The following is a 71,474-nucleotide window of genomic DNA, read 5'->3' as shown; positions in this document are numbered from 1 at the left end:
ACTTTATTCTCTCTTCACTCCTCTACTTTTCTCTCTCTTATACTTTACTCTCTCCAACTTTAACTTATTTAAATATCAATTTCTTAAATCCCGCGTCTAAAAAGAAGTTCGCTTATCTTGGGATGGAGGGAGTAGGATTTAAATTATGCAATTTTAAATTTTAGGATTTAAATTATACTCCATTCGGCTCATAACAAATGGGCATATGATATGACATGAGAATTAAGACAAAATTGGTAAAGTAAGTAAGAGGAAGAGAATGGTAGTTAAAGTAGTGTTAGTGAATAGTGAGACCCACATTATTAATGTGTTTAATGATGGTATAAGTTGTAAATAAGTTGATATATAATGATAATAAATTGGGATAACTTTCCAAAAATGGAATGCATATATTTTTGTGAAACGGATGAAAATGGAAAGTGCACATATTTTTATGGGACGAAGGGAGTACTATAAGTTTTAAATTTTAAGAATTTGTAAAGTTGTTTTGTTGAGTTTTTTAAAGAAATTGTATTATTCATGAAATAGTTTTATTCATTATATTTTTAAATTGAAGAACTAATAAAGAGACCAAGAATAGTTAAGAAATGATTAAAATGATTAAATAAAAAAATGATTAAAATTGATATGAGTTGAGCCCAATGAATAGCTAAGGGTCAAGTTCTATAAACACTGTTGTGGAAACTGCTACTCCTTCCGTACCAAGGAAGAAGACCCCTTCTTTGAGCGACACGAGATTTTATGTATCTTTATTGTGTGTGTTAAGTAGGAAGTGTAAACTAAGAGAGATAATAAAATAGAAATAAATGTGTTTCTATTTTTAGTAATGAGTTATCTTGGTTGAGATAGACGAAAAAAAAGTAAGTCATCTTCATTGAAACAGATAAAGTATAAATTTATTAGTATTATATTCATTATTTAATGTGGTGTATCATATGCAATTTACCTCGCCACAACAATGTATAATGGTGGCGTTCATAATACGTTGTATTACCTACTTTTGCTTAATTTCAATGTGTTTGAGAACATGGAATTGGAGCTATGAAATTGGAATTGGAATTGGAGGCTCCAATTCCAATTCCATTGTTTGGTATCACAAAAATGTATAGAATTGGAATTGAATTATAATTCCAAAATTTTCAATTTCATGATTTGAATTTCATATCAAAAGTAGAAAATTGGAATTCCAAATAGTCATAAAATTAGATAGCTTCACTATATACCCACTACACACATTTCACACACACTACACACATACTACACGCACTACACACATTTCACATACTACACGCACTACACACATTTCACACACTACACAAATTTCACACACTACACACACTACACAAATTTCACACATTTCCCGCACTACACACATTTCACACATGTTTCACACACTACACACGTTACACACATTTCACACACTACACAAATTTCATACATTTCACACTATACACACACTACACAAAATACACACGCTACATACACCATACACAAACTACACACATTACACACAAAATACACACTCGACACAAATTTTACACAAAATACACATGCTACATACACTATACCTAAAATACACTCACTATTCACAAACTAAAATTTAAAATTTGGTTCAGTTTAAACTCTTGGAAAATTTCAGTTTTTTTATTAAGACCGGAAAAAAAATCTAAAACTGAAAAAAATATCCAAAAACCGGATGCTTGAAATGTGTAAAATGTGTGTAAAGTGTGAAGTGTGTGAAATATGTGTAGTGTGTGCAGTGTGTGAAATGTGTGTAGTGTGTGAAAATTTGTGCAGTGTGTGTAGTGTGTGAAATTTACGTAATGTGTGTAGTTTACGAAGTGTGTGAAATGTGTGTAGTGTGTGAAATATGTGAAATTTGTGTAGTGTGTGAAATTTATGTAGTGTGTGAAATGTGTGTAGTTTGTGTAGTGTGTGAAATGTGTGTAGTGTGTGAAGTGTGTGAAATTTGTGTAGTGTATGAAGTGTGTGAAAGTGTGAAATATGTGTAGTGTGTGAAGGTGTGTGCAGTGTGTGTGAACTGTGTATAGTATGTGTAATTTGTGTGAAGTGTGTGTGAGTATGTATTTTGTGTACAGTGTGTGCACAAATTATTCAAATTTAATTTTATATCAATTACTTCATTTTACCAAACATAAGATTTAGAATTGAATTCTAATTCAATTCCATAGAATTATTTCCAATCCAATTCCATAGAATTCCAATTTCAATTTCAATTCCAATTCCAATTCCAATTCCAATTCCGTGTACCAATCAGAGCCTCGTAATTTTCCAGAATATTATCTGTGGGCCCTCCCCTTATATTCCTCTCTAATAATTCTCCCCTTTCATCTTTCTCTCTCTCTTCTCGGCCAGATACTTAGACCATCCACAACGCGTCTCGCGCCGGGCTCGCGTCTCGTCTCGGAGAGACGAGACCCCCGCGAGACGCATTGCAGCGCCCATCTCGTCTCCAACTCGCGACCGTCTCGTCGCGTAGCTCGTCTCGGCGAGACACGAGACGAGATGTCTCGCCACGAGACGAGTGGGCGTCGTCACTGATGACGCAATAATTCATTTTTTTAAAAAAAAAATCGATTTTAATAAAAAAATTTTTTTTTTCAAACGGTAATATTACCGTTAAATATTTATTTTCATTTTTTAAATTTTTAATTTTTTTACTCTATAAATAATTCTATTCCATACTCATTTCAAACACAAACACACATCTATTCCTCTCAAATCCTCTCTATCACTCCAATTTCCATCTTCAATCAACTCAAACAAATGGATCCTTTTGAGCAAATGCGCCAATTAATGGAACAATCACTCGAAGAAGATCGACGACGAGAGGCGGAGGAAGCCGCACCACCCCCACGACGCTCCCGGAAGTACATCAATCGGAACCGGGAGGAAGCCGCCGCACGGTTAGTACGCGACTACTTCTGCGATAACCCGATTTGGGGAGATACCTATTTCCGTCGCCGTTTCCGCATGCGGAAACCGCTATTTCTCCACATAGCGAATACTTTGGCGGCCAGGGAGGAGTTCTTCCGAGAAGGGTTCGACGCGGTCGGGTCGTCCCAGCCACACGACGCTGCAGAAATGTACTGCAGCCATCCGGCAGCTTGCGACTGGACAAACGGCCGACATATTCGACGAATACCTGCACATCGGAGACAGCACTGGGCGCTTGTGCTTGCTCAACTTCTGCAGAGGCGTCCGGGCAGCCTTCAGTGACGAATTTCTCCGGAGGCCAACCACGGAGGATTGTCAGTTTCCTCCTCAACCTGCACGAACAAGTGCACGGATTCCCCGGGATGCTTGGCAGTGTCGATTGCATGCACTGGCAATGGAAGAATTGCCCGGTGGCTTGGAGGGGTTCCTACACGAGCGGCCACAAAGGCACCTACCCAACCGTTGTACTCGAGGCCGTTGCCGACTACCGACTTTGGATCTGGCACGCGTACTTCGGGGTCCCTGGCTCGAACAACGACGTAAACGTGCTCCAACAGTCCGACCTCTTTACCGAAGTTTTGGATGGTAAAGCGCCGGCCATCAACTTCGTCGCCAACAACCGGCGGTATAAAATGGGGTACTATCTCGCCGACGGCATCTACCCGAAGTGGCCGACCTTCGTGAAGACGTGCGGCAGGCCAGCGAACCCAAAGCAGGCTCTTTTGCGCAGAAGCAGGAGGCTGCGCGCAAGGATGTGGAGAGGGCGTTCGGGGTTCTCCAAGCGCGCTCAACATCATCAAAGCCCCGGCTCGTTCGTGGTTCATGGAGAGCATGGTCGATATCATGTATACGTGCATAATCTTGCACAACATGATTGTCCGAGACGAAGGACCCGATGCCGGAAATTGGTTCGACCCCGAATCCCCCGGAAGCTCAACCGCAAGTAGTCCGCCGCGAAGTGGAGCGCATCCATCTATACAAGAACGGTTGGCTATTCGGGCAAGGACACGCGACTCTAGCGCCCACACCCAACTCCAAGAGGATCTAATTGAGCACATTTGGGAAAACTTTGGCGGAGAAGATTAAATTATGTCATTTTTATTTTTTTAGAATTTTAATTATGTCTTCGTTTTTTTAATGTTAAGTTGTAATATTGTTTTAATTTTAATAAAGTGTGTTTGTTTAAATTGAATTGGGTTTTAAAAAAAATTATAAATTAAATTGAATGAATAGTAATTAAGAGACGGTATAGAGACGGTTAAAAGACGGAGCGTTGCAGGTTCCGTCTCTTAGTTAAGAGATGGAGGAAAAAATGACAGTGGGGCCCTCAAATAGTGCTCAAATAGTAGTTAAGAGACGGTATAGAGACAGCGTTGTGGATAGCCTTAACAACATTTCTTCTATCTCCACCATCACTACAGGTAACAACTTCTGCTATCCAGATATTTATTCTACTATTTTTATCCATCTAGTAGCTAGTTTCGATCAGCGCAGGTAGTTCTTTGCTGTTCGCTTATCTTCATTCGTAGATCCGGTTGATTCTCCTTGTTTTGCGTCTCTACCTGTTTTTGGAGAAGATGAGCTTGCTAGGTTGTAGTTTTAGCGAATCAGATTGCTCAATTGGTTTCGATTAGGTTTTTTTCTCACGGCTGAGAGGAGATTCTGATGGCGTCGAAAAGGATTCTGAAGGAGCTCAAGGATTTGCAGAGAGATCCTCCGACGTCGTGCAGCGCTGGTAAGCTGCTTCATTATCTGCTGCATGTTTAATTTTAGTATTTTAATCTTCATCTAATCTACGCATATGTGACAAGTATAGTTAATTATTCCTTTTACCGAATTTAGTTTTTAGTTTAACTATGAGCTTCGGTGTTATATAGTTTAATTTAATGATTTTTCAGTCTGATGCATTTATTGTCAATTATTTGCCCTTCATCCGTATGTGCTGGTGATATTATATGTACAAGCAGCATATTGTTGTTTTGTTCCTTGATCTCTAAGATATCCTGATAGTTTGCTATTTCTTCTCTTGGATGTATGACTTAGATGAATTCCTTGCTGCGATGTGTTGAGTTATTACACATCCACAAGCAATATTCTTATCTTGTGAGCTGAGTTTCTGCCCTTATCACCTTGATTAACATTTGAATTGATATGCGACCTAACTCTCATTTGCATGATGTGTTATAGGTCCTGTAGCAGAAGACATGTTCCATTGGCAAGCAACAATCATGGGCCCTTCTGAGAGTCCATATGCTGGAGGTGTATTTTTAGTTTCAATTCATTTCCCACCCGATTATCCCTTTAAACCTCCGAAGGTATGTTTGCTACTTCTGTTTGTACTTTTCTTTTTGCAACTTGGTCTCTTGAATCTTTATTTACTACATGAAAGTGGTTCAAAGGATAAACACTCATCATACCTGAGTTGTGTTTGGGGTAGCTCTTAATTTGTTCTCTGGTAATTATTGTGAATAATACTTTTCTGCATGCCTTAGTTATTTTCTGGAGTTCTGTTTCCCTGCACTATGTTGTTAGTGTAGTTTCGAAATGCTAGGTGGTACCAGTTGATAAGTTTGGTCTGTGGACAAGAAATTATGCACCAGAGGTTTCTGATAAACAAATTAAACCGGAATGCAACAAAGATTTTAATTTATAATGTTTTTTTATTTTTGGGCATAGCCTCAGAAGTTCACCTTCTTGCTTAGAGTTGCCTCTGAGAACAGTTTCAATTTTCCGGTACATACTCGTGTATATTCTTTGGATGGTTTCTGCTTGGAAAATTTCGATCTTTCTTTTACTTGTGAGATCTTAATTACTTGTTTGGAGTGGTAATTATGTTAGCTGTCTTTTTTTCTTCTGTATACTAGCAAGGTTCATTTGCTTTAAAACCCTTTAATTGCACTTTTGCATCGTCAAGTATTGAGTGGTGATATAAATTTTTCACGTCACTTAGTAATCTCAGAAGGTGATTTCATTGTTGCAGGTTGCATTTAGGACAAAAGTATTCCACCCTAACATCAATAGCAATGGAAGCATTTGCCTTGATATTTTGAAAGAGCAGTGGAGTCCAGCATTGACTATTTCTAAGGTATCTAGTGCATCACAAATCACAATCATCCTATTTTTTGGAACCTGAATCTATGAAGTTAATTGTGTAATTAAGAAATTAGTAAGAATAAGTAGCAACTATCACAGTATATTAACGTTTTAGCCAGTTAATACACATTTTAGAGGGAAGAAACCCTTTATGAGAAAAGGCCCATAGATCTCTGCCAATTGTAACTATGTGGTTGAAGTTGTGAATGTATTTATATCAAAATGCTGATATCCGACGGCAAATATGCATATATCCAACTTTGTTTTTTTATGTCCTGATGTCTTTCAGCTGATTAAGTCTGACATAGCTTATGCTGAGTTCATCTCTTGCCATATAGGAATTGAACATTATTTGCTTGGCCATCTATTTTGTTATAAATGAACTGTAGGTTTTCTTTTGTTATTTATCATCTAAAGATTGCACAGTTTTAGCTTTTCATGGGCATTTGGTGAACTGTTTCATAGAATGCGAGTTTCTTTCTTTTCGATTAACACTGCTTAAGTTTTTTCACGTTCGGCTTTATGTGGGTAACTAGACTTGGAACTTTGGTAGAAAGTATTATCTAGTCTTATAAGGTTTTGATGGTGAAACTGATGGCAGGTCCTGCTGTCTATTTGCTCGTTGTTGACGGATCCAAACCCTGATGATCCTCTTGTTCCGGAAATTGCTCACATGTACAAGACAGACCGGGCAAAATACGAGTCGGCTGCTCGTAGCTGGACCCAGAAATATGCCATGGGATGAAAATCCTGAAGTATCGGTGAGGTGTTTTTTCGTATTTTGTCTTGTCGGGTTCATACTGGCAGTGTACTGAATTTCTCATTGTGCTTAATTTGAAGTTTGGATACAAGCTCCGAATGTTGTAGCCAATATACGGGGCTGGAACGAATCTAAATGTATGGGTTTTCGATCTATCAATGAGCAAAACAAGTTGCCAGTGTTACAACCCATTGTTATATGCTGATTCGTTATGTCCAATAATTGCATGTTAGGGTACGATTGGTAACCTTGTTAGGCATTAGCATGATTATTGAGATAGTGAGTGTTTCATGATTTTTGTGTTTATATAATGAAGAGAATGTGAGTGTTTGGCAGTAGAAAATGAAGTCAGTTGTTTGGTTGAATCCATACAAGTCTGAAAATGATGAGTGCTGTTTCCAAAATTGGCACTGAATTTAAGACAATCATCTTTTGAAGGGAACGTGCTTCTCACAAATGTTAATCTACTCTGTTTTCTGTTTCTTCACCAAAATTACGTTGGCCGATGCCTTACACACACACAGTTGGCAATAACAGCCCCAAATCAAACCTCAGTGAATCAAGACTAAGCTATACAAAAACTACATAAGCATAACTCCTGTGCTCCTACTCAACTTGAGCCTAAAGAAAATAGCAAGTACAAAGGAATCGGAACTTAGCTGACCGATGACAGTAGTGTGTTCGGACCAGCAACCACAGGCCATGCGGTGTCCAAGCAAGGTGGTGACTTCCTCGGTGTCTCGACGTTGGGAGAAAGACCTGTGACTCCGGACTGGTGCAACTGTCCAAAAACCGCCTGTGTTTTTGTAATTCAACACCTTCCCTAAATGGTAGGAGGAGTGTAAGAAGGTAGGAACAGCAAATAGCATCATTGATATCAGCCATGAGTGCATCTGGGATTGCACATATGTTTCTATTTGTCCTAAATATATGAATATTTTATAATTTTAGTCTATAATATTATGTATGTTAGATTCGGGTCCTAATGAAATTGTTCATATTATTATCAAAACTGATGGAGAAGTTAAAATTTTAATAGGTCAAGTATACAAGTCATTGTGGAGATATTTGCCAATACAAGAATTTTGTTTTTTAATTATTTTGGATTCACAAGGACAAATCCAGTTGTTGTAGAATGTAGAGTAGTACAAATCCAGTGGTTGTAGAATGTATAGTAGTAGTATTAGGTAAAGATTGAAGAAAACAGAAACAGGCAGAAATGCAATTAAAATCTGGAGAATAAAAGATTGCAGTTACATATGATTCTACAGAAATTGAGGATTTTGAAACAAAGTTTATGGTACAGAAATTTTACTGTAAGGTTGTGCAGATTTATTTAACTTCTACTGAAATAGAATATATCAATAGTGACATCATTTTTGAAAAATTATGGTCCTAAGAAATGTTACTACTAATATAATTACGGTATCTATGATGACGGCGGACTATTATGCACATATATACACAAAAATAAAGTACTATATTCATAAAACTAATGGCATTTCATAGTAGTTTCTATAAATAAAAAAATTATAAAATTTTTGGATGAGTAAATGAATTTAAATATAAGGATCACGACAAAGAGGACTCAAACCTAAAACATTTGGCCTCAGACATTAACTTTTTTACTTCCTCCATCCCATAAAAGATGTCACACTTGTGGAACGGCACGAGATTTTAGGAGGTTTTGTTTTATGTGTTAAATGAAGAGAGAAAATATAATTTTTATATTAATGTGAGAGGGAACTTTTTTCAAAAATGGAAATGTTACATCTTTTGTGGGACAAACTAAAAAGGAAAATATGACATCTATTATGGGACGGAAGAAGTACTAGTTTACCAACTCACACCCAACAAAATAAAAATAAAAATTAAATTAAATTAAATTTAGTTACTTATACGTATAGGCATCTCAGAGCTACTATGGTGCATTGGATATCTAAACGTCGAGGGTCTCACGTCTGCGTTATAATAATGTTATACTCATCCGTTCCCTCATAGTTTAGTCATTTTTTCATTTTGAAAAGCTCCCTCATAGTTGAGTCATTTCCATAAATAGTACTCCCTCCGTTTCTTCATAGTTGAGGCGAAACTTTTCGGCACGAAGTTTTAGAAATGAATGTTAGGTGTGTTAAATAAATAGATAAAAAAAGTAAGACAGATGAAAAGGTAGAGAGAATAAAGTATAAAGTGAATAAAGTAGAGAGAATAAACTAGAGAGAGTAAAGTAAGAGAGAGAAAAAAGTTACCTTATATAGAAATGACTCAACTATGAAGAAACTTCCCGAAATGGAAAAATGACTAAACTATGAAGAAACGGAGGGAGTAGTAACTTTTTTTTCCTTTCTTACTTTACTTTCTCTTACTTTATTCTCTCTACTTTATTCACTTTCTAGTTTATTCTCTATATTTTTTTCTCTCTCTTACTTTTCTATCTATTTATTTAATACACTCAACATCCTTTTTATAAACTCCGTGCCGAAAAATTTCACCTCAACTATAAGGGAACAGAGGGAGTATCTAAACCAAAGACTAAATATCAATTGAATTAATTTTCTATTTTCTTTTTACCTTTTCGAACCAAAATGACCCTCACCGTTGTTTTGGACAATTTGCTAATGACTAAAATTCCTTTTTTTCTAAATATATTCTTATTTTATGATTTTAGACCATAACATTATATGTATTTGACAGATTCAGATCATTGATATTATGAATTTGTCAATTTTTTGTCCTAAAAGTGCTATTGGTGTAAGATTTGACAATGAAAGCAATTTAGAATTTATTAGTAATTAGACAATATACTCTCTCCGTATTTTAAAAATAGTAACTCTTTCCATTTTAATCCGTTCCTTAAAAATAGCAACTTTCAAAGTTTCTATTCTAAGAAATCTTTACACCTCTATACATCAATTTATTTACCACTTATACCACTAATAAAGTGGACCTCGTAATCCACTAACATTAATTCCATTACTTTTTTTCTCTCCCTCACTCTTAGAGCATCTCCAATGGCGGCTAGCGGACCGGCTAGCCGAACCATTGGAGTCGGCTAGCGCCAAATCGGCGAACAAATCAGCGAGCAGACGCCGATTCTCGGGCGCTGGCCGATCCGCTCGCCGGTCGGCTGGCCGCCATTGCAGGCTCTCGATCGGCCAGGTCGATTTTTTTTTTCGAAACACTATATATACGCGATTTGCACGTCATTTTCATTCGCTCCACTTCTTTAACGAGTTTTCTCTCCATCTTAATTTCTGTACAAGAGCAACAACGTGAAATGAGTAACGTGGGTAGTAGTAGTGGTGGGGATGCTGAGGAGTACGAACGGCAAATGAACGAAGAGTTTGAGGCCTATACGTCCCGCGAGATAAACCGGTTGATACAAAGGGCCTTGCAGCCGGCGGTACCTCGACCTCCACCCGTTGTCCACCGACGAGCAGTGATTGATCGGGATCACGTAGCTGCACATCAGCGGCTATATGAAGACTACTTTGCGGAGGAGCCGCGGTTTGGGTCGCCTCTTTTCAGGCGGCGTTTTAGGATGCGTAGGGCAGTGTTTATGCGTATCGTTGATGCTTTGGAGCGTCGATATTTGTATTTCCGGTTCAGGTACGATGCGGCTGGCAGACCCGGTCACACACCTATACAAAAGTGCACTGCGGCAATCAGGCAGTTGGCCTACGGAGGCGCGGCAGACATGTGGGACGAGTACCTCCACATCGGTGAGACGACTGCCCTGGATTGTTTGAAGTATTTCTGTCAGGGCGTCATTGAAATATTCCATGATCAGTATCTTCGAAGCCCTACCCCTGAAGAGTGCCAGGATGTGATGCAGATGCACGGGGAAAAACATGGGTTCCCCGGAATGTTGGGCAGCATAGATTGTATGCATTGGGAGTGGAAGAACTGCCCCGCTGCCTAGAAAGGGTTCTACACGATCGGCTACAAGGGAAAGAATCCCACGATGATCCTCGAGGCCGTAGCTGATTACCGGCTGTGGATTTGGCATGCATATTTTGGGGTAGCCGGGTCGAACAACGACCTCAACGTCCTCAACTCGTCTCCCCTTTTCAACGAGCAGTGCCAGGGCGTCGGTCCGGCCATCAGTTTTATCGCCAACGTGAACTAGCATGATATGGGCTACTACTTGGCGGATGAGATATACCCTAGGTGGCCCGTCTTTGTGAAGACGATCAGATGCGCATCAGATGAGAGGAAATCCTACTTTGCGGAATGGCAGGAGTCGGCGCGCAAGGACGTGGAGCGCGCATTTGATGTGCTCTAGTCTCGATGGGCGGCAATTAGAGGTCCAGCGCGTTTGTGGCATGTCGACTTCATTGCTGATATAATGTACGTCTGTATTATCCTGCACAACATGATTGTCGAAGATGAAGGTGTACAACTGACTAGTTGGGCCAATGACGATGCTAATGAAGCCGGCCCAAGCCACGGCGTGGCCGCCCCCAACGTACGAAGGGGGTACCTCACGATGAAGTCGGCCGCCTCAATGCACATGCCGACATGCGCCAAGTGGATGCTCATATTCGACTCCAAAAGGATTTAATTGAAGAGTTGTGGGCGCGGAGGACTGCACGTCGTTAGATTTTTTTATTAATGTAATTTTTTTAATTAATGTACTTTTTAATTTAAATATTATTATTGAATTTTCCCGTATCTGTGTCGTAAATTTAATTCCGTATTTTGTGCGAATGTTAATTATTTGTTTTTTATAATTTTGTTTATTGTGACTAGCCTATTGCTTGTCCAGCTGCTTGTCCTGATGTTGTGGCAGGAGGAGTTTTAGTCCTGATGATGTGGTAGGAGGAGTTCGTGGCTAGCCTATGGTTGGCCAAACGCTCGCCGATCGGGAGCCTGCAATGGCGGCCAGCCGATCGACGAGCGCATCGGCCATCGCCCGGGAATCGGCGTGCGCTCGCCGATTTGGCGCCCGCCTACTGCAATGGTTCGGCGAGCGGACTGGCCAGCGCGTAGCCGGTTCGCTCGCCGCTATTGTAGATGCTCTTACTTTACCAATTTTTCTTTCTCTCTCTTACTTTATCAAATTGTGCATTAAAACTCATGCCGATTCAAACGTTTCTGTTTGTCCTAAATATATGAATATTTTATAATTTTAGTCTATAATATTATGTATGTTAGATTCGGGTCCTAAATGAATTTGTTCATGTTATTATAAAAAACTGATGGAGAAGTTAAAATTTTACGATTTTAGAGTTTCACTCACGATTTGTATCACGATGTAATCAATCCAGATTTTGGCCGATATCGACAATGAAATGTTGCAAAACATTAGGAGTTTTAAAGTCCATCATCCAATTTACAAAATCGATGTCTGACCATATGTCAATGGTGAATTTGGAAGGTGCCTGAATTGGAACATGCGATGACGTTTCTTCTCTTAATTATCCACCCTTGCAACGGAGTGAGGCGCATCGTGCCGGACACCTTTGGGGGTGTGGCGAGCTCCCCCAAGCCCGCAGTGTGGATGCCCTTAGCTTTGAGTAAAAGAATGCAGTGATTTAGAGCATCCACTACACTGTCCCCCCACCATCCCTTAAACTACTATTTGAGGGCCCCGCTGTACTTTATTCCTCCATCCCTTAACTAGGGGATGGAACCTGCAACGCTCCGTTCCTTAGCAGTCCCTTAAATTACTATTCATTCAATTTTATTTTTTATTTTTTTTCCAACCCAATTCAATTAAAACAAACACACTTTATTAAAAAACACACTTTATTAAAAAAACACACAACATAATTTAAAATACAAATCTGGAGAAAAAAAACTACTCCGCAGGCGAATCATCCTCCGGAGGCGGTCGAGGTGGAGGGGGAGTCGGAAGGCCAAGTCGTGCTACCATATGCACAACTCCGTTCCACCAGGCCGCGTATTGGGAGGGCGAGTAGCGGGAAACGTCCGCCATTGTGGCGGTCATTGTGGCAGTCATGTACACCGCCATAGTTGCCGTCGCCGGACATCTTGAGTTGTTATATGAAAATTTGAGAGGAAATTGAGATGATATGAAGAATAGATGTGTAGTTGTGTGTGAAATGAGGATGAGTTTATGAGTATTTATAGAGTAAAAAATTAATTAAAAAATAAAAAAAATTAAAAAAAAAACAAAAAAACGGTATTATTACAGTTAGAATTTTTTTCCCATTTAATTTTTTTTTAAATTCGAATTTTGTAAAAAAAAATATTTATTGCGTCAGCACGTGACGACGCCCACTCGCGGGCCGGCGAGTGGGCGTCACGCACGACGTCCGGGTCGCGCCACGTCGCCTAGGCGCGTGGCGAGACGGCCCGTCGCTTGTCTTGGCGACACGGGACGCGGGACGGGGCGCGGGACGGGACAGGACGGCGAGCTGCAACGCGTCGCGCGTCTGACTCGTCTCTCCGGGATGGGTCGCGGGACGCCGGCTCGACGTGTAGTGAATGCTCTTATAATATGGAGGGACGGATCACGGGACGCCGGCGCGACGCGTAGTGAATGCTCTTATAATACGTGCGCTCCTAAGAATAATAGAACAACATATAGTTTAACTAGGTTTGTCAGTTTCTTTTTATTGATAAAAAGTCGTGTCGAATAAACGGAATATAAATTTTTTTAGTTTTAGATATTGTAAAATCCTAATTGATTTTTATTTTCTGTTTAAAATAATTATTGAAACACCAACCGAGAAGAGTGAATCCAATCACTGTCCCCACAAGAAAGAAACGAGTGGCCATGCAGATGAAGCAAACACCTTGAGAAAATCCAAACATTTTCCCCACCTCTCATGTTTGATTACATCTCACTTCAATGGATAATTCCTTCAAATTTAAAATCAAACATATATTTAGAGACAAAAATAAAATCCCATTTCAAAAAATAGTTGAATTCCGCTCCATAAACAGCAGAGCCCATTTCAAGAATCTTGATTTTGGGGCCGTACACTGTTGATGGGTTGTTCCACTATAGCTTAGTCTGAATCAAAGTTTACATCTTTATGCGTTTGTTGGGGATTCTTGAGCTAAAAATGATGGTTTAGCAATATTTTTTTATCTGATTGAGGTGTTTTAATTGACAATGTTGCCTGTTTCTTCCGCTACCACCAGCTGCTCTTGCCATGGACAGGTAACAAATTTAATTTTATTGATTTTGTTGCTAATTTCTTCATTTGCACTACCTAATTTGGTATTAAATGATGGGATGTGAAATTGAATGATTATGAAATTTTATGATTGTTACTGAATTTCATGAATATAGGTTTAGTGTGAAATTAATGAATTGTTGCACTTAACTCTGCAGAGTTCAATCTATGGAGGTTTGAAATCTTTATCCTCATACGCTAGGGCATTTGATATCAGCAGTGTGAATAAATCAGTCAAGAAAATCTCGAATTTCTCTAGGCAAAGAGTCACTACGTGTTTATACTCGGATTATGTTGTGAAAGATGATCAATGTGGCTCCATTGACACCATTAATCAGTCATTGTATCAGAGTACTCGATCAGGGGTCGGTGATGAAATGCATGGTTTAGGGCCTAATTTGGTGTTTGTCGATAGCTCGGGTGAGTCTCAGCTAACAGAGTTTCTCAGAAAGGCTGTTGATAGCACTTTTCTCCAACCAAGCTATGTCGATCCGGACCTTCCTATGTCCGTTAGTGGTGTGACAGTTGATCCTGCTGTGGTGTCTGATTCATTGCTCATTGATGTGAACCCCTTGTCTGTCCAAAACACACAGCTCGCGGATATTGTCGAGGGAGGAGAGGATTTTATAAATAATTCAATTGAAACCGTCACCTCTTCGTTCAATGCTGCCCTAACGAGTGCTAGTGAGGCGGCTGATAGTGTCATCAAGGACATCAACACGTTCCTTGATCAAACTGGAGAATCAGCTGGTAACAGGCTGAGTGGTGTGTCTAGTGGATTGAAGGAAGGATCGGGTGCAGCAGCCTCTGTTGCACTTGATGTGTTGAGGCGAATAGTAGTTGCGGTGGAGGATTTGCTAACGAAGAATGTTGGATATGCTTATGATTCTGCAAAGGGATTTCTTCCTCAGGATTATCAAGATGTGGTTAGATCAGTTGAAGGACGCGTTGCAGATGTATTGGGCCCTATTGGTGCTGCACTACAGCAGGTGAATGAATTCGAAAACTTTCAGAAAATTCAGAGGCTTTTATAAACCCGGAGATTTTTCCTTTTATCTTATTAAAAAGTTGCTATGTAAAGGTTTACATCGCGTTGGAGGGATTTGAAGAAAGAGTAGGCTTGGACCCAAATGACCCACTTATCCCGGTTGTTCTTGTATTTGGGGCTTCAGCCATTTTGTGGTATAAATTTCTTGTTTTCTCTTTGGCTCAAGTTAGTCCTCTCTTTAAAATGTAAATTACATTTTTCATCAGATTTTTGCAGGGGTTCGTATAGAGTGTTGAAGTATAGCGGATATGCTGGTGATTTATCTCCCGAATTAGCTATGGAGCTGTTACGAGGGAATAACAACGCTGTGCTTATTGATATTCGGCCCGAGGCAAGATGCTGTTATTATAATTGCATTTTATTTGGTTGAAAGTTGCTTATTCTTGCATACATGTATAGCTAATGATTACTGGTCCGGGAAAAGAAAAATAATCTGGTCAATTCAGTTTGATTTGTATACTTGTTGATGACATGATTTACTCGGTCCATTTCTGGCTGCATCGTTTCTGGATATGAAGAACCTCAGGGACAGAGATGGAATTCCTGATCTTCGGAGGAGTGCTCGGTTCCGATATGCGTACGTAGGGCCACCCAAGGTCCGCAGTGTAAAACTTGAATTTCAAGATTTATGAAAAACAGAAAAGCATAGCAACAAAACAAATGTTTCGATGATCTCAATTTCTTTATGGCATATGAATATTTCAGGTTGACAGCTCCATCAAAAAGCTGCTGAAGGGGGGAAGAGATTTGGAGGACTCATTGCATGCTGTCATTATTCGTGACCTCAAAATTGTTCAAGTATGATGCATTTACCCATATCCTTAAATCAAGTCTTGATCCTGTGTTCTTAACGAAGAACATTATTTTTACCCCTAATAGTTGACTAGATTATCGAATAGTACAATGTTGCAAAGGCCATTGGCCAAGCTTTGGAGAAAGAGATATTTGGACAAAACTGGCATATATTTTATGATGTTACTAACGAAAAGAAGTGATGCCTGAATCGATTTCATATATATAGGACAGTTCCAAGGTTTTGGTTATGGATGCTGACGGATCTCGTTCGAAGAGTGTTGCAAGATCATTGAGGAAGCTTGGAACCAAGGCAAGTATAACTGCAGCAAAGGACCTTTCTTCTATATTTATGCCAATAGCATTCATTACACAAGCGAAAAATAAAACAAACTTGTTGATTGATCTATTACATTGATTTTCTACTTTGCTTCTTGGTAAAACTTTCTGCAAGAATAGAGACCATATCAAGTACTAGGTGGGTTTGAATCCTGGGTGAAAGAAGGGTGTCGCATTAAAGAGCTGAAACCCGAGACAACGCTTACAATACTCAATGAGGTAACAAACTTCATTTAAATGCCTGGTGATCTACATTGAGGCTTGAGCACACTTGTCTGTTCTATATTTCCAAAAACTCACAGAGAAGCTTACATGCTGTTCAAGTGGAGATGATATAAAAGTGTTGTAATTTAATCGACATAATCGTTTTACAGGAAGCTGAAGCTATCTTGGAGGAAATCAAACCAACCCCACTGAAAATTGTTGGTTTTGGAGTGGTAAGGATGTTTCTCTTCTACTTTAGTGTGATGTTCTTTCAAACAGTTGTGTATAGGTATAAGCTTATTTCTTGCTCGAACGACTTACTAACACGGAATTCCCCATATATAGGGCGTTGCTGCAGCAGTTTATTCGTTATTAGGTAAGTTCTTGCACTGTTTCTCAGTATCTATAAATTAGAATCATCATTTGTTTCTCTACACTTGTAACCTCTTTTTGCAGAGTGGGAAACGACACTCCAGTTTATCGGTGTTATCGGCCTTGGTCAGGTACTACAACATCATCCATTTTTTGTTCGCCTCTGAATCTAACATTGTAACTGCATTCGACGATGGAACAGACTATACTCCGACGAATCACTTCATATCAAGGCGCAGAAGACTTTCAGCAAGATTTAAGGTTTCCCATTTTAACAAACATACATTCAGACACAATTTTTGGTTTATATACTGTAAAAATAAACTACCACTACTACTTTAGGTCTCTGCTAGCTCCAGTCACACTTGGGAATCAGGCAGTTTCATGGGCTGCCGGGAAGCTGGAGACAAACCGGAACGGACTCCCAACATCACCCTCCTCATCAGACGTCCAAAGCCGGGTGCTGCAAGCTGCAGCAAAGCTAGAATCTCAACCCCCTGGCACTGTGGATACACAAGATTTCCCTCAAGTTGGATCTTCTGGCAATGAGGAAGTAAATATATCTGAAGCATAGGAGAATATTTGTACTTGAAAAAACAAACAAACTTGCATATAATGGTTTGGATTCTGGTGCTTCCTCATTTTGTAAGAAATCATATGAACCACTCTTGATTTAATCGTATACTAAGCTTGACTAAAGGGCAACAAACACAATACAAGAAATGTAGTTTTCCTTTCATCTATTTTTAAAGGGAACTGTAGTTTAATTTACCAGTAAATAGGGAAAAAAGGAGAATATAAATGTGATTCCCATAAGGGAAGAGCCCAAACTGGGTAAGCATGTTATTTCTTCCTTCCCTGCAATCAACAATATTATGGTCAAGAGCAACTATTCGGACAAGTCATCCTCGGCACCGCTGTAATTATCAGGTTCCATGTCCTGACTACTCATCCTACGCAGTCGACTGAGTCCTCTATCCATGCTGCCGTCCCTTCCACTTCTCGAGTTTAGATTACCCTTCAATGGTACATAATCCTGATGAGAGTGGAGGAGTGAGAACAGGCGCTGTATAGATGAACGAAAGAGTAACGAGTTCTTTTTACATACCTCTTCTATCAATTCTTTAATATCAACTTTGGTTCGCTTCCTTACAGTTATTGATCTTGGCACCGGAAATTGTTCCACCTCCTCGGTGGATTTTCCCTCTCTCGCACGCTTTTTCCTTAGAATTAGCTTCTTTGGAAGGGGCTACACGAACAAGAATCAGTCAAGTATGCTGATTGTATGAGAAAGTTAAAAAGGAATAAATCAAGAGAAAGGACAGACCAAGTATCTGGCTTCTGTATTGCCAAAGGACACAAGATACGTTGTGGGATCATCCACATCATCACCTCGAACCTGTCAAGTGGTTAAAGGACAAAGGAAATAATAAGAGAAACAGTAGTAGTTACAGAAGAAAAAGACATAATGGAACCGTACATCATAGTGATACTCGCGGACCCACGAGTATGAGACATCTTCAGTGTCATCATATATATCCTTCTCAATCTGTCACCATAACCAAGAAATGATTATCAATTTGGATGAACATTATTGGATATGAATAAACTCAAGCCTCAATTCTGTGAAAATAATACCTCGTCTACTGATGGCACCATGTACGCTAAGAATCTATCTTGCCTTTCAGGATCCGTGCTTGTCGATGCATAACTTTTCATGATTGCCTGCAAAGCCATATGACTCGTCACACCGTGAAGGTATGTGTCTTACATACTCCAACACTATCTAAAATATTGATCACAGAATTCCATTGGCAGTTAATCAATGTATACATACTTTCTGTTCGTACTCATCACGATCAGGAGCAGTCAATTTTCTGTAGATTTCTGAATCCACAGTTGGAGCACTATCAAAAGTTGCAACCACGAAGTGGTCCTCGTACCTGAAAAGGAAATTAAGGACATTTAAAAATAGTATCTTCTGGTGTAGCAAAACAAATGCAGGTGGTAGGATTGTAAAACAACACATGCCAATCAATGCCAATTTACATAAGAGGAACAATAATACTAATATTTATACCAGACTATTCCACTTGATACACACAACTAGAAATAGCTAAAGTTGTGAATTATACGAAGATACAATGTACCTGTCAAAATCAGGCAAAAGTGGTAGGACCCTTCTCGGTTGTAGATGGCGATTAACTGCGTGGACAGGCTTGGTCTTGCATTCCTCAAAAGACGCCACAATATCCTGAATTTTTCTATCCCTGAAACAAAGTAAAGGGAATCAACAAGTTATTGTAAATGGCTCAATCGTAATTCTTCTTGCAGAGTAGAAAACAAGTCAACTAACCTACTATTGAGGTTCTCCAAGAGGCCCCGACCTCGAGATTCTCGCAATTCTTTTGCTTGTTTCTCAGTCAAAGACTGCAAGTAATATCACATATTTCCAGGTTACTTTTCCAGTAGAGTCTGCGTAATTCGTAGTGAGAAAATAACTCACTGATACCTGCTTACTGGACTCAATACTGAGGGGCGATATGTATTGTGTTTTGACAAGCCAAGAGACACCTTTATCTGTAGGCCTTTCTTTCGTTTTAATACCATCAGTCTTAATTGGGGTTATAGGATCATCATCACGCAATAACTCCTCATCTTCAGGATCGAGGGGTATCCTTTCACCTTTTGGAGGACTGATCAACAGAGAGTGATGGAACAAATCAGACGAGCAACTCAGCCTAAGGTGCATGAAAGAAAGAAGGGCTTGAGAAGGTTTTACTTGTATACACTCAGGTCAAGAAGGTCCAGCGGTATCCCGAGATCAGGTTCAACATGTAGCTGAGGCTTCCAGTTCTTCTCCAATGATGTGATTTGATATTTACAGTATCTGCAAAGGCCATATGTATCAGACTGGAATTAGACCAGTGTCAGAAATGCACCGGTTGAACCAATTTACAATTCTGTGACCATTTTGTGACCAGTGACACGGGCGCTAGCCATGACTGAAAGGTGAATTTCAGCCAAGTACTCACGTTGTGGCAGTTGAATTATAAATACGATACAGAGTTCCATACCTATCAGGGTCCCTTTTTAATGACAAAAGCTTCATCTTTGCAGATGGATCAGGCAGTTCGTTCCGAAACCTAAAAAGGCACAAAATTGTTAGCGAATATATTATCTAAATAACGATGTCTAAGAGAAAAGTGGAAAATCTTATGCACTCAAAGAAGAATCTTTTAAAATCAATGTCATAATTCAAGCAACAAAGCAAAATAAGAAAATTGTGACAATCCCCCGATCAAGATATAAATGATTCCTTGGTAATTACAATCAATTCGAGCCAAATAATACACAACGCTGCCACATCGTTACTAAAAGTAAAGGTAGCAATGCTGCATCGTTCTTGTCGAGTTCTGATGTCGTGGTAAACTTCACAGCAATAACAATTACCACAATAGGTTAAAATACCATAGAAGGCCAACAAACTCGAATGAGGAGCTCAGGTATACTCACTTCAACTTGCAGAGGAAGGTGGTTGGCTTCTTCAGCCGGTTTTCGATTCTATCACCGCCTAACAATGGAGTGCTCTTTCTGTCACCCATATGTGATCCAGTAATGGAGCCGTGGCCCTTAGCTCCAGAGGCCAACATTTGGGTTTTCAGCAGAACTTTATTCTGTGACTCTCGAAGATGCTGCTTGAGTTTTTCCTCTTGCTTCTGCTTCTCAAATTCCCTCTTCTTCCTCACCCTTCTTTCCTCCTCTGTCTCGACCCGCCCACCTGGTCTTTTATTACTCAATGGAGGCTTCTGTTCCTTCCTCGATGACGCTGCAGGATTGGGTTGCATACGCTCCCTGCTCGCACCCGTGGAAGGAGGCAATGGTGGAGGTGATGAGGGCTGCAACGGAGGCGGTGGAGGAGGAGGAGACGAAGGAGGAGGCGGTGGAGGTGGTGGCTGATTAAACTGTGAATACTGAGATGATGGGTAGTACATTGCGGCTGCTGGGGCAGACTGAGGCGGTGGCGGCGGGGGAGGATAAGAAGATGATTCCGGTGGAGGGGGCGGAGGCGGAAATTGATACGGCTGCTGTTGAGGGTTAAAATGCTGCTGCGATGAAGACGATCCATAGCCTGGATGCTGGTAATTGTAATTCGACTCATTGCCGCCGTTGTATGGACCCCAATTCTGAGAATACTGACTTCCGCCACGCGGCGCAGCTGCTGGTGGTGGAGGCGGCGGCGGGTTCTGATTCGACGACGGTGGAGGAGGCGGTGGCGGAGCAAACGTTGACTGCGGCGGCGGATGGAATGGCCGGTACGACGCCATGGATAGATTCCGAAACGCAATAGGGCGAGATCCGACGAATTCAAATTACGCCTATCAAATTCTACGCTGCAAAGAAACAAAACCCTAAATCTCTAAAAGGGGAAAGTAGAAAATAGCATCTTTAAAAACTTTTCTTAATTTTCATTCCCCGAAACGATTATTGAACTCCTCAATCTGGGCTCGAAGAAGAAGTAGAGGAAAAGCCCGAGCAACGAACTCGGAATTAAGAGTTGAGTAATCGAGATGTGGCAGCTGAGAAAAGGGATCGATTTCGGAGATATGGGAAAAAGATACAGCCTCTGGAAAGGGGGATTAAGCTAAAATCCAAAACCCCAATTGAAATTCAAGAACCCTAGCTTCTAAATCAAGTATATTAACGATCTTTTGCGAAAAACCATGCATCACTGAACAAGATACAATAGGTGCTCAGATTTGAATATTTGTGTGGAGTATTATTTTTGGAAAAAAAGAAAGCAAGACGATTTTTTGAAGAAAACATTTGACTACTTCCAAATAAACTAGGAATTTAGATATTTGTGTAGTATGGGTTACATTCTTTAATTAGGTAATAACTGAGGCAACCTAGTTTTTGCTCCTTAGATGCAAAACATCATTTTCAATATTGTTCATACAAATCAAATTACAAAATTAGATGAAAAATTTGATAAAAATTGGAATTGGTCTAACAATTACTTCCAATATATACAATACATTACTCAAAATTCGATCTGATATGAGACTTTTTAGGTGTTACATCGGTTTCAAAACAAAAATACTAGTAATTTCACTAGTATTATTCATTAACCTTATACTAGTAATTTCAAAACAAAAACAAAATATACTAGTATTATTCATTAACCTTAAAAAGTAAATGAAAGCTCAATTTCATATTGAGTAACACAACAATTTCACCTTATACTAAAATCCCAACTTATGCATGAAACTCACCGAATTCATCGTTCGTGATGAAGAAAAAAAACGAAAACGAAGGCGAAAATGCGATACAAAAAGATAAAATAGCAGGCCGGCTTAACGGTAGTTGCGGTAGTTGGGGCTGTACATACAGCTCTCTGCATATTTTTCGAGGTTCTCTGGCTGAGGCAGACGAGTCGCCAAACCTGTGCGCGTAAAGAAAAAGGCCGTCTTACTTTTTTCTCAGCTCCGAGTAGTATGATTTAGAACGTGTTTGCAGAATAAATATATTTACCGAGTTCATAGGCTTTCGCTGCTACTCTGGCCGCGATCTGGGCTGAAATCTTCCTGATGTTCGAAAATGGCGGATATATGAGCCCTTTGTCTAAGTTCTCTTGGCTAACCTGTTCGGCTAATGCTTCCGCTGTTTGCAGAAAACACGAACGAATTAGAGTATGATTAGAACCTCAAATGTTCCACCCTAATATGTCTAAATTAGTACGTATAATTCATAGGAACTTACAAGCTGCGAGAAGCATATCATCGTGAACATGGATGGCACCAGAGATTATCAAACCGAGACCGAGTCCGGGAAAGATGTATGCATTATTTGCCTGCTTGGAGATATTAAAGCTAAGATTATGTGAAATTAAAGCATAACATTTGGTTGATGGATATTTAGACTGAACCTGGCCGGATGCATAAAATTTGCCATTATATTCAACCGGGCTAAAAGGGCTCCCACTTGCGAAAATGGCTCGGCCCTGGATGAGAAATGAACGAGGAGGAATAAGTAGAATTGATCGCACGAGACGAAAGAATTTATATCAAAGGCGAGAGGTGACTCGTCACCTCGCTCCATGTATAAGCTTCCTCAGCCGTACACTCGGACTGTGAGGTTGGGTTTGACAAAGAGAGAATGACAGGTTTCTGGAAATGGATAGAAGAGAAATTTTGTAATGTGAGTGCGCGTTGTTTATTATTGACTCTATGAAGTCGGGATCAAGATCAGATTACGTACCTCATTCAAGGCAGACATTGTTTCGACCACTTCTTTTGTGAAGGTTCTTCCTGCTCCGGACGATCCTATCAATATTGTCGGCTTGATGACCTATCAAAACGTGACATATAAGATGATTCCACAGTCGAGGATGCACATATGGTTACGTAGATACAAATGCAGATAAATAGAGAGCGAGAGAGAGATTGCATTGCACCTTCACAGCATCTAACAAAGTTCTGACAGGTTCGTGTTCATGTGCCCACGGCCTCTTAAAATGTTGAAGCGTCTCAACACGAGATTTAACAATCAAACCCTGAAAAAGAATTTGGGTTCTATAAATGGATAAAAAGAAAGGGAAACGGTGGTGCCAAAGGGAACTATTGAGAACTACAATACCTTTGAGTCGACGAGAAAGATCTTCTTGCGAGCGTTTTCCACAGGAACATTTGTCTGCGTGTGAAAAGGGGACGTGTATGCATAAATTCCAACAACAATCATTCTGGATTTGAGATCAGCTAAAAAAAATACCGTATGACAAATTATTCTAATGTACAAATGCTCGTCAATTATTTTACCTGTTTTGATATTTCAAGAGCTATGAGCTCTGCAATACCAGTGCCAGCCTGCAATAATTGTTGGCAAAAAACCAAATTATGTCAAACAAAGTCAAAGAATTAACAATCAAGGAGGAAAAACGGCTTGTGGTTGTCACGTGGTATAAAATCTAGGACGCGTTTAACAAAAATATGCAGTTTGCATATATGAATTTTGCTAATATCATAATCAAAGCTTAATAGCGCTAACGAATCTGCTTATACTAACATAACTTTGGTCAATCATAGGAAATGATACTGAGATTATAATGAAAACACACCTCTCCAGCTCCTAGGAATAGGAATCTATGATCAGACAAGGTGCCGCTGACTAAATTCAGCGCTGTTATGAGCCCGGAAAGGACCACAGATGCCGTGCCCTGATACAAAAAAAGATAGAAAAAGGAAAAGAAAACGGAATATGTGAAAAACGAACAGTGATTGATGGATGACAAAAGAGGAATATAAAGACAACAGAAAGGCAAGAAATGACTATGCAGTTACCTGAATATCGTCATTAAAAACGAGATGGGTAGTTCCATATTTAGCAAGAAGATCAAAAGCATTGTGGTTTGCAAAATCTTCAAACTGTGCATTCCTCATAAGGAAATATATCGTTAAGAATCAGAACTATTGAACAAATTGGTTAACACGGCTTCACATATAAAAAGTGGGACCAAACCTGGATTAGGACTTTTTCTCCATAGTTCTGCTTCACTGCATTCATAAACTCGTCTAGAAGCTCAGCATACTCCTGCTTGTGAAGACAAATAACATCAAGTTAATGGAAAAGGTACCGTTGCTTCAAAATTTTATTCCAACAAGGTGGCATAATCATTTAGGAATGTTAACCTTTCCAGTTGCACGCCTCCTCCTCAGTCCGATATAAAATTCATCATTCAACAACTGCTCATTGTTCGTCCCCACATCAATGGTTACAGGCAAGCACTGAAAGGATAAGAGCAGACCCCCAATAACGACACATTCATTAATCACAAGTCGCATAAAGAGACCCTGAGTCATTACTTGAGACTAAATTATCAGTCATCATTTCAAATTTCAGGTGCATGTTACTCTATCGAAGCAATAGTTTGAGTTTTTTTGCTTGGAATCTTGGATATGACCGCCGAAATATAGAATAGCCAGATACTTACAGCAGACGGACGAATGCCACCAAGAGCTGAATACAATGAGAGCTTCCCAACGGGTATCCCCATACCCTGGTAAAATTAAACAATATCAAGATTCGAAACAAATTGTACCCAAATATTTGTAGTAATATATATAGCACGGGCAAGAAACACAGTCACAAGAAAGCCAGTAGCATACAATCACAACGGAATTTCAGAACAGAATAAATGATTGAGTTACCTGGCAGCCAAGATCTCCAAGACCCAAAATCCGCTCACCATCCGTCACCACAATAACTTGAATCTTCTTCTCAGGCCAATTTCTCAATACCTCAAGAATCCTTCCCCTGTAAAGTTGCAACCAGTCACCAGTGAAAAAGCTCACAACAGAACCTCCGAACAGCAACCTTGTATGCTATTAGTCAGACGAAACGTACTTTTCTTTCAAACTGATGAAGAGACCCTGGGGCTGCCTGAAAATACTCCCGTACTTTTGGCATGCTTCACCAACAGTTGGGGTGTAGACTACGGGAAGCAGCTCCTCGACGTTTTCAATGAGAAGTTTGTAAAACAGTCTTTCATTTCTCTCCTGAATAGCACGAAAGAGATTAAACATGAGCACACCTATGCAAGGATGATTGTCTCATTGCACAAACAAAAGCTGTTCGAAAATTATAAAATCTATGCCATTCGAATCACCACAGTTGATTTGTAGTATCTCGTAATTACAAAACTACCTGAAGATCCATCATAGCCATGTACCTCTGCAACGGCACTTGATACTGTCGCATGTTGGCCATCATTTTCTTAACCTACTCAAATGAAGAGAGATAGATGACCAAAACTCATGGCGATCTTTACAAAAGAACTCAGAGAAGTCTAGTATACTAACCTGGAGCTCTTGGCTAACAACCACTGGCGGGAGAAGGCCACGTAAAAAGTGGGCATCCCTTTCTTTCACTGTAAAGGCGAGGCCTTTGTTGTAGTGTGGGTCGCGCAACAACGGATATCCACTGGAGAGCAAAGAAGCGAGATCATGGAGACAACATACATATAGAGAAAACTCAGAGCAATGCGATAGTCCCACACTCATCATATTCATCGAAAACACTAACGATTAACTAGCCAATGAAGACAACTGCAATCTCAAGACACATTATCAATTCTCAATTTATGCACATGACTAGGATCAACATAATTTACAAACACATATGCTCATATTATCAATGAATACATTGTTCAAAATGGTTAGTATATAATGATGGATCACCTAGCTACAGTGAGAGTCCATGGGGTGATGTACTGATCCTCGGTGGCGGTATCCTCGCCGTAAACATCTTCCACGCCGCCGCCGACGGTAGATGGTTGTTCAATCTCCGTCACCCGAGACTGCGAAGGTGATGAGGAGGGAGCATTATCTCTCATCAAAACGCTGACGTTTCGGTCTGCAGGCATGCCATTTGAGCTCACAGAAGCTACCACCACGCTTGGAGCTGATATCTTCCTCTGTGAAGATTGCTTCGACACGCCCCACAGAGTATTGCTCTGCAACATAATCAAAATTTTCCAGCTCCAGATTCAAGGATCAAGAAATGAAGTAGTAGAAGATAAAAAATGGAGTCTTTTGCGCATAATTGGAAGAATGTCAAAACAATTTCCATTTCAAATTAGTATCAAACCAAAAAATGAAATAGCTATAAAAAAAAAGGAACCGAAGGAGATGAATTTGGTGGAGAATTACCAGAAAAGTGCTCCCATTCAAGGAAAACATGGCGGCGGAAGAATTGAGGTGAGTGATGAGTGTAGAGAAGGTGAATATGGGAGGAAAGAGAAGAGAAAAAGAGTGGAGTGGGCTGCTAATTTTAACGTGATCTCACATCTTCTCTCTATTTTATCGGCTATCGCTCTCCCTTGTCGATATTGCTCTGTATCAGCTATCAGGGAACAAGAGCTACATTTATTATGAATGCTTCTATTTCTCCACTCTTTTCTTCATACAATGCAACCAATTTCCACAATATTAACACGCATTCCATCATAAGTTTCTAACAAATTATGCCTCGTGTTAAATAAGTTAACTAAAACAAAATAAGAAATAGCGGTAGAATAAAGTGGAGAAAGAATAAACATATTGTATTTTGTTAAAAAAATTAAAATAATTCAATTATAATTAATAATAAATAGTACACTACGAGTTAGCTATATGGGATGGATGGGTACTATTTGATCATATATAGTTTATTAGCGCCTAATATTATGAAACTTTTCAAAAGTTTATTTTTTACACGAACTTTAAATTTGACATATAATATCACAAACTTATATAGTTGTTACATTTTTATCAATGGCGACAAAATCCGACTACATTAAAATGAGATAGATAATCATATCTGCATTTTAGGGACTTTGTAATTACATAACTATCATTTTTCAGTAACAACCATATCCGACGTGTTGTGATGGTAAGTAAAATGTAGTCGGATGTTGTAACCGGTGATAAAAATACGACAATTATATAAGTTCGTGATATTATATGACAAGTTTAAAGTTCGTGAGAGAAAAAAATAAACTTTTGAAAAGTTTCGTGATATTAAGCGCCAATACCCCAACAGGAAATGAACGGTTTAATGATCAATGATTGTTGATGGTATTATTTCATATTTGGACATGAGTTTTCTTTTTTATCTATTCTCTGTGTCCTAAAATTAAGGTCACACTTTCCCTTTTTAGTTTGTTCCACAAAAATTCGTAATATTTTTTTTAATAATTCTTTTTCACATTAATATAATAGTGATACTTTTCCATCCTGATTGCTTACAACATAAAACAACATCTCCTAGAGAAAGTAGTAGTAGTAGTATATTATGGGACGAAAATTTATAACTATTTGTCTATTTTATATTGAGCCCTCAAAGCAATTTAAATAAAAAAAAGTACTTCCTCCGTCCTAATAAATATAAAACATTTGCTTTTTGGCACGAAATTTTATTTAATGTTGTTTTGTGATTTAATGAAAAAAAATAAAATAAGAGAGAATAAAAAGTAGAGATGATGATGTTTCTATTTAAGGAAATATTTCATTTTTAATGGGACAACTCAAAAAGGAAAACGTTTTATTTTTAATGGAACAAATGATGTATTATCCCACAAATTTTTTAATGGGACAGAGAATCATCCCACAAATTTGGAATATTTAATATTGTAATGTAAGCTGTATAGTTGCAGTAGAATTCGATTCGTAAAGATGCTTGAACAAAAAAATTAGACACCTACTTCATTCAAAAATAATTTGGTACTACAATTTGTTAGTGTCATAATTATCATGAAAAATAGAACTTACAAATATTTTCAATCGTTGATGCTTTCTTCAACATTTAAAGTATCTATGTACACGGTAGTACATTGAATACTCCACCCAAGCAACATCACTACAATGGCCAAAAATAAATGGATAAAAAAGTTAGATTTTCCTTTATACCAATCACATTACAATAATACTAAATAACTAATTACTAGAAGATAAAAAGAGGACGATCAATATTGAATTACCAAATCAATTTTCTTCCATCTCACTAATAAATGGATAGAATGTAAATTCATTTAAAAAGGAGAAAATGGACCACAGTCAACTTGCATGAAATTCACGTGGCAGGCGATGTTGAAAATTCCTATGTATAGAAAAAGCATATGCTTATTACACTTTCAACTTTGTGCGGTTTTATCGCATCGAATATATTATTGAAGTTTTAAGTACATCAATTTATTCAGGAACGACCCGCCTCCAACTTATTTACTATGATAACATAATGACTATAGGAATGATACTATGAAAGAGGAAAAAATAAGATTAATTTTCATTAACAATAATTCTTTATTAAATTAAAAATGATAACTGAATTTGAATTTGAATTTGATTTTGATTTTAAAGAAAAAGAAAAGGAAAAAATAAGATTAATTTTCATTGATAATAGTTTTGTAGTGTTAAATTAAAAATGATATCATATTTTATTTTGATCTGAAAGACAAAAAAATGATATCATTTTCATTAATAATAATATTGTATTGAGTTAAAAATAATATTAAATTTGTTTTTTTTTATTTTAAAGAAGAAAATGATGTTGTCTTTAATAGTAATCTTTTTGTATCGAATTAAAAATAGTAGTACTACTACTTTTGTCACCTAAGAGCATCGCTACGCGGTGCGTCCGTCCGTCCATCCGTCCGTGCTAGCGAGCAGCACACGTGTCAATGCTTGATTGGCCAACGGCAATGTCGTTGGAATTTTCTTTTTTTTTTAAAAAAATCAGATTTTAATTAAAAAATCGGATTTTAATTAAAAATCCGATTAAAAATAAAAAATATATATTTTCCCACTTCCCACAAAATTATATCCGTTTTCTCCCCCACTTTTAATTTATTTGTTCAGTTTTTTTTCCCAAAAATTCACATTTCACACCACACTACACAATTCTCATATAAATTCTCTCATTTCCATTCATACAATTCTCAATATTTCTTCACTCTTATCAACAAAAAAAAATGTCCGGCTCCGGCGAATCACCCTATCCGCTACCCGGGCCATTGATCGATCTCGGGTTTTGGAACGATGTAATTGGTTCGGCTCGCTAAATCATTTCCTAGTCCCTGGTATACAAGACAGAATTTTTCGGCCTCCTCCGTCAAACACAAAGTTCCGCAAAGCTCTCGGGTGGCTTATCGGCCTTACCCGGTGGACGACAAGATTGCCCCGATGGGCATACGGCCGGGCACCCGAACAAACTCCTCATCTTCCTACCGTGGTGTCCGCACCCCGGACACTCCAGGGGAGATGGATCAATTATTCATAGCGTTTTTGTCTATCTCCGAAGATCCGGAGATTGGCACGAACCAATCCGGAGACCATTTTTGGTGGCGCGTCTGTCGCCGGTACAATCAAAACTGGCCGTCATGAACAATCGAGCGCGACGAGAGTATGGTGCACAATGCCATATACAGAGCCAACGAAGAAATCCAAAAGTTCCAGGGGTATTACCTCCAGGAAGAGTGGTTGGCGGGGAGCGGCAGAAGCGAGGTCGATATCATCAGTGCCGTGTTGGCGACCTACCAATCCCAACACTACACACCGTTCAAGTACCTCAATGTTTGGCAAGAGGTGCGTGTGCTTCCGAGGTATAGGGGAGGCGTATCATCCTCCTCTAGCCCTCCATCAAACAGTCGAGGTCGGTATCCCTATCCGACGCCGGCTCCGATGAGGCGTCCACCCAGCTCGCCAGAGCTAACTTGGGTAGCCCCGACGCCGGCCCGAGTAGTTCCCAACGCCGGCCGCAAGGAAGGAAGAAGTCGACGGCCAACCGTCATCGCGCCGCGACTCCATCCGCCCCCGATCCCGCTCCCGCTCCCTTTGTGCCACCTCAACCCCCCACCAACTCGTTGTGGGGAGTTTTGGCCCAACTCAATATGGCCGATAGGTCAACTATGACCCCCGAGCAACTTCGATCGCATGTAGCAATGATACGAGGTCTCCAAAGAACATTGGGGGTAGAGCCGGATGAATAGTCTTCCACGGGGGTATTTTTAGCCTTTAATTATGTAGTTTTTATTTTTTAGGAGTTTAATTATGTAATTTTTATTTTTAGGAGTTTAATTATATAATTTTTAATTTTTAGGATTTTAATTATGTAATTTTAAATTTTTAGGATTTTAATTATGTAATTTTTATTTTTTTAAATTTGTAACAGTATTTCGGGTAATTTTAATGCATTTTAATATTGTGGAAATGTTTTTATTTAAATTGAATAATAGAAGGATGGGACCCTTGAGCTTGTCCTTGCGGAAGAGTACGGATGTGAGTGTTGTGCTCTTGCCTAAGAACATGGAGTAAAAGTTAATCCTGACCCATATTCGTGCTCGTTGGCAAGAGCACGGATGGGGATGTGTTAAGGACCGTCCTCCTTAACGTCGATTTCCACACAAAATCAAGAAACAGAGATGTCGTCGTTGTCGAGCGCCCAACGTTGGGTCGTGACTTGGACGGCAAAAAGGGGCGGTTGAGCGCGAGATCAGCCTCGTCGGCAACCTTAGGAGATGTTTCTTGTTTGCTACTCAATTGAGCCAAAAGAATGATAATTTCATATATTGATTGAATAATTGACTGATTATTATGGAAGACTCCACACATATTTATAATATGTGTGGATACAAAAGATATGCTAAATCCCTAATAATATCTAAACAAAATAATAATAGAAGATATGCTAAACTAGATAGATAAGACTCGTATCAACTCCCCCACGGTTAAAATCCACCTTGTCCTCAAGGTGGAAACTACGAACCAAGGACGAGAGTCGAACGCAGAAGCTTTGACGAGGTATCTCCTCCTGGATCAAACGCCCACCGAACATTTGAACGTCGCCCTTCATCACAACCATAAAAAATTAACGAAGGTAGACTAATGTGGTCGTCCAAATTCAACGCTAAAATGGAAAGCTCGGCCACACCTTCCTGAATGCTTAAACACGAGTGTTATTTCGCGGAGGAATCAACCTTGCCTCGGTGTCGAGCGATGTTGACCGTTGGTTCATACTTGTAACATCACCAACATTCAAATCCTTATAGATGCAAGCAATTTCGTGGAAAACAGTGTAATCACCACCTCCTTCCTTACCCCAACAATTTTGAACATCATGGGATGTCACTCGAGCAACGACAGTCGTCTTCACTTCCTCAATGGAATCAACCTCCTCTACATCGTCTAATAATGCCTCTTCCTTTTCACCAATCTTCTCACCATATACCCCAACGAGCACTTGCGGTGACTTATTATCGTTCATGACAATCCCTTTGTTCTTGACGAACTCTCCAGGGGACTCGTTGTTTGGAACATCAAGAGGAGCGCCATCATTGTGAACATCGGTAATGTCATTGGGAACATCATCACCGAATACTATCGTGGGAGTATTATCAGTTTTCTTTTCGGCTAAATTCTCATCTTGAATGTTCTCCTCAAACTCCTCCCCATGTCACGACCGCACTTCCTAAGGATAGAAAGCACAGCGGATCGCGACTAGTGGGGGAATTAAGAAGCGGGGAAGAAGGGGTAGCAATCAAGGAAGTACGACATATAGATCAAAAGACGAAGTTCCATTATCAAATCCAAGTTTCAGTCACGAAGTAACATAGTGTGAATGACATAGTTCAACAACTTAAAAAGAAGTACAAATTTTTAAGACTTAGAGTAGCGGAAGCAATTGAGAGTTTGACTACTACTATGTATGAGGACACAGTAGTAACCGGAACATTTATTGAATAAAAATCTTGGCCCATTGCTCAACATCCTCCACCTCCCGTCCTCGCTCAACCTGCACATAGGGAAAACACATGCAGGGGCTGAGTACTTGATGCACTCAGTGAACTCATGCCCAAAACATTTTATTTTATAAGTTATGTCAGCCATCGTTAAGTGAAACTCGGGTTTTACTTTAAAATGTCGAGAACCACTAAAATCATTTCCATCAAAAGGTGCATGCGCATGCAAACATCATCATCATCCCCCATCATGTACCATATCTGAACCATGAAACGAGAATGTGGCCACAAACTCGATCACTGGACCGGCCGACCTAAGGGACGGCTCCCGATCCCCATCAGTGCACTAGCCTAAGTAGGGATTCACTCCCTAGTTAGACCCGAATTCGTTAACCATCAAAGTCTAGTAGGACATTATCCTAGTAGACAATCAGATAGGCAATTCAAAACATAAAATACGGCATGACATAACATTTAAACCACCCTTATCTCACCATATATATCATTGCAAATAAAAGAGATTAAGAATAAAGCACACCTCAATAGCTTAGAAATTTCCTTTTATAACTTCTCGATCCGACTTTAACGGGCGTGCGAACCACCTTTTCAAAATAATAAATAAAGTACACATCAATCTCGGTAACGAAGACATTTTAGAATGCATGTACTCTAATTAAAATCTTTTAATTCGTTTCCTCGATTTTTTGTGCATTTTCGATTATTCGGCGGCCGCCCAAGGCGTCGCGTGCAACGCCGGTCGGCCGCTTACGCTCGTTCTTTCCTCCGTTGGCTCTTCGTATTTTCCACGACGTCGAAGTAAATTTCAAAAAATTATTTAAGCGCAATATTTAATTTTTCGCAACTATTTCTCTTCGAAATTAGATTTATATCGTACCTTAATTTATTCCGAGAATTAAATAAACAATTCCCCACGATTAAATTATCGACCCAAGAATTTAATTAATCTGGCCCAAAATATTCAACCCCAATTACACGTACAGCACACCCTCCATTTTAGAACAAACATAAAAAAGAACATAAAAATTTTAAAGTTACATACTCCCTTTTCCAAAATACAGGTACTGTGTACTCCCCCTTCCTTTTTTTCTTTTAAAACAAAAGAAAAACAAGCACAAGGCCCATTAACTATTTAGAAAACAGTTGCCCAAATTTTTTTTAAAAGAAACCCATCTCTACTGCCACATCCCACGTCTCTCTCTCTCTATCTTATTTTTTTTTTCCCAATTCTCCATCTCCGTCGCCTCTCTCCGATTCACTCCACGCTGCCACGCAGCCGCTGCTGTTCACCAGCCGTCGCCGGGAGGACGCTGCTTCTGTCGCCGTTGCTCGCTGCTGGTGGCCGTCGTCCAGCCACTAGTCAGCCGCTGCTGCTGCCACTGCACAGAGCCAGGTGCTGAGCGCTGCTGTTCCGTTGGTGGTCGTGCAGCACCAAAACGTCACCACAGCCCCCCGATTCGTCCCGAAACTCACCCGAAAAGCCCCGCACAACCCCGGAACAGCCCCGAAAGCTAAGTTTCTTTTACAATTATGTTATTTCGATCACTCACAGTGAGAGTTCCATTATTGATGTCCGATGGGTGTGTTCGATTGATTGCGTTATTGATTGAGTTACTTGTCGATTTAATTCCGAGTTAACGGTGATGATATGCAATGTATAACAACGATCAAAAGAGAAAAGAATGGGTATTACCGTGACTTGTGGTGGTAGAACCTTGAAAACCAAGAGCTTCTCTATTCTCTTTCTCCCTCGGTTTCTGATGGAGTACGTACTAAACAAGCCCATCAGCCTAAAGCCCAAGAAAGAGTATCAGTTCGGCATGACTAAAGAGTATCAGTCCGGCATGACTAAAGAGTTCAGTTCGGCACAACCAAAGAGTTCGGCCCCAGCCTACAGCTCGGTAAAAGCCAACCAATCAAACTCTGCTCTCAGGTCGGCATCAAGCTCTACTCTCAGATCGGCAAAAGCTGCTCGGCAATAATTCAGCAGTTCGGTCTCAGTATTCGACCGAACTGGGAGATAGCGGACTCATGCATGACCTCCACGACATCCACGACATAATTACTGATGATGTAAGCCACTGCCTAGTTAGTGGCCACGCAGGATCTCATGACCTCCACGACATCCACGACATAATTACTGATGATGTAAGCCACTGCCTAGTTAGTGGCCACGCAGGATCTCATGACCTCCATGACCTCCACGACTTAGGGTGGTGATGCAAGCCACAATCTCAGTTCAATATATAAATAGAACTTAGATCTGACAGAGGAGGACTCTCACTCTTTCGTTCTCTAGAGACAGAATAGATTATATAGCAAGTGTGTATTGTAAGCTGTAATCCCAGATCAAGCAATACAACTCTGCCCTCTTTTCTTCCCGTGGACGTAGATTTACTTCAGTAAATCGAACCACGTAAATTCATTGTGTCGCGATCTTTATTCTCTACCAACATTTACAAACATCAGAAATTCGCGGCTTCATCACTGGCGCCGTCTGTGGGAAACAGAGAACCAAATCTGTGATAAAGCGAATTTTTGACCCTTTTTCCACCACAAAAAAAAAAATGCATGCCAGATCACATAACTCCCGTGCCTCCGTCCGTGATGACCATGAGGAAGCTAATCCAGCCCATAGGCCTGGAAAGCAGCCTCGTGAGAAGTCTGTCTCCAGTTCTCACGGTGAAGGAACAAGCCGCTCAAAAGGTCCACACACCGAGTCTTCCCAGCAGCCTGATTTGAATGAGGCTGTCAAGCTGTTCTTGGCTGAGAAGCAAGAGGAGTTCTTAGCCTTCCTGCAAAAGAGCCAACAGCCGAAGACGAAAACGGTAGATTCTCCTTCCTCATCCAGACATGAAAGTCACTACCGCAGTAGTGCCGTGTCCTCCAGGAAGAAGAATCCTCAACCCCGACATGTTCCTGTTTCTCCTCGGCACCGGAATCACAGGAGAACTCCTTCTCCTCCGTACCGAAGAGATGTCGGGTTCGCCATGTACGGAGCATTAAAGACTCCGTTCTCGGACGATATCATCCGAACTCCTTTGCCGCAGAACTACCGGACACCGTCAATGACTTATGACGGGCTAGTGGATCCTCATGACTTCTTGGGATGCTATCAATATAATATGGCGAACCAGGGTCTCAATGAGGTCCATATGTGCAAGCTGTTCCCCGAGCTGCTCATCGGGAACGCCAGAAGGTGGTTCGACAGCCTTCCTCAAGACAGCATTCGATCCTACCGAGATCTAATGGATGCTTTCCATAGGAGGTTCTTTCAGAAAGCGGAAGCCCGAATTACCTCGGCTCAGCTGCTTTCTATACGTCAAGGTCGCGACGAAAAGATCAGCGACTTCCTGACGAGATTCCATAAGGAATGCCTACAAGTAGATAATCTCAATGATCTACTTGTCATTTCGGCATTCCAAAATGGAATCCTGCCCGGAGCTCTCTACAGAAAGCTCGTGGAGTGCGGCCCGCAAACAGCTCAAGAAATGTGGGACATTGCGGACCAGTTTTCCCGTGCGGATGAGGCAGACCGTCGAAAACGGTCTTTAGACAGCTCATCCCAAGAAGAGAAAAAGAAGCCCGATCAAAGCGGCCAGGTGCTTCCTCGCCGAACTCCTTTTGAAAGAATTCAAAGGGCACCGGTACAAGGCAGATTGGGGCCACGGCTCAATCCTGAGAAGCCGCCCGCTCAGTTCGTACCATTAAACAAGTCTAGGACGGAAATTTTCGAACTACATTCCGATATGTTCGAAAAACCAAAGCGGATGACGAAATCAGCCGCGCGGCGACCTCAGGATCAATATTGCTCCTTCCATCAAGCCCACGGTCATGATACCGAGGAGTGCCGAAATTTGGCTGCAGGTATTGATGTTCTTGTGAAAACAGGAACGTTAAAAAAATACCAAAGCAAGCAGCCGAAAAAGAACAAAAAGCAGAGAGGTGCGAACTGCAATCCTCAGGATCCGAAAAGGCATGAAGATCCCGAAGACGACGACGAGCCGCAATATGATGGAGTAATCCAGACTATTGATGCTCTCCCTGCCGGGAAGACTAAGTCGTCCCTAAAAGCAGAACGCAGAGGTTCCAATCAAGAGGAGCCGACACATAAAAGGCTGAAGAAAGACGAAGTGATTACATTTTCAGATGCCGATCCCGTCCCAGCCATCTCTCCTCACCAAGACGCTATTGTCATTCAAGCCGGAGTGGCAAACAAACTGATCCACAGAGTATTTGTGGATACAGGAGCGTCAGTCAGCGTTCTTTTTAAAGAATGTTTTGATAAAATGGAAGTGGATCCAGCTCGGCTCAGTCCGGCTCCACTTCCTCTGAAAAGTTTCGCCCAGGAGGACACCCGCCCTGAAGGTATTATCAGCCTTCCGATCACGGTGGGGAAAGCGCCTACAAGCTCCAATACGATGATCGAGTTCTTTGTGGTAAGAGCTCGGTCCCCGTACAACATCATCCTGGGGAGAGACTGGCTCAACACAGTTCGGGCCGTTTGCTCTACTTATCACCTCACCATCAAGATCCCCACTAAAGGTGGGATAGCGGTCATCCGAGGTGATCAAAAGAAAGCAAAAGAATGTCTGCAGATTGCGCTTAAAAGTGCCGAGCAATCAGTTCGGCACCATCAAGCATAGCAATCACAGCAACCGGAGTCACAGGCAAGCGAGATGACCGAAGTCACTTCAGAGCCGAACTCAATGACCGTTCGGTTATGCGAAGACGATCCATCCAGAACGGTCAAGATCGGCTTCGCAGGAACGCCTCTACTCCGAGAAAAGACCATTCAGCTCCTCAAGGAGTACAAAGATGTCTTTGCATGGTCTTTGTTGGACATGACCGGAGTGCCCCCCGAGGTAATCACTCATCGGTTAAATATTGATCCTTCAATCCGGCCAGTAAAACAGAAGCAAAGACTCTTTGCGGCAGAAAGAAGCCAAGTCATTCATGACGAAGTCCGCCAATTACTAAAAGCGGATGTACTATTCGAGGTGAAATATCCTTCTTGGGTGGCCAATCCTGTGATGATCAAGAAAAAAGGAGGAGGATGGCGGATGTGCATAGATTTTACCGATCTAAACAAGCACTGTCCTAAAGATTGCTATCCCCTTCCGAATATAGATAAAAAAGTAGAAGCTTTGATCGGCTTCGAAATTTTCTGTTTTCTTGATTTATACAAAGGATATCACCAAGTGTTGATGGATGAGAGTGACGCTCCGAAAACAGCTTTCATTACCGATTTCGGCATTTTCGCTTATAAAAAGATGCCATTCGGTTTAAAGAATGCCGGAGCCACTTATCAAAGGATGGTAGACAAGCTTTTTCGGCACCTAATCGGAAAACAGGTTGAAGTGTATGTCGACGACATAGTTGTCAAAAGCAAAAGCACTTCGGAGTACGAAGACAACCTCAAATCCACTCTCGACGTGCTCCGAAAAGCCAACCTCAAACTCAACCCCCAAAAATGTACCTTTTTGGTAGATTCGGGAAAATTTCTGGGTTGTTGGGTTTCAAAGGACGGACTCAAGGCAAACCCTTCAAAAGTTCAAGTTATTCAGAACATGGCGATGCCGAAGTCCATACACGATGTGCAAAGACTAACTGGATGTCTAGCCGCATTGAATAGATTCCTTTCCCAAGCAGCCGAAAAAGCAACTGCCGTTCTTCAAAGTGTTAAAAAAGGCACCAAAGTTTGAGTGGGGAGCCGAGCAGAAAAAGGCTTTTGACGAGCTCAAAAGTTATTTAGCCGAGCTTCCAATTCTCTCTGCTCCAACAGATGCCGAAGTGATTTTCTTATACTTAGCGGCATCCGATCAAACCATTAGTGCGGTGCTTGTACGAGAAGAAGGCCTAAAGCAGTTTCCCATCTACTTTACAAGCCGAGCATTAAGAGGTCCAGAAACAAGGTATCAACCTCTGGAAAAAATTGCTCTGGCATTAGTGAATGCAGCAAGGAGACTGCGGCCATACTTCTATGCTCACAAGGTATGCGTCTTAACCGATCTGCCTCTTCGGCAAGTTTTGACCAAGCCAGAAGCATCAGGCAGAATCGCCAAATGGGCCATAGAGATGGGAGAACACTCAATCGAGTACCTACCTCGGAAAGCCATCAAGGGACAAGCCTTGGCAGATTTTCTTGCAGAGGCCAAGTTCGATCAAGCAATCCCTGTCATCGCCGAACAGAAAAATTCTGCCAATGCCGAACTAGCACAGCCCTTGGAATCCGAAGAAGAGCCGCCGGACTGCTGGAGCGGATTCGTAGATGGAGCTTCGAATAAAACGGGAAGTGGAGCTGGTATTCTGCTTATCGCTCCCGATGGACACGAGGTAACCTATTCACTTCGGTTCTCATTCCCAACCACTAATAACGAAGCCGAATACGAAGCCCTCCTTGCCGGACTCCAGCTAGCGCAAAGTCTATGTATCAAGTCTCTCAAAATCCATTGTGATTCACAAATCATAGTGAATCACATGTTGGGTACAAGTGAAGCCCGTGATGAGAGGATGAGGAAATATTTAGACAAAGCGCAAAGCATTAGCCGAAGTTTCTCTTATTTTCGGATAGTCCGCATTCCCAGAGCAGGAAACAGCCGAGCAGATACTTTAAGTAAGTTAGCCGCATGTCCAAGCTCAAAGGTGGAGGAATTGATGCATCGAAGCATTGACGAAGCTGAGGTGCATTCAGTAACCAGCTCGCCGAACTGGATGACGCCGATCTTACAGTATCTAGATCAAGGACAATTGCCCGAGGATAAGAGAGAAGCTCGGAAGATCACGTGCCGAGCACTTCGGTACGAACTTCATGAAGGAGTCCTCTTTAGAAAGTCTTACCTCCAGCCGTTATTGCGGTGCGTAGGACCAGAAGAGACGGACTACATCCTCAGAGAAGTTCATGAAGGATCGTGCGGTAGCCACATCGGAGCTAGAGCTTTAGCTAAAAAAGTTCTAAGATGGGGATATTATTGGCCAACCTTGGTACAAGAAGCAGTGCAGCTCGTCAAGACCTGCCCGAAGTGCCAAATCCATGCAAATATCCCAAGGATGCCGCAGACCGATCTATCCACTATGCAGAGCCCTTGGCCTTTTATGCAATGGGGCATAGACATAGTGGGACCACTTCCTCAAGCTCTTCGGCAAATGAAATTCCTAATCGTTGCCGTGGACTACTTTACGAAGTGGGTGGAAGCTGAACCATTAGCTACGATAACGAGCTCGAAGGCATTGGATTTCGTCTGGAAGAACATAGTGTGCCGATTTGGCATACCCCACATCCTCATCTCGGATAACGGGACTCAGTTCACCGACAAGACGTTCAAGAATTGGTGCCAAGAGCTGAATATTCAACAGCGGTTCACTTCGGTCTCTCATCCACAAGCAAACGGACAAACGGAGGTAACAAATCGTATCCTGGTGAAAGGGTTAAAAGCTCGGTTAGAACAAGCCAAAGGACAATGGGTAGAAAATCTCCCTCAAGTCATATGGTCCTACCGAACTACACCCACAACCTCCAACGGTGAAACTCCGTACAGTCTTGTGTACGGCACTGAAGCCGTGATTCCGGTGGAGATCGGCATACCCAGTCCCCGAACTCTAAATTTCTCGGCAGAAATGAACGACGATGGACTGAGAGCCGAGCTAGATCTTGCCGAAGAAAGAAGAGAATTGGCATGCATAAAAGCAGCCAAGTACAAGGAGCAAGTAGCCCGGTATTACAACCAAAGGGTGAAGAAGCTGCAATTTCAAGTGGAGATCTCGTCTTGAGAAACAACGAAGTAAGCCGAGCAGAAAAGCTGGGCAAGCTCGAACCCACATGGGAAGGTCCTTATCGGGTGTCAGAAGTCCTCGGCAAAGGGTCTTACAAATTGGCTCACATGTCAGGAGAACAGGTACCCCGAACATGGCACATTTCCAACCTCAAAAAGTTCCATTTGTAAGAGACAGACCGGTCAGTCAGTCTTAAGTCCTGTTCGGTCAATGTGCTTTCTTTGGTTTGCTTGGTCTTTGTTTGTCTATGTGCGTTTTGTCTATGTGCGTTGTGTCTGTCTATGTGCGTGTCGTCTCTTACAAATGTTACTGAAGTATCTTGTTCTTCGAAGGCTGATCCCCTTCTTAGAACATATACAAGCCAACGATTGTGAGTCAAAGCTTTTACAGAAGATACAAGACCACAATTCAGCTTAAACAAGCAGTTCGTCTGAAACGAGCTGCAACAAGCCAACGATTGTGAGTCAAAGCTTCTACAGAAGATACAAGACCACAATTCAGCTTAAACAAGCAGTTCGTCTGAAACGAGCTGCAACAAGCCAACGATTGTGAAGTCCAAGCTTCTAAAGAGGATACAAGACCACAATTCGGCTTAAAAATCAAGCACTTCGTCTGAAACGAACTGCAACAAAAGTCCGATTCACGCGATAAAACTTGCCTGAATTAGGACAAGGGAAAGTCCGATCCACGCGATAAAACTCGCCGAATTAGGACAAGGGAAAGTCCGATCCCCAAATTAGGACAACGGAAAGTTCGATCCGAGCGATAAAACTCGCCAAATTAGGACGCAAACCAAGTCCGGTCAAAGAAGAGTTCACTTCATCAGACCGAGGACAAACATCAACTTACCCCGTACCTTTATCCAGAATGCCGAAGTGGTTCACTTCGCTTTTCGGGGGGGGTAGTGATGGAGTACGTACTAAACAAGCCCATCAGCCTAAAGCCCAAGAAAGAGTATCAGTTCGGCATGACTAAAGAGTATCAGTCCGGCATGACTAAAGAGTTCAGTTCGGCACAACCAAAGAGTTCGGCCCCAGCCTACAGCTCGGTAAAAGCCAACCAATCAAACTCTGCTCTCAGGTCGGCATCAAGCTCTACTCTCAGATCGGCAAAAGCTGCTCGGCAATAATTCAGCAGTTCGGTCTCAGTATTCGACCGAACTGGGAGATAGCGGACTCATGCATGACCTCCACGACATCCACGACATAATTACTGATGATGTAAGCCACTGCCTAGTTAGTGGCCACGCAGGATCTCATGACCTCCACGACATCCACGACATAATTACTGATGATGTAAGCCACTGCCTAGTTAGTGGCCACGCAGGATCTCATGACCTCCATGACCTCCACGACTTAGGGTGGTGATGCAAGCCACAATCTCAGTTCAATATATAAATAGAACTTAGATCTGACAGAGGAGGACTCTCACTCTTTCGTTCTCTAGAGACAGAATAGATTATATAGCAAGTGTGTATTGTAAGCTGTAATCCCAGATCAAGCAATACAACTCTGCCCTCTTTTCTTCCCGTGGACGTAGATTTACTTCAGTAAATCGAACCACGTAAATTCATTGTGTCGCGATCTTTATTCTCTACCAACATTTACAAACATCAGAAATTCGCGGCTTCATCAGTTTCTCTCTCAATTTGTTTTGCTAGTGGTTGTAGATTGTGTTAGGGAATGGGAGAAGTAAAGAAACTTGATGTATTTAACTCGTGTGACCTTTAATTGTAGAATTGAAGAGGGAAGATGAAAGGTGGAAGGTCATGGCTGATTGGGAGTCTAAAGAGTTGGCGTTTGGGAAGGAGAGGAAAGATCTTGGGCTTGCAAAGAAGTTCTATGAAGAATTTTGGGCTCAATATGTTATTTATAGAATTTGGCCCAACTTTGTTAAAGAATAAGAAAATTTAGATGGCCCAACACTCAAAAAAAATTAACAAGGACATTTGGACTTGTAAAATAATAAATTTAATAGGTCCAAACATGTATATTCCTTTTTTTCAATAAGGAAACAAAGGTGAAAATTTTGCAGGTGTACAAACGACGTCCTTTCAAGAATAAGTAAAAAGGTAGAAAAAGTCGGGGTGTTACACCCCATCATCCGCATAACAGAGAATGCGTTGTTTACACACATGTCCCATCACCCATTTCTCGGGACAGTGCCAGTAGAGACCTAACCTGGACCGTTTTGACTTCTCCGCCTGGGAGACCCGTATTAGCGGCAGGCGTGGCTGCTCCGGAGTTTGACTGGTCACACGTGCGGGCTGACTGTACAGGTCCCGCGTTGGCTTTTCGGTGAAGTAGCGGGGCTGGTGGGAGGCGGGCTGGACTCGCGCTCTTACCTCCTCCCGAGGGCGCTGGTGGGTCCCAGCACGTTGGGCGGTGCCGTTGCGTTGCGATTGTTGGGTAGCGATCAAACCCTAATTGGGCCTGATGATCTCCGTGATCAGATAGGTGGCCACCTCCCTCGACGTAGCCACCGCGGTGTCGGGCCCAAGCGTCTTGCGCGCGATCGCGGCACCCGATGGCCTGGTATCTCGGCCATGGGCGACGATCAGGTGGATCCAAGTGGTGTGAGACGTAGGGTGATTCTGGATCAGGCCACGACGGCGGGCGGAGTACTTCTACCCTGCTGCTCGGAGGGTCCCAACTGGTTAGACGGTGAGGTTGGGCCGGCTGGTAGGGACGGAATGGCTGTGTGGCCTGAGGGAAGTCGTATTGACGACGGCGATAGCCGGCGTATTCGTATGACATGTTGACGGACTGAATCGTGATTGCCGTAGAAATGTTGGTGATTTATTTGGGGATATGGATGAACGCAGACGAAGGATGGTGAGCTCTGGATGAAAGCACCAGTTGTTAAGGACCGTCCTCCTTAACGTCGATTTCCACACAAAATCAAGAAACAGAGATGTCGTCGTTGTCGAGCGCCCAACGTTGGGTCGTGACTTGGACGGCTAAAAGGGGCGGTTGAGCGCGAGATCAGCCTCGTCGGCAACCTTAGGAGATGTTTCTTGTTTGCTAATCAATTGAGCCAAAAGAATGATAATTTCATATATTGATTGAATAATTGACTGATTATTATGGAAGACTCCACACATATTATAAATATGTGTGGATACAAAAAGATATGCTAAATCCCTATAATATCTAAACAAAATAATAATAGAAGATATGCTAAACTAGATAGATAAGACTCGTATCAGGATGCTCTAATACTTCTCATCCACTCAATTAACAACTCTTAGCTTAGTTTTTTTTTCTCTCTGGCATAATTTCTCTCTTTATTTCGATATAATTTTTGTGCTCAAGGCTGCCAAGATAATTTCTCTCTAACATAAATAATGTTTTTGAATTAGCAACTCTTGAAAACAGATAGTAATAATTATTAATTAATTAAAATCAAATAACAGATTTGAATGAATTAATGGCTATTTATATCTTAAACGTGAAAAAAAATAAATTAAAGAGAAAAACCCTGATTACTTGCAACTTGGGATCGAACATGCAGTAATTATTATTGCTACTGTAGTGACTGATAATAATATATATCTGTTCGGTCTTGAACTAAATTAAGCTCAATTTAATTAGCAAAAGACTAAATGGTTTTACCAAATTCAACTTTCATGGATCCCTAGTCTGACCGACTATATAACTCTATATAAAGGAGTCTGGACAAAAAACAAAGAGTGAATCATTCACAATTTTCGAAAATTCCAAGATTGAGGATTTCGAAAATTTTCCTTTCTTCTGAAAGAAATTACGAAGAACTTCACTTGGAAACGTAACAACCAATCTTCGATTCTCTAGAGAATCAATTTAGTAAATTTGAAACTATGAATTAGGGTTTAATTCCTTATGCGTGAATTATTTGCGTTCTTATTTGCAATCATATGTTTAACGTGTGAATCAATTAATCTCATAATCGGTCAAATAGATTTGCTCGTTTGATTTATTTGTATATGCAAGTCTTCCATTATGCACCATAACCCCAACATGGGCATCCCAAAGTAAGTCAGTTATTTCTATTATTGTAAAAAATCCACACTTTTAACCTTTCTTATTTTATTTTATCTCAGATTTTATTCTCTATCCACTTAACTAATTAAACAACACTTTTCTTAAATCTCATATCGAAAAGAAACACGTTACTTAATAAGGGATAAAGGTAGTATATTTATGAATTTTATAAATAATAATGAATGATAAACGTGACCCAAATAATTTTTCTCATTAATAGGTGAAATAAGGATTACATAATACTACAAATTATGATATTCAATATATATTCTTTGGTATGGAGTACTGAGTCAGTCCATGCTCACAAAATTGCATGTAGCACTGCTTTTATATATTATCCAAATATATGCCTTCAAAATTATATATCTACAAATAATTCACATTTGATACTCCTATATATCTACCTTTACCTCTACCTCATCTGGAAATTGAGATTCTTGATGCAGTAAGCATACATGAAAGCAAAGAAAACTGCAAAACCAACCAAAACTGTAGCAACCGGGCCTTTAAAGTCAGGATCATACCCAAAATGATCTTGAATATAAGTCTTGATCATAGGTGATGTTGGTCCATTGTTTCCTGCCACCGTTATAGTTGTCGTCACATCTCCATACTGTCCGATGATTAGGCCGTAGACGGTCCACGCCACGGGGCAGATCCAGTAGTACCACACCCACCATTTGGGAATTTTCTGATAACATAAACAAAGAGTTAGAGATAGTAAAACATAGCATTGTAATAACGGTGAGGGCTTTAGCTGGACTTACCGGTCTTGGGACGAAGAAGCCCGAGAATAAGTTGAAGAGGGCGTAGAATGCGGCTGCGAAGATGGCTGCAACTTGGTGATTGGGTGTGATGGAGACGGTCATCATGCCGTAGTAGGTGAAGTAGAGGAAGGAGAAGAGAGAGTGACGAAATAGAACCAGAAGAATTTCGCGAATGTCCATTCGAAGCTCACCATGGCGTACACGATCAAGGTGTAGTAGGTTGTCTGGATGAGCACGTATGGTATTTCTACGATCACCTGAACGAAAGTCCATCACATATATGTTAGAGGATCGTCAACTGCACATTACTATGATATTGTCTGGTTTGGGTCAAGCCTGCCCGCATGGATTTGTATTTCAATTAGTTTTACCTGAGACAGAGCATAAGGTAAGGCAGAGTACATTCCTGCAGCCCTCTCTCTGTAGAAAACTGTTCTTTCGATGGCGACAATGGGCTGAACCGTTGAACAGTTGTTTATTCCGACAAACAAGACTGAGGCGTACATAGCCCCGATGACTGTCAATAGATCCGAGTCGCTTCCCCTGTCGACAACGTACCAATGTCAGGACATGAAAAACATTAGTTGAATGGAAATGAAGAAAAACGAAACGGACTTTTTGTGGCCGACTCTCCAGAAGACGGTGCCAACAAGGAGGGCACAAGCGAGGGTGAAGAAGTAGCGGACGAGGTTGTAATCAGGGCTTCTCCAGTAAGTCCACCATTGTTTCCAGAGGCAGGACTTAAACTGCACCCAACTCGACTGTGAGAACTCTGTTTCAAAGTGTAAGTCATGTGCGCCTGGAGCCGGCGTGCTCAGCTCCTTCACCAATGCCTTGTTTCGCCTGTATAAATTAGTTAGATCACAAATATGATGGTTTGCAAAACATTAGCATAGTTTTTACTTACTCATATAACTCTGTGGTTTTGTAGTAGTCTGCAAAATCCATTCCTAGTCGGGATTCTGTCGCGATTGAGCTCGCTTCCAGCATCCATGTTGCTGGATTGTACTTGTCTTTGATCCTCGGAACTCCCGGAACCGCCTGCAATTTGGTACGTTAGATAAGAAGCAAACATTTTCATATTAGTAATATGTTTGAATACCTCAAAGTAGTCGATGATTTTCTGCGAATGGCGGCCTAACGGCCCTGCATAGATAACCTGGCCTCCTCTCTTCATGAGAAGCAACTAATTTCATGAAAGAAAGATACTATTAGTAAATGGTTGAACATAAGAGGATAAAAAATGTGTATATTACCTCATCAAAAGATTCAAAAATATCAATACTAGGTTGGTGGATGGTGCAGACCACAGTTCTCCCAGTGTCAACTGTGTTTCTCACAGTTCTCATAACAATGGCAGCAGCTCTTGCATCCAGTCCAGAAGTGGGCTCATCCATGAATATAATCGAAGGATTCGCAACTAGCTCAACCGCGATGGTCAGTCGTTTCCTCTGCTCTGTCGATAGCCCTGTTATCCCGGGGATGCCTACAATGGCGTCCTTGAGACTCTCCAACTCAACAAGATCCATAACTTGATCAATGAAGGCCTAACATAAAATATCAAATTAAAATCTACAAATGAGTAGTAATATTTATATTTGTCAGTAAAGAAGCATGAGCTCACCGTCTTCTGCTCCTTGGAGACTTCTTTAGGGAGACGGAGGAAGGCTGAGTAGATGAGAGATTCGTGGATAGTGACTTGAGGCGAATGTATGTCGGTTTGTTCACAGTATCCAGAGATTCTTGCAAATGTTTCTTTTTTCTTGGGAAATCCAGATATCATGATGTCACCTTCTATGTAACCGCCGGTTTTTCTGCCAGCTAGAACGTCCATCAGCGTCGTTTTACCTGCTCCGCTCACTCCCATTAAGGCCGTCAGCACTCCAGGCCTGAACGCCCCGGTTACATCACGCAGCAGTTGTAGCCTATCCTCGGTGACTCCTTGTTCCCTCATTTCCTGCACGATCGAAGGTATGTTTTAGTTGTCTTGAGTAAACAAAAAAACAGTTAAAATTTTAGAGTCCTTACCGGTGGCATGTCGACAAAATAGTTTACACTGTCGAAGGACATGGATAGAGGGGTGAACGGGAGCACCATTCCCCTCTTTGGCGCCACACCAAGGTTTAAGTCGTCGTTCCTATTTATAGACGAACCACTACTCATCCGTTGCATAGTCATTTCAACTGACATAATGAAAAAACATTATAAGCAAACTATGTTACTGTTACTAGTTGATAGATTAATGTGATCTTACAAGTTTTGTTTCCATCTCTTGTTGACAAGGCTCGGGGGAAAGAGTCATTTTTCGACTTGGTTGGCCTGAGTCTCGGTGCATTAGTTCCAATCAACTCCTCTTCCATCTCTCTTGCTTGCTCCTTAGATATTATAGCCTGTGGCTTCCCAAGAGCTGTTGGTATCGAACGTAAAGAGAATGAGTCACGACATTATAAGTATAGGCGCTACAAAACGCGAATCCCACAACTTACGGTTGAGATACATGAGTGAGAATGTGAAGAGAATGTGAAGAGCAACGTGAATCCGACAAGAGCTCCAAATCCAATCCAATACCAGTTTTTATCTGGGAAGATGTTGAAGTTGTTCAACACCGCTATGCCTAATGGTGTGATGCCGTCCGATGCCTGCATTTGCACCACAAAAACATGTTAGCTTCATGATATTTAATAAGTTCAAAAAAAAGAGATTATACCGCTTGGTTCATCCATCTGGGAGCGAACATCTCGTTTACAGTAATGGCGTTGTATGCGTACGAGGAGAGGCGAACACCAATACGCCCATCCCCACCAGTCAGGAATCTTGGTCTGAGAAACAAAGAAAAGTTTAGTTGTATTTATGGATGACAGAAGCCTGAGGTGGTGATGGATCTTCCAACCTTTGGGGAGGATGAAGCCGCCTACAAGGAACACGAGGAGGAGAGTGAGGGGCGCCTCCCGTGTGTTGGCAATGATCATGGTTCTGCACAGCCCTGCAGTCAGCCTGAATAATCCCCGCGCCATCGCTGGATGACGAAGGTGAGAATCAACTGCTTGAAGAATCTGAGGAGAGAGAAAATGTTCATTTATATAGGCTGCAAGATTAGGCATGGATGGCATGTAGTCAGTGTGATTGAACTCACATGGCCGCTGTGGGGCGAATCCGATTGTGTAATACGTTGTAAGCGTCCAAACCACGGCCTCGAACAAGGATATAGGGATTCTGAGAAGAAAGTTTGGGAGAGTATAAGTCCCAAGCAGGGTGGAAGAGAAGGTCTCTCTTTTTGTAGAAGACCGGAAGCCTCTGTATGGCGAGAGACAGCTCTGCGAAGCCGTTGAAGGTGTTGCAGATCATGCTAAACAACAGGGCGCCAATGTAGGTTGGAGGCGGTCGTCTCGTTCCTGGTGTGCATCTGAGTCCTCAGGAGTAGTGTGGAGGTGATGATGGCCACGATGAAGATCTGGACCGTCTTGAAGACATAGACGAACGAGTTGCGTTTAATGAGGAGCCATCCTTGTCAAAGTTGGCCTTGAGTAGCTCCATCATTGGGACCGAGTATTTTTTGAACACTAGGGCGGCGCTGTGGCTTCTGCTTTTGTCGTAGGGGACCGAGAGCTCGTTTTCAAGGCGTAGTCCCGCGTGGAAGCGCTTGAACCTCCTCGCGAACTCGCTTCACCGGGATATAACTGTATGGTCTGTGCTTGTCTGCCCAGTACTGCTCTTGGTCTTTTCTTGATGTCACCTATTGCAAAAATAGATTTTAATAAGTTACTACCTCTTGTAATAAAGTAAACAAAGGATTGTAATAAGTAGTACCTCTTGTAAGAAATCAGCAGTGCCTTTTCTGTCAGGGCATTTGAAGCCACAACTCTCAAAGAACTCAACTACATGTTCTCTTGGGCCTTGGTAACACGATCTGGCCTTCGGAGAGGAGGACGATGTCGTCGAATAGATCGAACGTCTCGGGGGCCGGCTGGAGGAGGGACATGAAGATGGTGGCCTCAGTTAGGTGCACAATTTGTTGCAAAACATTTGACAATTTTGAAATGTTGTGGAGCTGTCTAGGCCTGTGGATATCTCATCCATGAAGAGCGTCTTTGTTGGGCCAACAATCATCTCTCCTGTAATGTTAGAAGGCTTTGAGTAAGGCCCAAAAGTAAGCCCATACCATAATGGGAAAGAAAAACATAATGAGTTGTGTTGATATGTCAACTTCTAATGATTTTGGTATCTCACTAGTGGATTTGTCAACAAATGCGTTTATTATACAAACCTTTTCCCACAATGATCACTTTCTTTTGTTTTCTATAATTTCACTAAATAGACCTTCAATTTAATTACTATTACTACATGTTACTCTTCCTCCACTAAATTTTTACTGCAAATGTTAATTCTAAACCTACCTAAAACTTGTAAGAATATCAGTAAACTGTTGTGACACGTTTCTTTTGGCCTCCAGATATTCCTCTCATCATCTCATCTCCAACAATTGTGTCCCTGCACACGTCTAGTCCTAATATCTGCATTTATTTGAATATAGTATTAAAATATAAGGAAATTATAATAATCTTGTTTTCCTTTTACACCATAAAATATTACTCTATCTTGCCAGAAAAAATAATTTTAGCAGAGAACGACACAAGTATAAAATTAGTAAAATAAAATAGATTTAAAAAAATAGTTAAAATATTATTAGTTTTTATTAGAGAAAATATACAATGAATAGATAAAAATAATTTTAATATACGAAATAAAAAACAAGATTATTTTCTGTCGAAGAAATGGTATTTTATTTGAATGGAGAATAAATAATGGCACCATCAATTTATTTCATAAGAATTTTGAATCCTTACTCTTAAAGTGTAGTCTGTAATGAGGCTGCTCTCTACACCTTCCATAGCAGTTGCCTGTTAAAAATTTGAAACTAATTTAATAATCCACAAAAAATTAGTTAAGCTAACATTTAGACCCTACTGCTTAGCTAAGCTTTTTTTTTAATTACCTTCATAAACAAGTCCACTTCTGCCTCAGGAAAAATACCTGCTTCCCTTTCTCTTCTTGCAAGCTCAGTCAAAAGTTCTGTTTAATAATTTCAATATTAACACCTAACTAAAATATAATGACAGTAAGCATAATATTTCCACATTGCAATTCGGCCCCCCAAAATTATTATTGATAACAATCCCAATAAATATACTACTATAAAATTAAATTAACTACTAGCGGGTAAGTAAAAGATATACCATAGCGTGACCCGACCCCTTGGCATCTTGCCGAGAAATCGAGGGTTTCTTTGACGGTCATTTCTCCTACATGAACATCATTTTGGCTAATGTATGCTGATGTTTTTGAGGTACAAATTCATCTAGCATATGCCCATTGTATGTGATTTCTCCCCTTGTCTGTTTATTTTCATAATAAAGTGAAGAGAATTTAATTAATTAAGTCTCAAGATTTGGTACAAAACAGGTAAGCCTACTTGCACCAATAAATAAAAACGTGTGAACAATAGATAAATGACATGTCATTGAGAAATCAAACCTTCAAAGCAGGGTCCAATTTTCCTGCCAGAGCCAACAAAAGAGTTGTTTTCCCTGAAGATGGTGGCCCTAGTAAAAGGGTCATCCTGTCCAGCCAAAATTAATCATTAACTTGCTAATTTCAATTTGCCACTAAGTACTAATTAACAAATTAAATTAAATTATATAAGTAGTATTTTCTTTTTACAAAAATTTACCTAGAGGCTTTATGATGCCTGAGACGTCTTTTAGTATAGTGAGTTTAGTTTTCTGAGCCAGCCTAATTCCTATGCAACCTAACGCCGTCTCGCCGATGTTGCGCGCCGTGTTGATCAGCGTTGGAAGCGCCCTATCTCCGACGAAGCAGTCCGCCTCCACGGTCAAGTGTTCGAATCTCACTTCAACAGTAAGGTAGGGAAATTCCGACCCTGTGTAATCACAAGATTATTAACAAATTAATTGCATTTATGCAAACTATTATTAAGCATTATAACTGATTTCATGTGGTTTGAAGGTTTTTATTTGTACACATGTTATCACTTTAAAGTATTCTTTAATTGAAACTCCTATTCTTTTTATTTGAACTTCTCATACTTTAATTTGAAGTCCTATTCTTAGTTTTTACATACAAAAATAGAACATTGAAGGCATTGTTTTAAAAGTCGGACTGGACCGTCTAGTTCGACCGTGAACTTGTACTTGGTTGAACCGGATAAATAGTTCAGTTCGACCGTGAACAACTAATTGGTTGAACTAATTTAAAGCAATTTTCAATATTCGTCATTGTATATTTTATTAATTTTATAATTAATTAGTAAAATTATTAGTAAATGCAATTTACCGAACATAGAAAACTTTGAAAAAAAAATACATAGAAAACAAATATCAGCTTATACTTTTAAAGATAATACATTAGTATATTTGTTTAGCCTTCGCTTTCAATCACCCACCACAATCATCTTAGCTACAGCGTCTGACTATTAAAAAAAAACGACGCGTGACAACTTGATAAAAACTAAAAACAAAAGTAGTACTACTCCATAAGCAAGGTTTCATAACTAAAGCAACAAATTACAATAACAAAATAACAAGTTATACTCATGCATATAGTAAAATCCAAATCAGGACCAAGTCAATAAAATTTGACAAATTCCTTGAATCAATTAAAATACTAATCACCCCCTTCAGTCCGTGATTAGGAGTGCCATTTTTTTGCATGAGAGTTTTATGAAATATTAAGAAAAATGGTCAGAAGAAAGTTAGTTGGGCCCTTATATATATAGTTATGAACTGGGAGTTTATTTTACCGACGAACCAAAATAGAAAAACAAGACTCTATTCGCGGAAAGAGTGAGTATCAATTGGTGTGCATGAATGAAAGATGAAACTTACTTCTCAATGCGATCTCTAAACTTTGTCAAGAACTTCTCATTATCTTCCTCAGCAACTTTGAAGAATCTGTCAATGAATTCTTGCTTCTCATTCATGTCCATTTTTCTCACATCAATCTTTATGAACAACTTTAACTCTCCCTTGACTCGGCGCCTCCATGAACGATTTCAACACCGTTTTCCTCAGCCTATCGTAAGTCGGGAGCTTCTCGAGCGCCGCCCATCGCAGGGCCTCCTCGTCCTCGCCCGCCCTAACGCTCTGCCTCGACGCGGTGGACCCCGCGAAAACCTCCTCCACCATCCTCCGGCTGGCGCTGCGGCTCGTTTGCCGCCCCGAACGCCGCATTCTATCCTCCATTTCTTGTTGATTGTGTCAAGAAATGAAGAAGAAAAAGTTGTTGTTGCAAAAAAAGTTGGATCAAGAATTATGTGTGAAAAGAGATGAAAATGGGGAGAATATTGAATAAATGAGGGTTTGGTGGAGAGTTGAAAAAGGGATAAAAAGGGTAGTGTTTGGTTTGGTAGATTAACTTTGATTGTTTCCAAAATCAGTTTTTGGAAATGTGTGAATAAGTCTTTGGAGAGTTTGAGAGGTGATGATTTACAAAGGTTTGGTGTGTTTAGAAGCTGATGTTGTTTGTGGCCTTTTAATGGGTGGGTAGGTGGTGGTGGGTAGGGCTCTCTTATCTTATTTTATAGTACTATTTTGGTTTTTCATTTAGTTTATAAAAAAATCCTGTAGCAGATTGTGATATGAAAACAAGTTTAGCGATAAGATTTAAGTGAATTAATCATCTGCACACTTATTTGTATGTTTAATTACTCACTTTTAATTTTTTTCTTTCTTCATTATCCATATTTTCTGTCTAACTTAACTCATCTTATCTATTTCTCTCGCGTATATTACTAATTTCGCAATAAAATTGTATCGTCCACTAATGAGACTATTTATAATGGACAGATGGAGCACATAAAAGTAGAACACACATTCTACAAATTTTTATTATCAACTTTCTTTATATTTTTTAAATCAAACTGAGCCCTAACTTAAAGTCAATTAATAACGGACTAAGGGAATAATTCTTACTAGAAACATGTTTCAAATCTAAACAAAATAACTTTTGATAAATTATGATATTTGAGGCGCAAGGGATCATTAATATCTTACCAAAGAGAGGCAAAATGGTTACCACTTTTCATCCCATAATTCTCTTTTTTTTCTCTTTACATTCTCTGTCCGTCTTTTAAAACTTGCAATTATATATTTTAGCCCGTCACTTAAAATTTTACATTTTTTATTTTAGAAAATCTTTTTGGTGAGATTAGGTTTCTACTAATAAAATTTTAATCACTTTTATTTTCTATCTCTTTCTCTTTCTTACTTTATCAATTGTAAGTTAAAACTCGTGTCATTTCAAAAGCTTCTAATCCCTTTATCGTAAGAGCATCCGCAACGGTGTCTCTTAACTGTCTATTCTATTCAATTATTCATGAGCCCATACCAATTTTTACTCCATCGTTTATTTAAAAGACAACACTCACAACCATTAATCTCTTCACCATCTCTATTCTTAACTATTCTTAAGTCCAACAACTTCATTTCTTCTATTAAAAATTACAATTAATTAAAAACATTTCATTAAAATTACCTAATTGAAAAAACTGAAAAATACATAACTAAAATTCCTAAAAATTACAATTAGTAGTACATAATAGAATATCCTAAATAAATTAAAATTATATAATAAAAAATTACTCCAGCTGCAACTGGATCATGTGTAAACTTTGTAGCAGTGTCGTATGCAGTGGCGTATCCACCTTGGAACAAGGGGGTACAACTGTACCCCAAATTCGAATACTAATACTTTTATTGAGATAATTTATTTAAAAGGCTTCTTTGCCAAGTGGTTGTGCTCCCCATTTTCAAAGCTTAGGGTTTGAGTTTGAATCCCCATGGTTGCTTTACTCATTTTTTGTTTTGATTTCCATTCTTTGATTTCTATACCTTTTTTTCTCAATTCTTTTATGTTTTGATTTCTATACCTTTTTTTTTCTCGATTCATTTATTCTAACGATTAAAGTTTCTATATCATTTTACTTATTTCAAATCTTTTTCTGTTTTGTTAAAATACAATTTGTTTACTTTTTTCATGTTTTATTATATTCAAATAATTAAAAGTTCTATAACCTTTTTCTTCTTTAAAATAATGGATTTACTTTTTTTTTAGTTTTTTCAAACAATTGAAAGAATAGATCTACTTTTTTTTATTTGCTAAAACAATAGAAATAATAAGTTTATATACTTCTTGATCAAATTCTCAACTAATAAAAAAAATACTTATACACTATGGTGTAGCAATTATATTCATATCTATATGAAAAATTTATACCTAATAAAATATCTATATTTTTATTTTCTAAAATTATAGACATTTTTCTTAAATTATTTATTTTCACAAGGTTCACTTCTAAAACTAGTACTACTATTATCTTATAAAAAGTGATTTAAAAATTCTCAAATATTTTATGTCAAAAAAAATTATTTCTAAACTAGATAATTGCGTGTTTAGACGTTTTATATTCGCGTCTATACAAGACATTTGTATTTAAGACAATGAAAAAGATTGTTCAGATATTTCTTCGTACCCCCGAATCCAAAATCCTGGATACGCCACTGGTCGTATGTCGACTATTGTGGCTTGCACCAAATATCCCATTAACATACCAGGATCATAGGAGGGAGCTTAGGGGGGCTATTGGCTTGGTCCGGCTCACCCTCTAGCCTTTGTCGCCTTCGTCCCAAACGGATGACGTCGCGAACAGACTCCTGACCCTTTACCACCGGATCGAGAACCCCTCGCACTGGCTCCCGTTAACTAGCTGGCGACCTCATCCACGGCCTCGGATGGCTAAAAACAAGGTCGGATTGGCCGGTGCCGCCACTTGATGAGCAATTGCCACTCGCTGTGTGCTTCGTGCGGTTGGAGCTCGAGCTCGTGCTTGACTGGGTGCTACACATCCACTTATCGATCCCCCAAACACTCTCCCGAATATTGACATACTTGAAGGGCCTCCCAATGTCTTGTTCGTAGACGAACATCATCGACTTCAGAATGTCGGTGTCATTGGCTCCGCTATGGTACAACCTTTCTTCATTGTTGTACATGCCGGTGAATCTTTAGACTTCCAGGCTCACTCGCTTGAAATAACTTCGAAGCAACTTCAAGTTGCGGCAGGGAGCTCTTTCGCGCCTACGTTGTAGGTTGCAGTCACGACAGCCTCTGCGAAAAACCTTAACGAGTTTGTTGGTTTCTCACGACCCGTGCAAAACCAAAATTTCAGAGTGGATACTCTTTCAAAGGATGCTGAAAGTAAATATTTTGGGAAGTGGATAATTATATAATTTTTATTATAATTTCTATTTTTTACTAACTGTAATAATGAACCTCACACCAAGGCTGCGAGTTTGGCGCACCACCAAGGTAGCAGCGAGCCAACGTGAGGGTGACCTCCACGACATCCACGACATAATTACTGATGATGTAAGCCACTGCCTAGTTAGTGGCCACGCAGGATCTCATGACCTCCATGACCTCCACGACTTAGGGTGGTGATGCAAGCCACAATCTCAGTTCAATATATAAATAGAACTTAGATCTGACAGAGGAGGACTCTCACTCTTTCGTTCTCTAGAGACAGAATAGATTATATAGCAAGTGTGTATTGTAAGCTGTAATCCCAGATCAAGCAATACAACTCTGCCCTCTTTTCTTCCCGTGGACGTAGATTTACTTCAGTAAATCGAACCACGTAAATTCATTGTGTCGCGATCTTTATTCTCTACCAACATTTACAAACATCAGAAATTCGCGGCTTCATCAGTTTCTCTCTCAATTTGTTTTGCTAGTGGTTGTAGATTGTGTTAGGGAATGGGAGAAGTAAAGAAACTTGATGTATTTAACTCGTGTGACCTTTAATTGTAGAATTGAAGAGGGAAGATGAAAGGTGGAAGGTCATGGCTGATTGGGAGTCTAAAGAGTTGGCGTTTGGGAAGGAGAGGAAAGATCTTGGGCTTGCAAAGAAGTTCTATGAAGAATTTTGGGCTCAATATGTTATTTATAGAATTTGGCCCACTTTGTTAAAGAATAAGAAAATTTAGATGGCCCAACACTCAAAAAAATTAACAAGGACATTTGGACTTGTAAAATAATAAATTTAATAGGTCCAAACATGTATATTCCTTTTTTTCAATAAGGAAACAAAGGTGAAAATTTTTGCAGGTGTACAAACGACGTCCTTTCAAGAATAAGTAAAAAGGTAGAAAAAGTCGGGGTGTTACACCCCATCATCCGCATAACAGAGAATGCGTTGTTTACACACATGTCCCATCACCCATTTCTCGGACAGTGCCAGCAGAGACCTAACCTGGACCGTTTTGACTTCTCCGCCTGGGAGACCCGTATTAGCGGCAGGCGTGGCTGCTTCGGAGTTTGACTGGTCACACGTGCGGGCTGACTGTACAGGTCCCGCGTTGGCTTTTCGGTGAAGTAGCGGGGCTGGTGGGAGGCGGGCTGGACTCGCGCTCTTACCTCCTCCCGAGGGCGCTGGTGGGTCCCAGCACGTTGGGCGGTGCCGTTGCGTTGCGATTGTTGGGTAGCGATCAAACCCTAATTGGGTCTGATGATCTCCGTGATCAGATAGGTGGCCACCTCCCTCGACGTAGCCACCGCGGTGTCGGGGGGCCCAAGCGTCGTGCGCGCGATCGCGGCCACCCGATGGCCTGGTATCTCGGCCCAATGGGCGACGATCAGGTGGATCCAAGTGGTGTGAGACGTAGGGTGATTCTGGATCAGGCCACGACGGCGGGCGGAGTACTTCTACCCTGCTGCTCGGAGGGTCCCAACTGGTTAGACGGTGAGGTTGGGCCGGCTGGTAGGGACGGAATGGCTGTGTGGCCGGAGGGAAGTCGTATTGACGACGGAGATAGCCGGCGTATTCGTATGACATGTTGACGGACTGAATCGTGATTGCCGTTAGAAATGTTGGTGATTTATTTGGGGATATGGATGACGCAGACGAAGGATGGTGAGCTCTGGATGAAAGCACCAGTGTTAAGGACCGTCCTCTCTTAACGTCGATTTCCACACAAAATAAGAAACAGAGATGTCGTCGTTGTCGAGCGCCCAACGTTGGGTCGTGACTTGGACGGCTAAAGGGGCGGTTGAGCGCGAGATCAGCCTCGTCGGCAACCTTAGGAGATGTTTCTTGTTTGCTAATCAATTGAGCCAAAAGAATGATAATTTCATATATTGATTGAATAATTGACTGATTATTATGGAAGACTCCACACATATTATAATATGTGTGGATACAAAAAGATATGCCTAAATCCCTATAATATCTACAACAAATAATAATAGAAGATATGCTAAACTAGATAGATAGACTCGTATCACGGATGCTCTAATACTTCTCATCCACTCAATTAACAACTCTTAGCTTAGTTTTTTTTTTCTGCTCTGGCATAATTTCTCTCTTTATTTCGATATAATTTTTGTGCTCAAGGCTGCCAGATAATTTCTCTCTAACATAAATATGTTTTTGAATTAGCAACTCTTGAAAACAGATAGTAATAATTATTAATTAATTAAAATCAAATAACAGATTTGAATGAATTAATGGCTATTTATATCTTAAAACGTGAAAAAAAATAAATTAAAGAGAAAAACCCTGATTACTTGCAACTTGGGATCGAACATGCAGTAATTATTATTGCTACTGTAGTGACTGATAATAATATATATCTGTTCGGTCTTGAACTAAATTAAGCTCAATTTAATTAGCAAAAGACTAAATGGTTTTACCAAATTCAACTTTCATGGATCCCTAGTCTGACCGACTATATAACTCTATATAAGGAGTCTGGACAAAAAACAAAGAGTGAATCATTCACAATTTTCGAAAATTCCAAGATTGAGGATTCGAAAATTTTCCTTTCTTCTGAAAGAAATTACGAAGAACTTCACTTGGAAACGTAACAACCAATCTTCGATTCTCTAGAGAATCAATTTAGTAAATTTGAAACTATGAATTAGGGTTTAATTCCTTATGCGTGAATTATTTGCGTTCTTATTTGCAATCATATGTTTAACGTGTGAATCAATTAATCTCATAATCGGTCAAATAGATTTGCTCGTTGATTTATTTGTATATGCAAGTCTTCCATTATGCACCATAACCCCAACATGGGCATCCCAAAGTAAGTCAGTTATTTCTATTATTGTAAAAAAATCCACACTTTTAACCTTTCTTATTTTATTTTATCTCAGATTTTATTCTCTATCCACTTAACTAATTAAACAACACTTTTCTTAAATCTCATATCGAAAAGAAACACGTTACTTAATAAGGGATAAAGGTAGTATATTTATGAATTTTATAAATAATAATGAATGATAAACGTGACCCAAATAATTTTTCTCATTAATAGGTGAAATAAGGATTACATAATACTACAAATTATGATATTCAATATATATTCTTTGGTATGGAGTACTGAGTCAGTCCATGCTCACAAAATTGCATGTAGCACTGCTTTTATATATTATCCAAATATATGCCTTCAAATTATATATCTACAAATAATTCACATTTGATACTCCTATATATCTACCTTTACCTCTACCTCATCTGGAAATTGAGATTCTTGATGCAGTAAGCATACATGAAAGCAAAGAAACTGCAAAACCAACCAAAACTGTAGCAACCGGGCCTTTAAAGTCAGGATCATACCAAAATGATCTTGAATATAAGTCTTGATCATAGGTGATGTTGGTCCATTGTTTCCTGCCACCGTTATAGTTGTCGTCACATCTCCATACTGTCCGATGATTAGGCCGTAGACGGTCCACGCCACGGGGCAGATCCAGTAGTACCACACCCACCATTTGGGAATTTTCTGATAACATAAAACAAAGAGTTAGAGATAGTAAAACATAGCATTGTAATAACGGTGAGGGCTTTAGCTGGACTTACCGGTCTTGGGACGAAGAAGCCCGAGAATAAGTTGAAGAGGGCGTAGAATGCGGCTGCGAAGATGGCTGCAACTTGGTGATTGGGTGTGATGGAGACGGTCATCATGCCGTAGTAGGTGAAGTAGAGGAAGGAGAAGAGAGAGTGACGAAATAGAACCAGAAGAATTTCGCGAATGTCCATTCGAAGCTCACCATGGCGTTACACGATCAAGGTGTAGTAGGTTGTCTGGATGAGCACGTATGGTATTTCTACGATCACCTGAACGAAAGTCCATCACATATATGTTAGAGGATCGTCAACTGCACATACTATGATATTGTCTGGTTTGGGTCAAGCCTGCCCGCATGGATTTGTATTTCAATTAGTTTTACCTGAGACAGAGCATAAGGTAAGGCAGAGTACATTCCTGCAGCCCTCTCTCTGTAGAAAACTGTTCTTTCGATGGCGACAATGGGCTGAACCGTTGAACAGTTGTTTATTCCGACAAACAAGACTGAGGCGTACATAGCCCCGATGACTGTCAATAGATCCGAGTCGCTTCCCCTGTCGACAACGTACCAATGTCAGGGACATGAAAAACATTAGTTGAATGGAAATGAAGAAAAAACGAACGGACTTTTTGTGGCCGACTCTCCAGAAGACGGTGCCAACAAGGAGGGCACAAGCGAGGGTGAAGAAGTAGCGGACGAGGTTGTAATCAGGGCTTCTCCAGTAAGTCCACCATTGTTTCCAGAGGCAGGAACTTAAACTGCACCCAACTCGACTGTGAGAACTCTGTTTCAAAGTGTAAGTCATGTGCGCCTGGAGCCGGCGTGCTCAGCTCCTTCACCAATGCCTTGTTTCGCCTGTATAAATTAGTTAGATCACAAATATGATGGTTTGCCAAAACATTAGCATAGTTTTTACTTACTCATATAACTCTGTGGTTTTGTAGTAGTCTGCAAAATCCATTCCTAGTCGGGATTCTGTCGCGATTGAGCTCGCTTCCAGCATCCATGTTGCTGGATTGTACTTGTCTTTGATCCTCGGAACTCCCGGAACCGCCTGCAATTTGGTACGTTAGATAAGAAGCAAACATTTTCATATTAGTAATATGTTTGAATACCTCAAAGTAGTCGATGATTTTCTGCGAATGGCGGCCTAACGGCCCTGCATAGATAACCTGGCCTCCTCTCTTCATGAGAAGCAACTAATTTCATGAAAAGAAAGATACTATTAGTAAATGGTTGAACATAAGAGGATAAAAAATGTGTATATTACCTCATCAAAAGATTCAAAAATATCAATACTAGGTTGGTGGATGGTGCAGACCACAGTTCTCCCAGTGTCAACTGTGTTTCTCACAGTTCTCATAACAATGGCAGCAGCTCTTGCATCCAGTCCAGAAGTGGGCTCATCCATGAATATAATCGAAGGATTCGCAACTAGCTCAACCGCGATGGTCAGTCGTTTCCTCTGCTCTGTCGATAGCCCTGTTATCCCGGGGATGCCTACAATGGCGTCCTTGAGACTCTCCAACTCAACAAGATCCATAACTTGATCAATGAAGGCCTAACATAAAATATCAAATTAAAATCTACAAATGAGTAGTAATATTATATTTGTCAGTAAAGAAGCATGAGCTCACCGTCTTCTGCTCCTTGGAGACTTCTTTAGGGAGACGGAGGAAGGCTGAGTAGATGAGAGATTCGTGGATAGTGACTTGAGGCGAATGTATGTCGGTTTGTTCACAGTATCCAGAGATTCTTGCAAATGTTTCTTTTTTCTTGGGAAATCCAGATATCATGATGTCACCTTCTATGTAACCGCCGGTTTTTTCTGCCAGCTAGAACGTCCATCAGCGTCGTTTTACCTGCTCCGCTCACTCCCATTAAGGCCGTCAGCACTCCAGGCCTGAACGCCCCGGTTACATCACGCAGCAGTTGTAGCCTATCCTCGGTGACTCCTTGTTCCCTCATTTCCTGCACGATCGAAGGTATGTTTTAGTTGTCTTGAGTAAACAAAAAAACAGTTAAAATTTTAGAGTCCTTACCGGTGGCATGTCGACAAAATAGTTTACACTGTCGAAGGACATGGATAGAGGGGTGAACGGGAGCACCATTCCCCTCTTTGGCGCCACACCAAGGTTTAAGTCGTCGTTCCTATTTATAGACGAACCACTACTCATCCGTTGCATAGTCATTTCAACTGACATAATGAAAAAACATTATAAGCAAACTATGTTACTGTTACTAGTTGATAGATTAATGTGATCTTACAAGTTTTGTTTCCATCTCTTGTTGACAAGGCTCGGGGGAAGAGTCATTTTTCGACTTGGTTGGCCTGAGTCTCGGTGCATTAGTTCCAATCAACTCCTCTTCCATCTCTCTTGCTTGCTCCTTAGATATTATAGCCTGTGGCTTCCCAAGAGCTGTTGGTATCGAACGTAAAGAGAATGAGTCACGACATTTATAAGTATAGGCGCTACAAAACGCGAATCCCACAACTTACGGTTGAGATACATGAGTGAGAATGTGAAGAGAATGTTGAAGAGCAACGTGAATCCGACAAGAGCTCCAAATCCAATCCAATACCAGTTTTTATCTGGGAAGATGTTGAAGTTGTTCAACACCGCTATGCCTAATGGTGTGATGCCGTCCGATGCCTGCATTTGCACCACAAAAACATGTTAGCTTCATGATATTTAATAAGTTCAAAAAAAAGAGATTATACCGCTTGGTTCATCCATCTGGGAGCGAACATCTCGTTTACAGTAATGGCGTTGTATGCGTACGAGAGAGGCGAACACCAATACGCCCATCCCCACCAGTCAGGAATCTTGTCTGAGAAACAAAGAAAAGTTTAGTTGTATTTATGGATGACAGAAGCCTGAGGTGGTGATGGATGCTTCCAACCTTTGGGGAGGATGAAGCCGCCTACAAGGAACACGAGGAGGAGAGTGAGGGCGCCTCCCGTGTTGGCAATGATCATGGTTCTGCACAGCCCTGCAGTCAGCCTGAATATCCCCGCAGCCATCTGCTGGATGACGAAGGTGAGAATCAACTGCTTGAAGAATCTGAGGAGAGAGAAAATGTTCATTTATATAGGCTGCAAGATTAGGCATGGATGGCATGTAGTCAGTGTGAGTGAACTCACATGGCCGCTTGTGGGGCGAATCCGATTGTGTAATACGTTGTAAGCGTCCAAACCACGGCCTCGAACAAGGATATAGGGATTCTGAGAAGAAAGTTTGGGAGAGTATAAGTCCAAGCAGGGTGGAAGAGAAGGTCTCTCTGTTGTAGAAGACCGGAAGCCTCTGTATGGCGAGAGACAGCTCTGCGAAGCCGTTGAAGGTGTTGCAGATCATGCTAAACAACAGGGCGCCAATGTAGGTTGAGGCGTCGTCCTCGTTCCTGGTGTGCATCTGAGTCCTCAGGAATAGTGTGGAGGTGATGATGGCCACGATGAAGATCTGGACCGTCTTGAAGACATAGACGAACGAGTTGCGTTTAATGAGGAGCCACTCCTTGTCAAAGTTGGCCTTGAGTAGCTCCATCATTGGGACCGAGTATTTTTTGAACACTAGGGCGGCGCTGTGGCTTCTGCTTTTGTCGTAGGGGACCGAGAGCTCGTTTTTCAAGGCGTAGTCCCGCGTGGAAGCGCTTGAACCTCCTCGCGAACTCGCTCACCGGGATATAACTGTATGGTCTGTGCTTGTCTGCCCAGTACTGCTCTTGGTCTTTTCTTGATGTCACCTATTGCAAAATTAGATTTTAATAAGTTACTACCTCTTGTAATAAAGTAAAACAAAGGATTGTAATAAGTTAGTACCTCTTGTAAGAAATCAGCAGTGCCTTTTCTGTCAGGGCATTTGAAGCCACAACTCTCAAAGAACTCAACTACATGTTCTCTTGGGCCTTGGTAAACGATCTGGCCTTCGGAGAGGAGGACGATGTCGTCGAATAGATCGAACGTCTCGGGGGCCGGCTGGAGGAGGGACATGAAGATGGTGGCCTCAGTTAGGTGCACAATTTGTTGCAAACATTTGACAATTTGAAATGTTGTGGAGCTGTCTAGGCCTGTGGATATCTCATCCATGAAGAGCGTCTTTGTTGGGCCAACAATCATCTCTCCTGTAATGTTAGAAGGCTTTGAGTAAGGCCCAAAAGTAAGCCCATTACCATAATGGGAAAGAAAAACATAATGAGTTGTGTTGATATGTCAACTTCTAATGATTTGGTATCTCACTAGTGGATTTTGTCAACAAATGCGTTTATTATACAAACCTTTTCCCACAATGATCACTTTCTTTTTTGTTTTCTATAATTTCACTAAAATAGACCTTCAATTTAATTACTATTACTACATGTTACTCTTCCTCCACTAAATTTTTACTGCAAATGTTAATTCTAAAACCTACTAAAACTTGTAAGAATATCAGTAAACCTGTTGTGACACGTTTCTTTTGGCCTCCAGATATTCCTCTCATCATCTCATCTCCAACAATTGTGTCCCTGCACACGTCTAGTCCTAATATCTGCATTTATTTGAATATAGTATTAAAATATAAGGAAATTATTAATAATCTTGTTTTCCTTTTACACCATAAAATATTACTCTATCTTGCCAGAAAAAATAATTTTAGCAGAGAACGACACAAGTATAAAATTAGTAAAATAAAATAGATTTAAAAAAATAGTTAAAATATTATTAGTTTTTATTAGAGAAAATATACAATGAATAGATAAAAAATAATTTTAATATACGAAATAAAAAACAAGATTATTTTCTGTCGAAGAAATGGTATTTTATTTGAATGGAGAATAAATAATGGCACCATCAATTTATTTCATAAGAATTTTGAATCCTTACTCTTAAAGTGTAGTCTGTAATGAGGCTGCTCTCTACACCTTCCATAGCAGTTGCCTGTTAAAAATTTGAAACTAATTTAATAATCCACAAAAAATTAGTTAAGCTAACATTTAGACCCTACTGCTTAGCTAAGCTTTTTTTTAATTACCTTCATAAACAAGTCCACTTCTGCCTCAGGAAAAATACCTGCTTCCCTTTCTCTTCTTGCAAGCTCAGTCAAAAGTTCTGTTTAATAATTTCAATATTAACACCTAACTAAAATATAATGACAGTAAGCATAATATTTCCACATTGCAATTCGGCCCCCCAAAATTATTATTGATAACAATCCCAATAAATATACTACTATAAAATTAAATTAACTACTAGCGGGTAAGTAAAAGATATACCATAGCGTGACCCGACCCCTTGGCATCTTGCCGAGAAATCGAGGGTTTCTTTGACGGTCATTTCTCCTACATGAACATCATTTTGGCTAATGTATGCTGATGTTTTTTGAGGTACAAATTCATCTAGCATATGCCCATTGTATGTGATTTCTCCCCTTGTCTGTTTATTTTCATAATAAAGTGAAGAGAATTTAATTAATTAAGTCTCAAGATTTGGTACAAAACAGGTAAGCCTACTTGCACCAATAAATAAAAACGTGTGAACAATAGATAAATGACATGTCATTGAGAAATCAAACCTTCAAAGCAGGGTCCAATTTTCCTGCCAGAGCCAACAAAAGAGTTGTTTTCCCTGAAGATGGTGGCCCTAGTAAAAGGGTCATCCTGTCCAGCCAAAATTAATCATTAACTTGCTAATTTCAATTTGCCACTAAGTACTAATTAACAAATTAAATTAAATTATATAAGTAGTATTTTCTTTTTACAAAAATTTACCTAGAAGGCTTTATGATGCCTGAGACGTCTTTTAGTATAGTGAGTTTAGTTTTCTGAGCCAGCCTAATTCCTATGCAACCTAACGCCGTCTCGCCGATGTTGCGCGCCGTGTTGATCAGCGTTGGAAGCGCCCTATCTCCGACGAAGCAGTCCGCCTCCACGGTCAAGTGTTCGAATCTCACTTCAACAGTAGGTAGGGAAATTCCGACCCTGTGTAATCACAAGATTATTAACAAATTAATTGCATTTATGCAAACTATTATTAAGCATTAACTGATTTCATGTGGTTTGAAGGTTTTTATTTGTACACATGTTATCACTTTAAAGTATTCTTTAATTTGAACTCCTTATTCTTTTATTTGAACTTCTCATACTTTAATTTGAAGTCCTTATTCTTAGTTTTTACATACAAAAATAGAACATTGAAGGCATTGTTTTAAAAGTCGGACTGGACCGTCTAGTTCGACCGTGAACTTGTACTTGGTTGAACCGGATAAATAGTTCAGTTCGACCGTGAACAACTAATTGGTTGAACTAATTTAAAGCAATTTTCAATATTCGTCATTGTATAATTTTATTAATTTTATAATTAATTAGTAAAATTATTAGTAAATGCAATTTACCGAACATAGAAAACTTTGAAAAAAAAATACATAGAAAACAAATATCAGCTTATACTTTTTAAAGATAATACATTAGTATATTTGTTTAGCCTTCGCTTTCAATCACCCACCACAATCATCTTAGCTACAGCGTCTGACTATTAATAAAAACGACGCGTGACAACTTGATAAAAACTAAAAACAAAATAGTACTACTCCATAAGCAAGGTTTCATAACTAAAGCAACAAATTACAATAACAAAATAACAAGTTATACTCATGCATATAGTAAAATCCAAATCAGGACCAAGTCAATAAAATTTGACAAATTCCTTGAATCAATTAAAATACTAATCACCCCCTTCAGTCCGTGATTAGGAGTGCCATTTTTTTTGCATGAGTTTTATGAAATATTAAGAAAAATGGTCAGAAGAAAGTTAGTTGGGGCCTTTATATATATAGTTATGAACTGGGAGTTTATTTTACCGACGAACCAAAATAGAAAAACAAGACTCTATTCGCGGAAAGAGTGAGTATCAATTGGTGTGCATGAATGAAAGATGAAACTTACTTCTCAATGCGATCTCTAAACTTTGTCAAGAACTTCTCATTATCTTCCTCAGCAACTTTGAAGAATCTGTCAATGAATTCTTGCTTCTCATTCATGTCCATTTTTCTCACATCAATCTCTTTATGAACAACTTTAACTCTCCCTTGACTCGGCGCCTCCATGAACGATTTCAACACCGTTTTCCTCAGCCTATCGTAAGTCGGGAGCTTCTCGAGCGCCGCCCATCGCAGGGCCTCCTCGTCCTCGCCCGCCCTAACGCTCTGCCTCGACGCGGTGGACCCCGCGAAAACCTCCTCCACCATCCTCCGGCTGGCGCTGCGGCTCGTTTGCCGCCCCGAACGCCGCATTCTATCCTCCATTTCTTGTTGATTGTGTCAAGAAATGAAGAAAAAGTTGTTGTTGCAAAAAAAGTTGGATCAAGAATTATGTGTGAAAAGAGATGAAAATGGGGAGAATATTGAATAAAATGAGGGTTTGGTGGAGAGTTGAAAAAGGGATAAAAAGGGTAGTGTTTTGGTTTGGTAGATTAACTTTGATTGTTTCCAAAATCAGTTTTTGGAAATGTGTGAATAAGTCTTTGGAGAGTTTGAGAGGTGATGATTTACAAAGGTTTGGTGTTTTAGAAGCTGAGTTTGTGGCCTTTTATAATGGGTGGGTAGGTGGTGGTGGGTAGGGCTCTCTTATCTTATTTTATAGTACTATTTTGGTTTTTCATTTAGTTTATAAAAAAATCCTGTAGCAGATTGTGATATGAAAACAAGTTTAGCGATAAGATTTAAGTGAATCTTAATCATCTGCACACTTATTTGTATGTTTAATTACTCACTTTTAATTTTTTTTCTTTCTTCATTATCCATATTTTCTGTCTAACTTAACTCATCTTATCTATTTCTCTCGCGTATATTACTAATTTCGCAATAAAATTGTATCGTCCACTAATGAGACTATTTATAATGGACAGATGGAGCACATAAAAGTAGAACACACATTCTACAAATTTTTATTATCAACTTTCTTTATATTTTTTAAAATCAAACTGAGCCCTAACTTAAAGTCAATTAATAACGGACTAAGGGAATAATTCTTACTAGAAACATGTTTCAAATCTAAACAAAATAACTTTTGATAAATTATGATATTTGAGGCGCAAGGGATCATTAATATCTTACCAAAGAGAGGCAAAATGGTTACCACTTTTCATCCCATAATTCTCTTTTTTTTCTCTTTACATTCTCTGTCCGTCTTTTAAAACTTGCAATTATATATTTTAGCCCGTCACTTAAAATTTTACATTTTTTATTTTAGAAAATCTTTTTGGTGAGATTAGGTTTCTACTAATAAAATTTTAATCACTTTTATTTTCTATCTCTTTCTCTTTCTTACTTTATCAATTGTAAGTTAAAACTCGTGTCATTTCAAAAGCTTCTAATCCCTTTATCGTAAGAGCATCCGCAACGGTGTCTCTTAACTGTCTATTCTATTCAATTATTCATGAGCCCATACCAATTTTTACTCCATCGTTTATTTAAAAGACAACACTCACAACCATTAATCTCTTCACCATCTCTATTCTTAACTATTCTTAAGTCCAACAACTTCATTTCTTCTATTAAAAATTACAATTAATTTAAAAACATTTCATTAAAATTACCTAATTGAAAAAACTGAAAAATACATAACTAAAATTCCTAAAAATTACAATTAGTAGTACATAATAGAATATCCTAAATAAATTAAAATTATATAATAAAAAATTACTCCAGCTGCAACTGGATCATGTGTAAAACTTTGTAGCAGTGTCGTATGCAGTGGCGTATCCACCTTGGAACAAGGGGGTACAACTGTACCCCCAAATTCGAATACTAATACCTTTTATTGAGATAATTTATTTAAAAGGCTTCTTTGGCCAAGTGGTTGTGCTCCCCATTTTCAAAGCTTAGGGTTTGAGTTTGAATCCCCATGGTTGCTTTACTCATTTTTTGTTTTGATTTCCATTCTTTGATTTCTATACCTTTTTTTCTCAATTCTTTTATGTTTTGATTTCTATACCTTTTTTTTTCTCGATTCATTTATTCTAACGATTAAGTTTCTATATCATTTTACTTATTTCAAATCTTTTTCTGTTTTGTTAAAATACAATTTGTTTACTTTTTTTCATGTTTTATTATATTCAAATAATTAAAAGTTCTATAACCTTTTTCTTCTTTAAAATAATGGATTTACTTTTTTTTTAGTTTTTTCAAACAATTGAAAGAATAGATCTACTTTTTTTTATTTGCTAAAACAATAGAAATAATAAGTTTATATACTTCTTGATCAAATTCTCAACTAATAAAAAAAATACTTATACACTATGGTGTAGCAATTATATTCATATCTATATGAAAAATTTATACCTAATAAAATATCTATATTTTTATTTTCTAAAATTATAGACATTTTTCTTAAATTATTTATTTTCACAAGGTTCACTTCTAAAAACTAGTACTACTATTATCTTATAAAAAGTGATTAAAACTTCTCAAATATTTTATGTCCAAAAAAATTATTTCTAAACTATATAATTTCTTGTTTAGTCGTTATATTCGCGTCTATACAAGACATTTGTATTTAAGACAATGAAAAAGATTGTTCAGATATTTCTTCGTACCCCCGAATCCAAAATCCTGGATACGCCACTGGTCGTATGTCGACTATTGTGGCTTGCACCAAATATCCCATTAACATACCAGGATCATAGGAGGGAGCTTAGGGGGGCTATTGGCTTGGTCCGGCTCACCCTCTAGCCTTTGTCGCCTTCGTCCCAAACGGATGACGTCGCGAACAGACTCCTGACCCTTTACCACCGGATCGAGAACCCCTCGCACTGGCTCCCGTTAACTAGCTGGCGACCTCATCCACGGCCTCGGATGGCTAAAAACAAGGTCGGATTGGCCGGTGCCGCCACTTGATGAGCAATTGCCACTCGCTGTGTGCTTCGTGCGGTTGGAGCTCGAGCTCGTGCTTGACTGGGTGCTACACATCCACTTATCGATCCCCCAAACACTCTCCCGAATATTGACATACTTGAAGGGCCTCCCAATGTCTTGTTCGTAGACGAACATCATCGACTTCAGAATGTCGGTGTCATTGGCTCCGCTATGGTACAACCTTTCTTCATTGTTGTACATGCCGGTGAATCTTTAGACTTCCAGGCTCACTCGCTTGAAATAACTTCGAAGCAACTTCAAGTTGCGGCAGGGAGCTCTTTCCGCCCGCCTATCGTTGTAGGTTGCAGTCACGACACCTCTACCGAAAAACCTTACGAGTTTGTTGGTTTCTCACGACCCGTGCAAAACCAAATTTTCATACTTTTCAAGGATGCTGAAAGTAATATTTGGGGAAGTGGGATAATTATATAATTTTTATATAATTTCTATTTTTTTAACAACTGTAATAATGACACTCACACGCAAGGCTGCGAGTTGGCGTCACCACCAAGTAGCAGCGCGCCACGTGAGGGTGAGGGGTGGCGTACTGTCTCGCTTCCCATCTCCCCATACTAAGTCCCTTTGCAGGACTAGCCACCTGCAACGGGGTCTTGCGACTGTCTAATCTCGGCGAGACTCATTTCATGCTCTAAGATATTCTCCAATTATTTTTACTAAAGTCAAATCTATTAATAGATATCACATCAAATCAAGATTTTACTACATTCATTTTCCAAACTCAAACACAAAAAAAAAATCCATACTTTTCAATTATACATACTCCAATATTTTCTCTAAATTACACATTAACTCTATCAATAATTTATATGAAATTAAATAACATAACAAGATTTTCTTATTAATATAGTTAATATTAAATATATTATTTTTTAAATAAAAATCACACAAATTAAAATACACTACATATACTACAGTAGTGTTACAACTAAAATAAAAAAAAAGTTTAAAAATACCACAAATACTACATAAACATAGTACTCCATTATTTAGTTGTTGTAATTCAATTATTTGTCTCCTATTTTAATATTATATATTTTGGCTTGTAATTTTTATTTTTTGAATTTTTTTTACCGTTTTAAGTATTAATATTAGTTCAACTATACTATAATGTTAAATATCATACTATTATACTAAGAAAATGAGATGATTTAATTAAATGACATAATTTATTAAATTAAATCAAGTAGTATTTCAGTCCAGAGCCTTTGTCCTAGCGGCAAGGAGCTTAGATATATCTTTTTATAATAAAATGTGAGTATAAATGAAATAGTAGAATGTGAGATCCACTACAAATAGGGTAAATGTGATAGGTGACAAATTTTTAGGGACGAATGAAAAATGAAATAAGTGATAAATTTTGAGGGAATTATTTCGAGTTATCATTGAGACTATTTTCTTACACTTTTCTTTGTATTTTGAGATGACTGCAAGACTGCAAGCGGATTTAAAAAAGAGACTCGTCTCGTGAAAGACAACTAATGCATCACCACATAAAAGTTTGATCAACAAACAGAAACTCCTCCCTAATTTATCATGAAGTAGTTGCAGAAACTCCATTATTTCACAATATCTAATCATATCAAGGCCAATTTCTTCATAAATCAACACATATCAGTGCATCCAGATATGCTGGGACCAAATTATACTCCAAAAACTAAGAATTACTTGCAGTTATCATCTTTATCCTTCAGATAGAGAAGGATTAAACATGTATTTAAGGCCATCCACAACGCTGTTCCCCCACCGTTCCTAAACCGTTCCTTAAACTACTATTTGCGGGCCCCACTGTACTTTTTTACTCCATTCCTTAACTAAGGAACGAAACCTGCAACCCTCTGTTTCTTATCCGTTCCTTAACCGTTCCTTAAATTACTATTCATTCAATTTCATTTTTTATTTTTATTTCCAACCCAATTCAATTAAAACAAACACACTTCATTAAAATTAAAATAACATTACAACTTAAAATTCAAAAAATAGAAAAAGACATAATTAAAATCCTAAAAAAATAAAAATGACATAATTTAAAATACAATTTTATAGAGACAACCAAGAATGAGTTTGTCCCACATCGAAAGTGGAACATAAAACATTCAAGGATGTCTCTATAAAATAGAGATAACCAAGAATGAGTTTGTCCCACATCGAAAGTGGAACATAAAACATTCAAGGATGTGTCTATAAAATAGAGACAACCAAGAATGAGTTTGTCCTACATCGAAAGTGGAACATAAAACATTCAAGGATGTCTCTATAAAATAGAGATAATCAAGAATGAGTTTGTCCCACATCGAAAGTGGAATATAAAACATTCAAGGATGTCTATATAAAATAGAGATAACCAAGAATGAGTTTGTCCCACATCGAAAGTGGAACATAAAACATTCAAGGATGTGTCTATAAAATAGAGACAACCAAGAATGAGTTTGTCCCACATCGAAAGTGGAACATAAAACATTCAAGGATGTCTCTATAAAATAGAGACAACCAAGAATGAGTTTGTCCCACATCGAAAGTGGAACGTAAAACATTCAAGGATGTCTCTATAAAATAGAGACAACCAAGAATGAGTTTCATAAATTCGCAAGCCCATCAAATATATATGGGCTAATACGAATTTCTAGTATTCATTTATTTGTAAAAATTGTTTTTAAATATAAAAAACAATTTTTATAAATAAAAAATATTTTTTTAAAAATTCATTTTTAAAAAAAAAAAATGAATTTATTGCGTCAGCGTGACGACGCCCACTCGCGGGCCGGCGAGTGGGCGTCACTCACGACGCAGGGCGAGCCATGTCGCTGAAGCGCGTGGCGGCACGGACCGTGCCGCGTCTCGTGCCGACGGCACCCGGGACGGCATGGGAACGGAACCGCGACGAAACGCAGCGCCGCAACGCGTTCCGCTACGGTTTCATTCCGAAGGAACGAAACGCGGAATGCCCGCGGCCCGCGTTGCGGGTGCTCTAATGAATCATGAGCATCTACCCCAATGAATCATGGAAGACAGTAAACATTGAAAAAGGACTTCAAATGATATTATACCCATACGTAGAGGCGTCTTTTGAAACAT

General features: G+C 39.8%; 4 protein-coding genes and 2 pseudogenes across 5 annotated transcripts; 2 read left to right on the top strand and 4 right to left on the bottom strand.

The window, feature by feature from the left end:
• Positions 1 to 4,336: 4,336 nt before the first annotated feature.
• LOC121742650 (ubiquitin-conjugating enzyme E2-17 kDa-like) lies at positions 4,337 to 6,995 on the top strand. 2 transcript variants are annotated; one of them, XM_042135854.1, is made up of 5 exons: positions 4,337 to 4,381; positions 4,594 to 4,693; positions 5,146 to 5,273; positions 5,939 to 6,043; positions 6,653 to 6,995. In XM_042135854.1, exons 2-5 carry the CDS (start codon positions 4,624 to 4,626, stop codon positions 6,794 to 6,796), a joined length of 447 nt encoding a protein of 148 aa, XP_041991788.1. In that variant the 5' UTR covers positions 4,337 to 4,381; positions 4,594 to 4,623; the 3' UTR covers positions 6,797 to 6,995. The 2 variants fall into 2 exon arrangements, with proteins under 2 accessions (XP_041991788.1, XP_041991787.1); XM_042135853.1 differs by lacking the exon at positions 4,337 to 4,381 and having other exon boundaries at positions 4,388 to 4,693.
• Positions 6,996 to 13,583: 6,588 nt separating this feature from the next.
• Positions 13,584 to 17,416, top strand: LOC121742124. The gene is made up of 13 exons (XM_042135160.1): positions 13,584 to 13,946; positions 14,121 to 14,951; positions 15,044 to 15,144; positions 15,227 to 15,341; positions 15,529 to 15,606; positions 15,716 to 15,808; positions 16,032 to 16,115; positions 16,262 to 16,360; positions 16,516 to 16,578; positions 16,691 to 16,721; positions 16,802 to 16,848; positions 16,920 to 16,978; positions 17,060 to 17,416. Exons 1-13 carry the CDS (start codon positions 13,899 to 13,901, stop codon positions 17,289 to 17,291), a joined length of 1,881 nt encoding a protein of 626 aa, XP_041991094.1. The 5' UTR covers positions 13,584 to 13,898; the 3' UTR covers positions 17,292 to 17,416.
• Positions 17,417 to 17,431: 15 nt separating this feature from the next.
• LOC121742122 (protein PAF1 homolog) lies at positions 17,432 to 21,574 on the bottom strand. The gene is made up of 12 exons (XM_042135158.1): positions 20,234 to 21,574; positions 19,795 to 19,863; positions 19,500 to 19,607; positions 19,230 to 19,413; positions 19,074 to 19,147; positions 18,868 to 18,987; positions 18,555 to 18,660; positions 18,356 to 18,442; positions 18,198 to 18,266; positions 18,045 to 18,116; positions 17,826 to 17,966; positions 17,432 to 17,753 (listed from the first exon to the last, which is right to left on the bottom strand). The coding sequence occupies exons 1-12, from the start codon at positions 21,043 to 21,045 to the stop codon at positions 17,607 to 17,609; spliced, it is 1,989 nt and encodes a 662-aa protein (XP_041991092.1). The 5' UTR covers positions 21,046 to 21,574; the 3' UTR covers positions 17,432 to 17,606.
• Positions 21,575 to 21,685: 111 nt separating this feature from the next.
• On the bottom strand, positions 21,686 to 26,687 carry LOC121742123 (NADP-dependent malic enzyme, chloroplastic-like). The gene is made up of 20 exons (XM_042135159.1): positions 26,425 to 26,687; positions 25,954 to 26,228; positions 25,576 to 25,696; positions 25,421 to 25,495; positions 25,121 to 25,272; positions 24,925 to 25,030; positions 24,708 to 24,773; positions 24,406 to 24,501; positions 24,236 to 24,307; positions 24,058 to 24,141; positions 23,835 to 23,933; positions 23,536 to 23,583; positions 23,357 to 23,410; positions 23,175 to 23,273; positions 22,979 to 23,068; positions 22,810 to 22,887; positions 22,647 to 22,721; positions 22,481 to 22,571; positions 22,253 to 22,381; positions 21,686 to 22,163 (listed from the first exon to the last, which is right to left on the bottom strand). Exons 1-20 carry the CDS (start codon positions 26,452 to 26,454, stop codon positions 22,075 to 22,077), a joined length of 1,929 nt encoding a protein of 642 aa, XP_041991093.1. The 5' UTR covers positions 26,455 to 26,687; the 3' UTR covers positions 21,686 to 22,074.
• A 17,306-nt stretch (positions 26,688 to 43,993) lies between these two features.
• Positions 43,994 to 51,851, bottom strand: LOC121742127 (annotated as a pseudogene).
• A 6,080-nt stretch (positions 51,852 to 57,931) lies between these two features.
• Positions 57,932 to 66,036, bottom strand: LOC121741931 (annotated as a pseudogene).
• Positions 66,037 to 71,474: the final 5,438 nt, after the last annotated feature.

Source organism: Salvia splendens, chromosome 7, assembly GCF_004379255.2.
Source record: "Salvia splendens isolate huo1 chromosome 7, SspV2, whole genome shotgun sequence".
In the NCBI taxonomy this organism is placed as follows: domain Eukaryota; kingdom Viridiplantae; phylum Streptophyta; class Magnoliopsida; order Lamiales; family Lamiaceae; genus Salvia; species Salvia splendens.
The sequence above is the reverse complement of the archived record's forward strand: the minus strand, read 5'-3'. Positions and strand labels throughout refer to the sequence as shown.

Excerpts from the sequence above, each read along its gene's own strand:
- LOC121742650 (XM_042135854.1), top strand. The coding sequence starts at position 4,624 with ATGGCGTCGAAAAGGATTCTGAAGGAGCTCAAGGATTTGCAGAGAGAT. Across the intron at positions 4,694-5,145 it reads TCCGACGTCGTGCAGCGCTG|GTCCTGTAGCAGAAGACATG; the intron begins GTAAGCTGCTTC and ends GATGTGTTATAG. Across the intron at positions 5,274-5,938 it reads ATCCCTTTAAACCTCCGAAG|GTTGCATTTAGGACAAAAGT; the intron begins GTATGTTTGCTA and ends TCATTGTTGCAG.
- LOC121742124 (XM_042135160.1), top strand. The coding sequence starts at position 13,899 with ATGTTGCCTGTTTCTTCCGCTACCACCAGCTGCTCTTGCCATGGACAG. Across the intron at positions 16,361-16,515 it reads CGCTTACAATACTCAATGAG|GAAGCTGAAGCTATCTTGGA; the intron begins GTAACAAACTTC and ends ATCGTTTTACAG. Across the intron at positions 16,722-16,801 it reads AGCAGTTTATTCGTTATTAG|AGTGGGAAACGACACTCCAG; the intron begins GTAAGTTCTTGC and ends CTCTTTTTGCAG.
- LOC121742122 (XM_042135158.1), bottom strand. The coding sequence starts at position 21,045 with ATGGCGTCGTACCGGCCATTCCATCCGCCGCCGCAGTCAACGTTTGCT. Across the intron at positions 19,414-19,499 it reads CTTGACCTGAGTGTATACAA|TCCTCCAAAAGGTGAAAGGA; the intron begins GTAAAACCTTCT and ends TCTGTTGATCAG. Across the intron at positions 19,148-19,229 it reads GTATTGAGTCCAGTAAGCAG|TCTTTGACTGAGAAACAAGC; the intron begins GTATCAGTGAGT and ends TATTACTTGCAG.
- LOC121742123 (XM_042135159.1), bottom strand. The coding sequence starts at position 26,454 with ATGTTTTCCTTGAATGGGAGCACTTTTCTG. Across the intron at positions 23,934-24,057 it reads TTTTTAATGACGATATTCAG|GGCACGGCATCTGTGGTCCT; the intron begins GTAACTGCATAG and ends TTTTTGTATCAG. Across the intron at positions 23,274-23,356 it reads TCTTTCTCGTCGACTCAAAG|GGTTTGATTGTTAAATCTCG; the intron begins GTATTGTAGTTC and ends ATTCTTTTTCAG.